The sequence below is a fragment of the Acanthopagrus latus genome, chromosome 17, assembly GCF_904848185.1.
Source record: "Acanthopagrus latus isolate v.2019 chromosome 17, fAcaLat1.1, whole genome shotgun sequence".
NCBI classification, from domain to species: Eukaryota; Metazoa; Chordata; class Actinopteri; order Spariformes; family Sparidae; genus Acanthopagrus; species Acanthopagrus latus.
The window spans coordinates 29,104,725-29,175,591 of record NC_051055.1 but is presented as its reverse complement, the minus strand read 5'-3'; the positions used below and the strand labels follow the sequence as shown (position 1 = coordinate 29,175,591).

Here is a 70,867-nt window from a genome sequence, read left to right as displayed (position 1 = left end):
GGCGAACTCGCCTACGTTGTTATAATGAGTTTTGGTCAAACTCATTTCAGATTCAGGGGAAGTTCCTCTTAACCCAGAATAAAAACACATTTTGACAATAAAAAAAAAAAACCACTATCTGTTCACTTTCAACTTCCTCTTGGTTGTACCTCGATTCACCCGGCGGCAGCGCTCACCTCAGTTTGTCTGAATGTTCCTACAGAGCCGCTGGTCACATTTTTCCAAATAAAGCATCCTGGGGTCACTTTGCACAGTGTATTCCCATAAAAAGAACAAAGTACTGCGGCATTAAAAACTAACCTGTTTTCCACCAGAACAGATATGAGATGATCTTCCGGGTACACAGTCTCCGCTCAGAATCAAAGGCTTTAATTTTGATCTAATCTGTTTGGATGAGTAAAAGAATTTAAAAGGCTTGCTGATGTCTGCTGCTCTCGGACAAACTGCTCACAGGACAGAACAAACTGTCCCGTTCAGAAATAATCCGATTTGCGTATTGAAGACATAAAGTGGTCGGATGCTGCTGCTGAGGGTCGAAGGTTTTACTGTTCGACACTTCAGTCGATCTCCTCCACCTCTTCTGGAGCTGAAGAGTCTCCTGGCAGAGCGACCCGGCTCTTCCACTCCGTCTCCATCCTCCATCTGCCACTTCGTGGTGATGGGCTGGTGCTGGTCTTTCAAAACTGAGGTCCAGATCTCCTGGCAGAAGCAAATACAGCAGCTCACAAGGATTACTTAGTATTGATTGTTCAGAGATGGTTTTGTCTGGATGTTCATAAACAGAATCAGAATAAAATGTTGTACAATCAATTAAATTGGTGTTCAACAGATGTTTAAACACCTCTACAATATGTGTCATGTCACATCCATATTAAATGTGTTTGATCGGACTTTAATGTCAGGAGTGAGAAGGAGTGATCGTGAAACCACTGGATATTTTTGACAAGGCATCAGGACATTTTCCAGTCATGTTTGTGGCTACAAAACTGGGTATTTCCAGCCAAAGAATGTGTTTTGTACCTAAACTTAACCAGATAATAAGCAAAGATCTTCACAACAAACACTTGAAAACTCAAGAAATGTACTTATAAGTTTTAGCAAATCCATGGTTGGCAGAAATGTACATTTGTTCTTGGCAAGGGCCCATCTGTAAAGAATATGATCTTATATAAATTTGGGCATCATCATCGTGCTCATCAGAGGAGCCTGACTCATCCCTGCTCTTGATAATATTAACGACCCAATTTCCATAAAAATTAGTCAGGCACTTACCCAGTAGATGCTCAGGCTGATAACTGCAACTTCAGTGTTTCAGTTCCAGGAAGGAGACCTTTTATTGCACGTCGTACTCCTGGAATCCCTCTGCACTGTCGAATAAAGGCACGACTATAATAACAGAATAATACTGATAATAGTATTTTGACAAATCCCAAAGTATTAATGAGGCGGCCCAACTGTCAAACATTTGACAAGCGATAACAGGCTCATTTGTTCCACTGCTGACATGTCGTTGTTGAAGCCTAAAATAGTTTTGATTAACCTGAAGAGAAGAGAAGGGTTTCTTGTCTTCTTGCCGAGAGCTGGATAAGAAAATTACTGTCGCCCTCATATCTGTGACGATAATGAACCTGCAGGTAAAGTTCTGCCTACCAGCCACCTGTAAAGTTCACCTGCTCTTACCGAACATGTGATGTCCATGTCGAGGTGCATAACAGACGGATGTGAGCAAAGATTCTTCCCAAAATGTTGAACCAGCCCTTTAAAACTGACTTTATATCTCCGTCACTCATCCAAATTGTCCTGTGTTTATTTAGGACTTTTATGGTGTTCTCATCGATTACCTTAATGACTAATCAATGCACATAAAGCAGCATTTTAGGTTTCTGTTCCTCCAGGAGTATTGATTCGTTAAAGACGATAATTTAACTTATTGCTTGTGTTTGTATAAAAAAAAAACCCCAAAAAAACAAGCTTTACCTGGCTTTTCTATCTCAAGTGCCGACGAAAAGAAAAAGCAGCTGATGAACTGAGTTTAATGTTTATATTGGAAAATAAAACATGTTAATCAATCACACACATTTAGAGAAACACTAGAAACATGTGCCCTCAAACAGCAACAACTTTTACCACCACAGTTCCCTGATTTTTTTTTTTTTTTTCTCTGCAACAAACAATCTGAGCCTGGAGTGGGGAGAAAAAAAAAAAGACAACACAGTCTAATCTGTTGGAATCAAAACAAGCCTTTAAAACCTCTTTGGTGTCTGCTGCACTAATCTCTGAACTGGTCAGTGGAAAAAGTGCACACAGTTCACATCAGGATTTAAAGCCTCTCTCTGGCTCTCTCGGTAGATTGGGGAAAGAGTCTGTCCGATGTTTTTTTTTCTCTGGTGCTTAAACACAATTCATTTCAACCAGGAACAGCATTAGGACTTACGTAAGCGCCAGTCATAAGGATGGAGGATGCATATAGAAAATGGGATGCCACCGCCGTGATGTAAGATTACTTGTTGCCATTATAGAGCCCAACTCGGATCTGTAATGGCAAGAGGCGAACATCCTGTGACGGTCTGAGTCAGCGGGGATGATCATATGACAGGAGCAGAGGATTCTGGGAGCTTGGCAGGTTCCAGTTTTTGTGGCTTTTCACCAAAAATGGAAACAGATGCGGCCTCGTGGAGGGAAGGAAAAAACAGGAATTCAACATCAGACCGCGGCCTCCGATCACTCTCCAGCCGGCACAATGACGAGAAAATCAATCCCAACATTAAGATAATGGCCGCCGCTGCTCACATGAGAGCATTTGGATTATAGAAATACATTCTCGACGTCAGCTTATATAGAGATATTAATAGATTTTCTAACACGGCAGATAAAAATAGTGCCATCGACCGCCTGGCAACCACCTTAGTAAGGAGTATTGGATTATAAATCTATCACCGCCTGTAGCCATTCCCCTTTTCATCAAGCCTACACACACATGCATTTACACACAGGTCGTGACCTCGGTGCTGAGGTGGGGGGCTGGAGCGATGGATGGCGGATCAATCGAGACGCTATCGTCCCTGAGACTCATTATCTAAAGTGGCCATAGAGGAACCTGGAGGAAGAGTCTTAAAGGGGCTTAAAATGCACTCCGCCTGCCGCTGAAAATCCAGCGAGGACTCTCCAGGAAAAGAGAGACGGGGGAAAGGAAAAAAAAAGAAGAAGAAACGGCTATCGATCAGGTAGATAGTGAGCTGTCAGGTGATGAGAGGCCCGGGCCTGCAGCCTCGTGCTCGCCTGCGCTGCACTTAACACACCAGAGATCGTAACACGGCGGAGATCTCGGCACAGCACCAGAGATTCGCTCTTGAGGTGTGCTGAAGCTGCGAACTTCAGAGATAAATAGTCGGATTAATGTGAAATCCTCATCAATTCACGTCGTTAGGAGCCCCGACTGCATTTTAATGTCCCCGAAGTTGAGCAGCTGTGTCATCCGAACAACATATATTACACATTTAGGGGAAAACACAGACTTAAGGGTTTAAATCAGAGCCCCCATGAGGCAACAGTGTTCATTTCACCCAGACAGAGGTTGATTACACACACAGTGGCATTTATCCAGCAAAATGACTGATTCTCTTCAGCCTGGATGTTGTGGCAGTCAGACTTTGTAACACGTCCTCAATAAGTTAACTACCATGTTTCCTAAGACGGCTGTATGATCGTTGGACAGCACCAGCAGCAGGCGCGCTGAACCTTCCTCATCACATCGTTAAAACTGTGCAACGGTTGCAGTTTAGGAGTTAGAAGAAGTACGTAAGTCATGTAAAAGTTACTTAAACGACACAAGTTAAGCATGTTGGATTAGTTCAAGTAACTCAGCGCTGATTGTTTCGTTCACATGGGACACAAACAGCTACAGGAACTTGCTTTTCCATTCTCCTGCTCATTCAGCTGGGGGAGCCGGGTATTTGAACCAGCAACCTTCTGATTACGGGACGACCTGCTCTTCTTCTGCTCCCATGATAAACAACAGACGACTTATAAAGCTCGTGACATCTGTCAAATAAGATCGTTCACCCGTCCTCGATAACATGCAGAGTTTAACCGGAGGTGGTGGTTGTTGTTGTTGTTGTTGTTGTTGTTGGACAAATATCTGCCCTGGAGTTCATGTAGATGTGGGGAAAAGTTGTGGAGATTTTTATGGATTAAAGGATTTGAGGACATTTTTCAGGTCAGTCACATGCCCATGAGTCAGTATGTAAAAAGAGTTGCTGGCTGCTGTGATCACTCTTCCCGTCGTTACCGGCCTTGGCTGAAGAAATCAAGGCCTGATGTATTTTTCAGTGTGAGTGATTTGGGAACAAACTGCAGTTCATTAGTTTTGTCTGAACTTCATAAGTTTTCTTTTTTTTATATAATAATAAAGTGGAATAACTGCTTCAATGTGGTCAAACCTGATTTAACACCAACTGGTTTTAAATTCTGCAACAGATCCGAAGCGCTGAGCTCAGTCACGCTCGTCTTGTTGTTAATCAGCACTTGAGATAAAAGCAGCTAAGAGCTCGTCGTTACTGAATTATGAGCAGCGGAGAGTAGAACTGGTAAAAGTTTAATCAGCAGTAAAAAAAAAAAAAACCCAGCTGAAGCGCCGCTGAGGCCCGGTCGCTCATTCAGACCTCATTACATGTGTGAGTAATCTGCTGCAACACATCCATGTATCATTGGACATATGAGCTACACGGGACGCTCTTTATATTTAGACGAGTGACTACATATGCTAGACTTCTGTGTGACTATAGGAGTCACACGACATGTTCATATATATACACACAGACGTGACACATATGACTGTCGACGGACTGCATGAGGAAGTACGACTCCATGAGAAAACCACAGAAAATAAAGAAGATAAAGATCTATTCTGGTTCTGGTGCGGGAAGATTAGTTGAACGAGTAAAGGCTCGTGATCTGGAATCATGCATTTGTGTTCACACGTTATCAATATTAAAACTCTGCTCTTCTGAAATATGTTCTATCAGTTACTTTAACATTTTTCAAGATGTGAGTCAAGAATGCTTAAATCAAGTAAGTTGAATTTGGGGAAAAAACATTGAAAAGTGTAATAATTTAACTTGTTCTCTGCGTGTTTTGTACGTCAGAATAAGATGAGTATCCTTGTTTCTTAAAAAAAAAAAAAACATTAACCAACAGTGTCTGTAGTGGAAAATCTCTGGTGTTTTCCTTCTTTTTGGTGTCGCCTTCATCATCGTTTCCACTCTAACGTCACCGACCGTCCACCATGTGTCCATGTGTCCCTTTCCAGCGACTCCCTGCTCGGTCTTCAGTTAATGCAGATAATAAATTTGTGTTTAACAAAAGCCTAAATATGTTTCACATGTTTGTTACATCAGGAAACACTTTCTGATCTTATCAAATCATGACAATCATTATTACTTTTTGCAGTGGCTGTATTATATTATTTGTGCATGGAAATGAAACTGAAATGACAAAGTAGATACTGAACATGGCAGCAAACATATATTTAATTTGTTTTTCAGTAATATCTGTTATTGTAGGACAATAGCTGCCTGTAGTAATTATGTTTTCATCGATAACCTGAAACTAACAGTCGTGGAGTGAGATGATGGAGCAGCTCCTTCTCCATGTTGCACCGCCATATTTCTACAGTAGCCCAGAACGTACAAACTTAACATTCAATCTGCAGAGGGCTTTTTTTTATCTTTGGGGACGGGGAGTGAAGGCGTAATCAGTTGGATCTTCTCACTAGATGCAGCTGAATCCTCCCCACTGGACGTTTTTGTAACATTAAAAATCATCTGAAATGAGCACAAGACATTGCAGTTTAAGAAAACACATACAAATAAACCAAATACAAGCCACATTTAGAAGAAAAAAGACACAAACCATTACTGCAAAATGTGTGTCGGAGACATGTTCATCACTGTTTAGTGCTGGAAAGTGTTTCTGTATTTGGAGTTTTCTTAATTTGAGTTTTATTGAACGCATGTAAAGTTGCAGCGTGTTAAGCAGTCGTGGCATCTGTACTCAGAGGCTGAAGCAGGACATATTTACTTTCTTACCAACTAATCAAAACCATGATCCTTAACCAAACCTCAGTCTCTAGACTTGTCTTAGATGTGCTTCAACACAGTTGTAATTTCTTCAATACAAAACATGTTGTCAAGGCGTCTGATCCATCTTTTAATCTACATCAAACACTGATTTGTTCTGCAGATTTGGAAGCAAACTACTTCAAAATAAAAAGTCTTTCCCTCTTTCACATCATTGGAACTAAGCACATGTTCATATTTAACGACGGCCTGATAAATAATCCAAGTCTGAGATGCCATTTTTATAAAAAATCCAAGGCCCCTCTCAATCTTTTAAACATTTCCCCAGAATGTGTCTGTGCTCCGAGTTCACCGTCAGCAGTCTGAAGTCTTCCGAGGTGCCGGTGTAATCCGACACCTGACATCATCTGGCGTAGGCATCTTTGCTATTTGAGTGAAACCAGATGTAATTCCCCTGACTGGAAAAAAAAAAAAAAAAGAAAAGAGAGAAAAAAAAAGAAACCCCTCCCAGGACCTGCAGCTCCCGTTGTACTTCCTCAAAATGCATCCAATATAAACTCAAACACTGACCTACTTTGACAGTAGAGGAAGACGGCGGCAGACCCAGAAAACTTCACCAAACTCTCCGACTTTTGGATTCAACCTTCTGGATTCAAGGTAAAGTTTAGTGTTGATTATCTGCTGCTGAGCTCAACTTTCAGTCCTGTGAATTGCTTCTCTTGAATGGTTTTAGTTTCAGGGTTGCTAAAACAACTAATACTGATGTTTTGCACTGAAGGTTTTGAACTTCACATCTTTACAGACTCTGATTTACTAGTGAAGACTTTGATTTCTCCTCTTCTGAGTTTAGGCTCACATGAATTCAAATGTTTTTGGGGTTTTTTTTGCCAGCTAAGAAAGTAATTAGTCTTAATAGGATTAGGATTAGAGGATGATTTTTGACCTAGTTGCACCTTTTAATAGAAAGACTTTTGGAAGTCAGAGCTGCAGCTTTAACAGAGACATGAGACATATTCAAAGTATTGAGTCTGCATGTACAAAAAGTCATTTTTAAAACAGAAACTCCCATGAGGAGCGTTCTTCTGACTCAGACAGCAACAAGGCACTTTTTTTCTGATTTACTGTAAACGATTTGCATAGATCACGATGAGAATCATCCGAGGGTGACGACATAAAGCGAACACTTTGCTTCCTATTTTTTTTTGTTTTGCTCGACGGCTTTTACTAGAAACACTGGACACAGATGCAGATTAGAAGCAGGATGTAGTAAAACAAACGAGGAACAAAAGGGGGGGGCGGCTGATGAATGACAGACGGCAGGAAAAAGCTGAGCGAAGCAAAGCTGGAGAAAAAAGTTCAGACTGTTTTTTTTTTTAAGTCTGGACTTGAAAATGTTCAGAGGGAATGAATCCCTGATGTCAGAGTGAGGAGGGGGAGAAGTTGACCTATTTAAGTTCACTGGAAACTGATTCTCTATCTGTTGGCTGCTACTTGCATGTCGACTGTGTCCATTATTGTCGAATTTGTTCATGTTGGTGACAAAGAAAAGCAAATATCTGCAGAAAGGACCTCCCAGACTTTAATGGAAACAGCTCTCAGAGCAGTTGTCTGTTTTATGCCACCGACCGCTGGACGGCTTCCATCGCTCACTTTTTTGAGGGCTTCACTGGAAACATAAACAAGCATATGTGACTCAGTGACTGCAACCATCATGTGACGATGAATCAGTCTGCAGGAATTATTTCAAAAGTGCTGTTTTGTTTTATATCCTTTATCTATTCCTGCTGCTTTGACCCGACTGCAGCCAAATTCAGGTGTAATGTGTATCTGAGGCCTGATTTTGGTGTCAAGAAAACACATTTTGTTCTTGCTGCTCTTGCAGGATGTTGCAGTGTGTGTGCCTGTTGCTGCTGGCAGCCTCGGCTCTGGGTCACCTGGATGAAACCACTCTGGACCACCAGTGGGACGAGTGGAAGCTCACACACGGGAGGGAATACAACGGCCTGGTGAGTGTCTGCAGGAAGAGGCTTCTACGATGTCGAATGAAATCAAAAATGTCTTGAAGTGTTCAAGGGAGCGTGACGTAAGAAATGGGCTGGATCTGCCTCTTAACATGTCAAGAAAGATGATATTTACACACTTTTTTCTTACTAAACAGAAAAATACAACCGTACAGCTCTTGAACCCGTGTTTTTTTCTTTTATTAAGCTCAGACAAGCTTAATGTTGTTCACTGGGAGGCGGCTGAGCAAAGGTTAAAGGGCAATAAGACCACTAGCTCCACAGCTTAATGAGCTGCTTGGCTAATGGCAGCTAGCTACAGCAGCTCCAGTCGCAGCAGTTGTTGGTTTCTCTCACAGTTAAAAAAGTTTTGGTTTGGTTTTCTGGGGAGGACGGTCTCTTTTGTCTTGACAGAGGAAAGCAAGAAGGTCAGAGACCCCCCAAAAAAACAACTTTAACTAATTTATAAGCTGCACACTTCGATGAACCTGTGTATCTTTGTGGCCTCATATCTTATTGACGGACCACATCTGAACCCAAGAGGTTTGTACAAACCAAGCTGTCCTCTTTAAAGAAAGTTCATCAATCCAGACTTACAAATCTGACTTTGTACACAGATTACTCAGAACTGCAGAGTTGCACCAAGTTACATTTTTCTTTTTAATCATGAGAGGAGAAAAGAAACAGGCGGCAGTAGGAGAAAAGATTAAAGTGCAATCATGGGACTGGATGTCAAATATTAATTACAGCTGGAGTCTCAGTTGGTCTAGAGAGAGAAGTTTCCACCGTCTCTCCCTCTGATCTGTGTCGCACGTACGTGAGCAGATGTTACGTTTTTCTGTCTTCAGGCTCTCTGCAGCCTCTTCTCTCCGAGCTTCAGTCATTTCATCAACACGTGGACGTCTTTGTGCTTCGACTCACCGTCTGTCTCCAGCTGACTCAATTTAATAGCTAGTTATTTGAGTGTCGGTCTCCTCGCTCTCTCTCTCTGTCGGCGGCCTGTTTCTGCTGTCGCCGGTCTGCCGGGTGTTTGTTCAGGAGGACGCAGCTCTGTTGAGGCTGCGTTAAAACTGAGCAGATGTTTCTCATCGACTGTCAAGTAGCTTGTCGCCAACAACACGTCTGCATTCAGCTGGATTCATTCTGCTGTTGTGACAAACATACAACGCTGAATGTTGGCAAATGTCGTGTTGTAGTTAATGATTAATAATAATATTATTAATGATCTCTCAGAGGAGAACTTAAAAATCTGCCTGGTAGATAAACACTGATGCTTATTAATGTATCAATAAGAAAAACATTCTTTGCTAAACATACAAGTAATGCATTTAAATCTTTACCTGAGTATTTCCACACTGTGGTTTTACTACTTCTACTTAAATTAAAAGACCTGAGTGTTTCTTCGACCTCTGAGTCTGACAACACAACTGCTGCTGACAGAGCGTTATCTCATGTCAATAACTGTCCACACACAGTAAGGCGTCGTGTTGATTTTGTACCAGACAATAGAGGAAACAGTGCCGACTGTGTAAACAGAAGAGATGCGAGGCCGGCACCGGTTGCTCTACTTCCTTCCTTGTTTTGGCCCTGGAGAAACGGGACAGATGGAGAACGGAGAAGTGAAAGTAAAGCAGGACACGCACAATGAGAATTTACAGTGGCGTAGTCTTTCTCATCGTCAGCCAGTAATTCTGAAAAGTTTAATTACCAAAAGGCTGCAGACCCACTTTCACCAAACCGAGTGTCTCTGATTGAAGAAGTCGTTCTTCACCTGGAATAAAATCATTTTCAACTCCGTTTTACTCTCGTTCTTCTGTTTCCTGTCGCTACAACTTCCCAGTCATCTTCTTCTCTTCTTGCTCTAATTTCCTGGCTGTGAAGGAGGAAGGAAAATGTGGTTTTAGTTGGTGTTGAACCAGAGTTGACCATGGATTTTTTTTTTAATTTTTTTTTTTTTCCACTTCCTGAGCATCTGCTCTCTCTCTGCTCTTCACCTCCGGCTAGAGGTCAGCGCTGCTCAGCTGCGGAGTGTGTTTTGTTTGTGTGTGTTCTCAGTTTATCTACAGTACGCCGTGTGTCCTGGATTCATGTTCAGTGTGTTTTCATGCTGTTTTCATCTCTATCATGCATGTATTTATCGTGAACGTGTGCGTTGGCGGTGTATTATTTACATTCCTGTGTAGTCAGCAGAAAGAAGCGTGCAGCTTTACCTCCTCGCAGTGATTCTAATCAGCATTCGTCCAACAGTTCCTCTAATTCAGCCCTCCTTGAACCGACATCAATGTAATGGAATCAAAGTCTCCTCGCATCATTTGCATTTTCCATTACTGAGAATGGATATCAAGATAGAAATGGTGATTATAGTCATGCTAATGGTTGTTAAGACTGCGAATACTAAGTAGAGCCTGCGTGTCTTTAAGGTAACCAACCAGACACTTGGCTCCATCTTCTTCTCTCACATTGTGACGGACAACAACAGTTTGCATACAAATGAAAGACTGTGTGAGCTCATCATAGACACGTGCAGTATAGCTGAAATATTCAAAGATTGAAGTCATACTGTAACACGTTACAGATGCCCCGGACAGTTATGTTGCTGTATTAGCCGCACTAGGGAACATTGTTATGTGAACATGCACTGGTTTAATTGGCCTAATTAATGAAATGGGGTTGTAACACAGACTAGCTTCCTTTCCTCTCTAATTAAAACACACATTTGCCCTATTTGCCCAGATTAATTTCCTTTTGCTGTCAGGTGCTAATGACGAAAGGAAGGATAAAGGAAGTTAAGTGGAGGGAGAAATGAAGGTGGTGGCCCATCAGTGTCTGGTGAGAAGAATTGGATCCTGACTGTTTTTGACTCAATGTGACACTTGTTTTTTTTTTTGTTTTTTTTTGTACTCAGGGTGAGGAAGAGATTCGCAGAGCCATCTGGGAGAAGAACATGCGGATGATTGATGCCCACAACCAGGAGGCGGCGCTGGGCATGCACTCCTACGAGCTGGGGATGAACCACCTGGGAGACATGGTGAGTCTGAGGCCGTCCTGCAGGCTCAAGAGCTCATCTTACCACGTGTAAAACCAGAATCCACGATATGAGCCCAACGATATCCCAGTCCAGCAGACAGAAGCTGTTACAGAAGCCCTGACAGACGAGCATGTTAATGTACTCACGAGAAGACAAAAGACTATTAACGCTGACATGTTTCTTATAAAATCACGGCACTATAATCCCCCCAGTTTCACATTTTGTGCCACATCAGATGAGACAACGTTTGTCTTTCAAGATGGTCGCCGCTGACCGACAGCCACACACACCGTCCACACTGACACACATCAGATTGTCTCCAGCACGTTCAGTTTTTTAGTATTTTTGGCTTAACCACCAAATAACAAACAAACAAGACGCTCATTTATCAGTTTCTCCTCCATGATATCAGTGCGTCGGCCAGCTGCTGCGCTGCAGACAGCAGCCACTCGTCTCAGGTTAATGAAGTACAAATTCACCACCTGTCACTACAGTCACACGCCGCGGGAACTGTTCGTCTTTTCACGCATTCAAGCTGCTACGAACAACTTTAAATTATCAATAAATACCTAGTTAGTTAGTTTCTTAATAGTCAGAGAATGATTATTGAAATGTCTCTCAGGCCACAGGCGTCGTCTAACATCTTTTGTCCAAACAACAAGAGAGATTCAGTTCACTGTCTTGTACACAGTCCTTCAGTTACATTCTGGTCTGATTAAGTTTCATAAATCGCTTCCTACAGAGAAAGAAACAGTTGACAGTGGCCAGGAAACGGTTTGTGTTACTTTGCTAAACAGACCAGAGCTTAGTTGCAAAAATAAAAAAAATCCTTCGATTCAAGAAGCTGAACTCAGCAAATGTTTGACATTTTTTTCCTTAAATTTGACAGAAATAATTCATCAATTATCAAAACAGTTGACAGTTATTCTGTTATGATTGTTGCAGCTCTAGATGCATCCCATAATGACGCCTGTTAAAAAGTGCGTTACCATCAGGCTCGGAACTGAAAAGTACAGGATGATAAACATTTAATAATCTGGCAAAAACATTTTTGTCTGTCTGCTTTTTAAATGTCTCAGAAGAGGTTTTTTGGGGATCGTCTGTGTCTTTCAGGGGAGCAACTCTCCCTGTAGTCTGCTGTGTTTCTGTGTGTTCATAGACATCAGATCCTCACTTTTTGATTGGCTGGAACAAGCAAGAGGTTGTGATTTGTGTTTATATTGACTGTAAATATTTCGTTTTTTCTTTGCATGTCTTTAGAGTCACTTGTTTTGGTCTCGTGCTGCTGCCTCCGTCCCACCAGGACTCAGAACGACAGTTTAAATAAAAGGTTACGATAAATCAAATAAAAGATCATTCGATTAAGAAAACAGTCGCCAGTTTCCCGTCCTCGACTCGAGGAATCCATCAGCATGGATTCACTCTCAGCTACAGTCTGAACACAGTCACACGAGCCACAACTGTCATTAGCAAGTGCAGCGAGCGATAATTGATCAGTGTGCTAAGTGCATTCATTAGTGAGAATCCTGTTTAGTTTTCCCCACCAGCGCCGCACGTCTTTTACAAGACACAAGGCGCCGAAGTGTGAATTGAAACTCGCTCCTCCTCAGTGTCACAGATTCATGTTTCTCCTCTCGGCTCCTGTCGTCTCTCCGCGCTCATGAATGCTGCAGCCCACTGAGGTGAAACAAAATGGAGGTTTGGCGTCCCTTTAAATCAGCTGCAGTCAGCGACACGTACGTCAGCGCGGGTCGTGACTGATGGCTGTTTTATGCATCAGGATGTCGGCTTTAACAAGCTGTACGTCAAAAAATAGAGAGCACGATGCGTGAAGTACAGCCCGCCGGTGCTTGGCCTGGTTTATTAATGACAGGAACATGTATCCACATGCGGATTCTGGATAAACAGCCAATTTTATGTTTACGTAGGAACAGGTGGCCGGGAGATGAAAGATGGATTTCCATTTTTCAGTTTGACTGGAAGCACTTAAGTAAAATGAAAGAAATTAACAGATGGTCTGTTTTTCTTCCGATAATGATCTTCCTGTTTGCAGAATGAGCTGTAATGAAAGCACCAGGGAATTCTAATGATGATAGAAGGCAGGTTTTTTTTTAAAAATGATTGTCTAAATATCGTATAACCAGCACTTTCATTGTGACAGAACCGGAGTCACTACTGTAATAACTCGTCCACTTCTTCTTTTATGTCCCTGTTCTTGTAATCTTGAGGCCGTCACCTCCCGGCGTCTCTCTGACAGCGGCACAGTGCAGATAAATGACATTTCACTCTGGAGTAAACTGTTTTAAACCGTCCTCATGAAACACGTTTCATCCTCACTGTCGCCCCGCTGAATCAAATCCTCCCGCTCCCAAATCTGCTCTTACTCGTTCTTGTCTCAAGTCTAAAAATAAATCCTCTCCTCCTCTCCTCTCTTGTTCCCGTCCCAAAACATTTTTTATCTCTCAAGATTATTCCAGGAACCGAGGAAAGGTTCACGTCGTCTGTTGTCGAGGTGGCACAACCTGTCGCCATGATATCAACTCATCGATATACGCATGACCTCGATATCGCCCACTGTGTTTGAATGCAAACCGAGGTTGTGTTAGTTTATTTGTTCTAAATATTTTATCATGAATGTCTCTTAATATTACAGCATGAGTCCGACATCGCTCCAAACATTCAAAATAATCAGTAAAACACTGAACACAACAAAACTTACAGCTGTTGTAGATTCAGTCTTGAGCTGTTTGTCGTGGACCACGACCCCAAAAATGTAAACAACGTCTCCTTTAACTTCTGAACTCAACATCTCACGATGTGTTAGATGTTGACTGTTTTAACTCTTTTTCATGCAGACGTCGGAGGAAGTGTCCGAGAAGATGACCGGCCTGCAGATCCCAGTGAACCGTGAGCGCGGCTTCACCATGGATCTGGACGACAACGTGACCAAGCTTCCCAAATACATCGACTACCGCAAGAGGGGCATGGTGACTCCAGTGAGGGACCAGGTCAGACATCATCCAGGCTTATAACACAAGATCCAGCTCATGGAGCTTTAAGATTAGGTCGTTTCTTGATAGTTTTCTGCAGAAGGCCACACAAACAAATCTAGATGAAATCAGCGCTTTTCCTTCTGTGACACGGCATCAAAATGTCTTCCATGAGAGAGGCGTGTCCAAGTTTGTTTTGGAGAGAGGAACGGGCCGGTACCGGCGTCAGAGAGCACAAACGAGCCCATTCAGGCTCCGAGAGGTTAATGCATCATCTGAAGTGTTTTCTACACTGAGTCAGTTTGACAAGAGGAAATCCATCACGGATGAAAACAATCGTGTTGGTTTGGTGAACAGAGAGAGAAAGAGATGGGTGAGACTCAGATGCACAAACACAAATGTACTCATGAATGGATCCAGTCTGACAACAGGCTGGAAACTCCCACAGCTCCACTCTGCTGAGTCTCACAGGAAGCTCGTCTCAAAGATAAATTTACGGGCAGGAAAGTTGAAGAACCTGCCGGTAATTTTGTCACATTCCTGTCAAAAGTTTCGAGGTTACTGAGATACAGAATGCAGCAGCTGTTCTGTCGGGTTTTCAGGCGTGCGATGGTGTTTGTCTGAGAGTTTTGGAGGGGAAAACTAAGCAAAAGTTCCCAGGGCTGCTTTCAGGCAAAATGCTGAGAGAGAAACACACTTCATTGTTTTCTGTGAGGAGGCAGAAGCAAAAATAATGACATCTGCAGGGAACACATAAAGAAACAACACAATGAAAGGAAAACTATGGATACATGTTATAAATAAATAACAAACACTGTATTTATGTTTACACCAAGTCTATATTTTAAGCAAGTATTTCTATTAACTTATAATCATAAACCTTAAATAATCAGCATATCATTTTCTTGCTGTAACTCTGTTATCTGACTTAATCTTTAATATTTTACTGCATGAATATTCCAAGATATGAACCAAAATATGATGATATTCAGAGTGAGACTCTCCAGTCATCAGTTTCAAGTTTAGACAATATTCCAACTCCCTGAAGGAGGACGAAAACAAGATGCGTCTCGATGTTATCCCTGAATTCTGGCTCTTGGATGCATGTCACTTCTTGACCACATACTTTAAACTGTTCCAGCATGTGTGAGAGGTGTAACGGGCTCAGAAAAGGCTGAATGACGTTCATTATGTGGTAAATATTGTCATTGCTGCCAAGGAAAAAAAAAAAAAAAGATGAAGGCTTTCAGAAAAATGAAAACAACCTTCATTCTTCTCCGGTTTCACAAAAGTAATCGAACAGTCCCGGTCGGAGTGCGACCACATGAGCAGCCGGAGGGAAACAGCCCGATCTCACTGCTGCTAACAGACCTGGAAAACAAAAGAACGTGTTTGATAATCAAATGTTAATTAGTTATTATGAGAGGACGGGCCAGCCGGGCCTTTATTTATGTAAACAAGGATCGAGCAGAACAGGAAGTACAATGATGCAAATATGGTGTACATCTGTGCTTTGCGCCAACAGGCAGATTAGCAGCAGATTGATGTGATGTTATCTAATGAACATGAGAGCTGATGGTGAAGCACTGGAGGCTCAGCGCGGTTAATATTCATCTTTTTATGTAGTGTTTAGTTTTACTGTATGGTGTTAATTGATTTCATTGAAACTGAGGTGTAAGCTTAGTGTTTCTGGTCAACAACATACATCACCTTTAACCTTTTCGTGCACTGCTTGGATGCAAATCGCATCCTGGCCGCACACGTACGCAAACGAGGCTACGCAGTCGGCAACGTCGTAGATTCAACACAGAAGCATAAATATGAATCTTATGTTTACATTTCAGTGCAGAAATCATTTTGTTTAACTCCCTTATCAAAAGATACTTATAATACAACAGATACACAATATTATTTATTTGTAGTCAGGACATCCGTAAGCACGGAGTTTGTTTAAAACGATATTATGTGTTTTTACCTTAAAATCAGATACAAGTTTTCAACAAACAGTAACAGTCCTGAATTTGTAATTAGATATTACATAATGATGGTTTATGACTCTGATGTCTGGCCTTTGCATTTTGGGGGGAATATAAACTACTGTTGTATGTTTTTTGGGGGGTTTCATTTGACGCAAAGACTAAAAACATACAACTTGAACGTTTTGATCTCCAGTTAATTTGTCAGAGTGTGTTAATTATGTTTGCCCCTGCAAGCTTAAAACCTCAGACCTTTTGAAAAATCCTGATGTCAGATTTCAGTAGATGGAGAACATTTAAACATGATTTTCATTTTCCTGTAGTAAGAATGAGATAATTATCCAGGGACACTGTGTTTTATAACTGAGAACTAACCCACCACCAGACAGCACAGTCTTTAACATATGGGACTATATGAGGTCACAGTAGCGAAACAATTTATGCTCTTAAAGTTAAAGCCATTTCAGAAAGTGTTGAGGACTCTCTGCCTTTTAAATACAGTGTCAGTTTATATGCAGGCCGTCGTCGCCCTCTGGTGGGTGTAAATCCAACTGCGGCTCTAATCAGGATTTATTGAACGGCTCCTTTGCTTCCTGCTGTTCATGAATTATGCAGCTGGCTGCCTGAACGCTCTGCATACTAACAACTCTGCTGCTTCCTCCGCAGCTCCTTCATGAGGACTCAATAGTGTTTTTGATGTTTTGTTTGTCTGAGGCAAATTTTCTGTTATAGCCGAGCTCCGAGCCACATGGAGAGCAGCCCCCAGTGAACTGACGTGATTACACATTTACACAGTTTTTTTTTTTTAAAAATTGCAGCAGCTCAGAGCAGCAGACTGTCAGACTGCTTTCCTTGAGGACGCGGGTAGTGGAGGGAGGTTCAAAGCCGGGCTCAAAGACAGTTTATAGTCAGACAACAGCTCTAATGCTCTCATGGAGTTTCATACTTATAGACTGAGAGAGCACAAACACAGCAGCTCCGCTCTCCTATTATATGAAAGTCAAGGAGCTTTTGAAACATTGCTGCAGGGATTTACTCCCATTCAGACAACAAGAGCATCAGAAAGGTCCAATACAGGTGTAGGTATTGCTTTCACACCAAAGTGAAGGCGAAAAACCATTGAACAGTGTGAACAGTAGTTTATATGTTTGATCTAAAACCATGGTTTATATATTTTACTGGTTGGTTTAAACCCAACTGGAACAAGAAAAATGTCCTTATCAACCAAGCATTGACTTGCTTTATTTTTATTTTTTTTTAATAAATGCAGAAATTGATGTTTTTCTTTGGAATGAAAACAATTAATTTCAAACTTTTCATGGCCTTTAAAAACAGTGGAATGCCTTCTTACCCATGATTGCTGGTTCCAACAAGTTCCTGTTGTCATCATCATCTCTCACAACCGCTCTTTGTTCAACTTGTGACACCTGAGAGGGTCCTGATTGTAATTCAACATTAAGATTTCCCCTCCTTGGAATAGAGGGATCCAGACTGTGAAATAATATGAATAACCTCCTGCACAGAACAGTGACAATGATTGACAAGCAAGAATTGTCCAACAATGTTGTCCAAGTCTGCCCCCCAGTGGACACACAGAGAAAGACACAAACTAACTTGCTTTTTTATTTTCATCTCTCATTTATCGGTTTGATTTCCCTTCATATTTATAGATCTTCCTTTGAAATGTACATAGTTATTCTAATTTTATTCCTAACCAATAGTGTGCAACTTCTAAACGACAAACAATTTGGTTTTTCATGCATGTCTGTTCATTATTTCTCTCCTTCAGTCTCAGTTTCTGTTATCACTGTTATCAGGAAGGCTTTGACAGAGATGTGTGCACACTGTATCATCAAACTAAACACCTTCCTTCACTCCTGACAGGGTTCCTGCGGCTCCTGTTGGGCCTTCAGCTCGGTCGGGGCCCTCGAGGGCCAGTTGGCCAAGACAACGGGTCAGCTGAGGGACCTCAGTCCCCAGAACCTGGTGGACTGCGTCTCAGAGAACCAAGGCTGCGGAGGAGGATACATGACCAACGCCTTCAAGTACGTGCAGGAAAACGGAGGCATCGACTCTGAGGAGGCCTACCCGTACGTCGGAGTGGTAAGAAAGACTTGCTAACTAAATTTGTGCCATCAGTCTCATCTTAATAAACTATCTCATGCATCCAGAGGAGCTGAGGTTAGAATATTTTAAGAACATTTTATTTGTCTTTCCTGCCATGTGTTCACACTCTTTCTCTTGCTGTTATCACATCCTGTTCTGTCAACAGAGACCACACCCAGAACCAGTTTCAGCCAAGTGTTTGACACTTGGGTCAGAAGAAACTCCCCAAATAATCCTTGTCTACTCCAGTGACCAAAATATATTTATACAGTTATTGGGCAACATAAAAAGCAGTTCTGTTACGATTCCCTTATTGCATTACCTACGTTAAAGACCATTTCATTGATTTATGGAAATTGAATTCCTTACATTTCAAGCACTGCACTTTAGGACAGCAAAAAAATACCTTTTTTCCCAGAGAGAAGAGAAAATACAGAAATCAGAAACAGATTTTTCTCCTCCTTTGTCTCGTGTGCAGGACCAGCCGTGCCGTTACAATTCATCAGGCATGGCAGCTGAGTGCAGAGGCTACAAGGAGATCCCAGAGGGCAACGAGCACGCGCTGGCTGTGGCGCTTTACAAAGTCGGTCCGATATCTGTGGGCATCGACGCCACGCAGAGCAGCTTCCAGTTCTACAGCAAAGGTCAGTAACACTGCTCACTAAATCTGCAGATTCATTATTATTTATGATGATTGGGATGAATATATTTTTTACCACTCACTTTTGATACTTGAGTTGTATTCTATTGATCTCTTGATGGTCCAGGTATTCTTAGGGCCGGTATCCTTGAAGCTGTGATCCTTCAGGTTTCAGTGGTTTACCTGATGACACGGTGTGCAGCCCGTCCCCTGCAGCTCCTCAGCTAACAGATCACCTGTTGTTCCATTTCTCCCTGACAGATCTCAAACTGATCTACTGACAAAACAACGACCAAACTGACTGTCGTCTCATTCGTAGATCGTGTTTTTGATGAATGATCATGTTAGCTCCAACCACGGGGACAAAAACGTTCACAGTAGCAGCACGTTCAGTTTGCATGAGCAGGAACTTAATACGGTTCTGACATGATGTAAAACTTCCCTGTGTGACTTGTTTTTATATTCCATATCACTTCCACATTACATGTTTATGACCCGATTTTCATACCGCGTAAGTGAACAATTTGAGACGGACCAAAAAAATCACATCAAAAATGTCTGATTTCTTTAAAACTTTATGGATTACAACTTTAAATGTGTGACATGTGGCTTTAAAACTGGATTGACTTGGGAAATTAAACTTACGGAAATGTCCTTGAACACACCACCATTTTGATTTCTTTAACTTGATAATACAATATGTTGGTTCACTGATTCTCTCCTCACTCTCCCTCTCCGTCATGTGCTCAGGTATTTACTACGACCCCAACTGTAACAAAGACGACATCAATCACGCCGTGCTGGCAGTGGGTTATGGAGTGAGCGTCAAGGGGAAGAAGTACTGGATCGTCAAGAACAGGTGGGTCACATCACCTGTCTGAGCGGCATCAGGTGGCTCATGAGGCCGGCTAAAATGAAACAGGGAGGTTGTCTGTTGGCGAAGTGTTGATTTGATGCCTTCTGTCCGGCATGTCGGTGACAAACTGATGAGCTGAAGTTCTGTTTGACTCCTGGCAATATGCAACAACTCACATGTCTTTCTTCCTCTGACGTTCATCAACTTGTGTCCTTTCCCCTGACAGCTGGAGCGAGAACTGGGGCAGACAAGGCTACATCCTGATGGCACGTAACCGTGGCAACCTCTGCGGCATCGCCAACCTCGCCAGCTACCCAATCATGTGAAGTGTGAAGCTCGGAGGAAGATGAGGGATGACGAAGGGGCTTTGCTTAGACTACTACACACAGAAATGTTCTTTCCAGCAAGTCAGCAACCACTACAAATATCAGTGATTTTACTTTGTTTACACAGTACACACATTTTCGATTTACAGCATAAGAAAAATAAATTCCGACTGGTGTTTTTGGAGTGAACCTCCTCCAGCGAAGGGCTAAATGTATGTGTACTCTGATGAGGAGGTTTGGTTACCTTGAGTTGTTTGATGCACTTTAAACCCTTCGAGTCTTCATAGTTTTATCTCCAAACCAGCAGATCTCCACTGTGGTTGCGTCGATGAAGAAACACAGTTTTTAAGACCCCCAGGCAACAGAGCACATAACGCTAAGCAAGAGCACAGGCTGGTTTAGTTCCAGAGTCAAACACACAAACCAGCATTTCAAATCAGAGTGTGTACACATACAAGGACTCTGGAGTTCATTTCACAGTATTTTGCAGGTAGTTGATGACAGTTTCAGTCCCTATAAATGTTACTTTTCTAATACAGTTTGTGTGAAAACTAACAGAGTGTTAGTTCAGTGCGACAGGAAACATTGCTGGGCAATGGGAGCTCCTCCTTTCCTGTCGATGCAGAGTCCTTAAAATCATAATTGTTGTTTCTCTCAATTGTGTCCTTTTGTTGTTGTTCAGTTCAGCACTTTTCTGATGATCAAATTGTTAACCAATGTTTTCTATGAAACTGAATAAAGTTCTAATTTTGAAGCTGAATGCATCAGTTTTATTCCTCAAACTAAACAAGAGAAAAGAGCACAAAGTTCAGCAAATAAAGAGCAACTGACATTTAGTCATTAATTTATGTTACTGTGGCGAGTCTGATGACAGATATTTACACTTGAACAGTTTGTTGTTCTGAAAACAAATGCTTATCAGCCTAAAATAGGACAGTGTGAAGATTAGAGATCCTGTAAATTTCTAAATGTGTTGTATTTAGCTCAGTAAATATCTCACGCCTGCTGCAGTACAGATAGTGGTTGATTTGGTTCATACATCTATGTATCAGCAGTTTGTCAAATTAATCTAGTTTTGGCATACTAGAAGTATCAGTTGCTTTTTAAGTATATATATGCTATATTGCAGTGATAATTATCTTGATGCCAAATCTTACTTTAAAGAGAGATAGATTAAGAAAGACTAATTTTTCCTTTTCTTGGTTTTAAACATTAAAATGTACTTTCATATATCTACTGTAGCCATGTAAATACAATGTTCATGTAAATCCTGTCAATCCCAGAGTCATACTCTGTCTAATGAAGACAGAGGATAAATAACAGGCAGGACCCAAAAGCGGACAATGAGTGGGAATTGAGTGCAAGAAGATTTATTTAATACTTCCTGTGGAGGAGTCGTTGGGACCAATAAAGATGAACACAGGTCTGCAAGTGTTAGTTGGCTTACCGGACTTTAAACATTCACCAACTGGAATGCAGGGCAGTAACAGTCAGAGGAATGTCTCTTAAAGTCGGGCTGAAAGACGTGGTAGAAACAGCAGAAGAACAAAATATCTGTATTACAGGGCTGGTAGCATGCTGTTGCTCTATCTACAGCTAAACCTCATATTAAGGTTGAAATGCAAGGCAGTAACAGCCAGATACATGCTGTGATTAACACCAGGAACACTTAACCAAAACATTTTGGTTAATCAAATGCATATACATTTGACTGAACAATGAATTCTCACCACACTACAGTTTCAGTGAAAAAGTATAAATCACTGTCTGCTCCTGTAGTAGACTAGTGGAGTTGAAATGTAAAAACCTTGGCTAAAGAGTTCAAGATTTGAATCTCAAATTATAGCACTGGCCAAATTGTGCTGAAATGAATATTGCTCATTTATGAATTGGAAAAAAAAACAGTGTGTTACCTCACATGGGGCCCCATATGTAGTGTTTCAGAACACAAGCAAAATGGTGGCTCGGGTTCAAAGTACCACTCTGCATGGCATGAACAAAGTGTGTTATTGTGTAGTGTTAGCATGTACAATATAATATCATCAAACACATAATTTATATGTTCAGGGCCATAAACATAAAACAGAGAGTTCACACTTTATATCACTCTTACATCATTCTGGCAACATCTGGCAGCCCGCCATAAAACACGTTGGCCTCCCGTCCAGCCTCATGACAGGTCAAACTACCTCCTGACCTCTACTGTTGGCCAGAACCACGTTCCCTAAAACTACACACTTTCACTGTCAGTGACCTTCCTGACCTGACAGCACCATCATACCCCTCTTCACCAGAAATAACTGCATTTGTTAAGGGACTTGCCTTCAAGTTTATTGAACATATGTATTCTCCCCAATAAAGGAATGTTTTTAACTTATCTATCTCACTATTATCACAACATATATTAAATATTAAAGCACATCAAACAATAAGACTGGTAGTCAGTGGTGTAGAACCTGCCCACATGTCATTCTGGTGTAAATGTAAAGATACCATTTAAAATACACTTGAGAAAAAGTCTTTTGATACATGATCTCCTTCTCCTTTATAAAGTTCTTTATATCTTTGTATTTGATCTCATTCATGTTATTGTTCACGTCCTTCACTCATGTTATCTGACTCGTCCGCGCTAAGAAAGAATCGTTGTACATTTTTAAGTATCAAAAGTAACTTTCTGCCAGTAAATTTACAAAAGTTATATCTTGATAGACAACTGACAAGACACCTTCCTCCTTATTCTCAGAAGACTAGTTATGATTCTCTTGTACAGTTCTGAGACTTTTATAGTAGAGACATAAATATCCTCTGCCACCTTATGAGTCATATAACAGCCTCATATGGTGCAACATGCAGTTGCTGCAAGTGATTGTAGAAGCATTAGCGACATGATGCAGATTTCAGTTTCAAAAGAGGAAGAGAACAGATCACGTGACATTTCCTTCTTTGATATAAAGCAGGAGCACAGAGTCACGGTGGGTTCAACACAGAAGCAGCGATGACACCGAGACATCAAGGCAAGTTCAGCATCATCAGTAAATATTCAGATTTAGTCAAAATATATTCTGATGAGTCGAGACATCTATAAGAAACAGAATCCATTTATCAATGCTTTAACACGTCTTTTGTGTCTTAAAAGACAAATTTAATGTACTTATAACTCTGACTTATTAATGTCATTATCTATTTTAACATTTAATCTGCTAATTCTCCAAGATGTTTTAAAGGATTCACTGTCAGCTTTATTACTGCCACAGTATACTCTTTAAAAAACATTTATTATGAGCCTGAGTTATTTCATGTTCTTATTATCTATAAATATGAGTATATAAATTAAGAAACAAATCAAGGTCATTTTCTTCAGCTCAATACTCAATGTGTCTCCTGTTAGTCAGTGAAAAGTCTAAAGCTCAAGTATTAAAAAAGTACCCAAAATCATACTCGTAAAAGTAAAGATATCGTGTAAAAATATAACTTTGCTAGAAATAAAAATAAAATCACCCCAGTCATAGTATTAAAAAAGAGGAACATGTATGATATTTACCTCCTAAGTGTAGTAATGGAAGTATAAAGGGTCAGAAAATGGAAAAACTCAAAAAGAAATTACAACTTACAACTGTAGTTATGAACAGCAACAGCAGCCGGCTCATGAAATATGTCATCTCATGTGCTTCCTGTGTGTCTCTGTGTGTCTACAGGCCTGATGTTGGGCAGCGTCCTGCTCTTCTCTCTGTGTCTCGGGGCAGCAGCCACGCTTGACAGCAAGCTGGACTTCCAGTGGGATCTGTGGAAGAAGACTCACGAGAAGACGTACCAAAATGAGGTATGTGATAAAAACAAGTGGATGTAAATATTTAAGAGTTTTCTGTTTGTTGGTCATAAAATCCACATGTAACATGTATCATTAAGTTGTACAGTATTTGGCCTCATGCGCTCTCTCTCTGCACGTCTTGTAGGCTGAGGAAGTGAGCCGCAGGGAATTGTGGGAGGAGAATCTGATGCTCATCACCAAACACAACCTGGAGGCTTCGATGGGACTTCACACGTATGAAATGACCATGAACCACATGGGAGACCTGGTGAGACACTCATTTACTGGTTTAAAATGAAGAGGGAAAAAAGTTATTTATTGATTTATGATTATCACTTTTATTCACTTATTTATTTATATTTATTGAATCACCGTGAATTTAATGACAGACGAAGGTCAGACGGATACGGATTAGATGCATCAGGACTAGTTTGAATTTTGACGCTCGACAGCTAATCATTATAATGAAATATAGTCTGGTTCATTTTAATATGCTACAATACTGACAAGGTTGCAAGAGGCCTCAGAAGCTCTGTGATGCAAATTTGTTGTGGACAAGAAACATTAAAAAGGTTAAAGATTAATATAAAAGATGTGGCTGACAATACAATTCTCACTGGAACATAAAGTCTGTTTTTCATAACAACAGCAGAATGCCAGTTAATTAAACTTGATGTTGAAAAAACAGTAGAGGGCTAAAAGTGCCTCCAAAAGACAATATAAAAGGAACAAAAGCTGGTAATGTTGGCCATTCCAAAGTCTTATGTTGGGATTTTTCTCTAGCAAAGCGATGCAGAGATCAGAGGCTGAAGTCAAGGAGTAAAGGAATTTATTTTGCAACAGAGTTCGTGGAGGGAAATAGCAGATGAATTGGGCAGCTCGGCAGACAGGCAGGTAGGCAGATTGGTCCATGGACAGAGTGGGAGGAACTCAGGTACACCAACGGAGCAGAAAGTAAAACAGAGAGGCGCTGAAGCAAACAAAGTACAAACATGAGACAAAAACTCATAAAAGGAAAATCAAACTGAGCTATACAGAAGATATATATATCTTGATGCTTGAAAGATGCTAAAGACAAGAGCTTGCACTGTTGATACAATTACCATACATGGCAGAATAGTAGAGATGAGACCAGGATTAAATAGCAGAGGATGATGAGTGGATGACTTGCAGAATAAAGGAGAGAGAAATCCATGAGCGCTCTTCTGGACCATAACTGTCCCAGTCCAACAGGTTCTGGAAACCACAGCCCCGGCGACAAATAGTGTAAACTGGATGGCCACAAGCCAGGGGGTGGAGGGGGCTAAGCTGGAGGGCTCAATGGGCTAAAAGACAAAGACTTGAGAAGCTACAGGAGGAGGGGTGCATCTTGAGTGCCAGAGGGAGTTTGAATTGGGCCATCGCAGGGTTAATCATGCTGACAATCTCAAAAGGACCAATGCCAACTTACAAGAGTCAGTTTGGAGGGAAGATCCTTGATGGAGAGCCAAACTGTCTGACCCGGGATGTGAGCAGGGGCTTGCATGCCAGGAATTGGTTTTATTTATCAAGAAGATAACAGGCAGGCATTTATTCTTTAGTCATTGGACGATGAATTTCAGTCTAATAGGCAAAAAAGACTCTTCACCCTTTCACAAGACCTTTAAAGCTGAATTTACAACCCTGCTCAGTAAATACAGTCCACTGAGTGCTGCTCATGTCATTAACTGTTATCTGCATTATTATAGACACCAGAGGAGATGCTGCAGTCTTACGCCACAGACATTCCTCCCACTGACATCAAGAGGGCACCATCTCCCTTCTCTGGGACATCAAGCCCTCCTGTACCAAACACCATCGACTGGAGAAAGAAGGGCTACGTCACCAAAGTCAAGAGTCAGGTAAAACAATGAATAAATGTATATACAACGTTTCCAATCAGTGACTCACACGTCAGCAGGATTAACTGATGGTGTTGATAAGAGCAGAAACATGCAGTGTCTCAGTGATGCAGTCAAAACTGTGATAATCCCACAAGTCTTGTTCACTCTTCTTCCTCATCCATCCAATTGGCTCTTGTTCGCACAGGAAGGCGTCACCACAGCCACCAAGTCTTTTGTTCTGTCCACACTTTGAGTGAGATCACTGCCCAACACACGTTAGCTCCAGAAAGCAGAAGAGTAAATAGCTTAGCTTTTTCTGAACAAGATTTTTTTTTTTTTAATGAATTTAAAGGTCCCATATTATACTGTTTTTCATCAATTTCACAAAGCTGTCAGAGGTCCAACAACACTGTATTCGATATGTACAGTACGCCAAACCCATCCATGGTCCTGAATTTCAGCTGTCTGAAAGTAGCTCAGGTGAGCTCTACTGAGAGCAGGCTGTTTCTGTGCCTGTCCCTTTAAATGCTAATGAGCTCCATCTGTCAATGCCCACTTGCCTGCTACACGCCCCTCTCAGAAAGACGATGCCTCTTATGCTAGTGGTAGCATGCGTTACTGTTATGGTGGATGTATAATGGCCCGCTGAGATGCTTTCATTAAACCATACTAGTTTGACCCAGAATGGGACCCAGAAGGAGAGGCTCCTGAAGACGTACCGACTCTGTGGCTGCAGCAGGATGTTTTAGAATGGTTAGTGTGTCTGAATGATGTTAGTTTGTTCTATGTGTTGTTACATTTACTACCATGTAGCTAATGGCTAACAGCTAGCGAAAGCTGTGTTTGTGTCCAACACAATTTCCAAACTCTTGGACACTGTTGACATCGTCTCTGTCTCCAGTTTGCACGTTTACAGTCTTTTTACTGTAACAAACAAGCTCCATCGTAATATTATTAACATTAAACTAGCTTCAAATGCCATTGCATAGCGGACCGAAGCAGAGCTAACTAGTTAGCCAATTTCAAGCTGACTTCACCAGACTTGTAGGCAACTGTAAATACTATCAAACCGCAGCGACACTTACCTGTGGCTCAGGTGCAGTTGCTGGGTCTGGTTGTGGTTGGGACTGATCCTTATACGAGGGTCAGCGTGACTCTCGTTACTGGAGCAGTCTGATGTGAAGTTGTTAGCACACACATACAAGCTAAGACGAACAGCAGCCGGCACGTTGTCATTAAAAATGACAATCTGTTGTTCTGTAGCTGGGACAGAATATAGATAGATAGATAGATAGATAGATAGATAGATAGATAGATAGATAGATAGATAGATAGATAGTTCCAGGATGATATTAAATAGTATTAAATACTGAGCAAAATGGAACGTGGATTTAGGAGGTGCAAGATAAAGAGAGATAAGGTGTAGTTTTAATTACAGTGATAAGATTTAAGATAAGATTTAAATAATAAGTCATTTAAATTTTGTGTGTGTATTGCGTGAGCGTTGCTGTGAAGCATTGTACAGTTTAATGGCACCAGGTAGGAATGATTTCCTGAGCCGTTCTTTAAGGCAGCGGGGTTGAATGGGTCTGTTGCTGAAGCTGCTCTTAAGCTTGTCCAGAGTTTCGAGGAGGGGGTGAGAGATATTGTCCAAGATCACCAGCAGTTTTGCCAGCATCCTGTCGTCCACCACCTCCTCCAGGGTGACAAGCTTAGAGCCAACAACAGACTCTGCCTTTTTAATGAGTTTATTTAGTCTGTTTGCATCCTTCGATTTGATGCCCACACCCCAGGACACCACAGCGAAGGAGAAGGTACTCACGACATATAGGCACTGATGGTGATTTTTATAACCAACAACTGAGCAATTTGTGTGTCTAACTCTGAGCGACGACATTGTGAAACACTGCTATCTTACCGCTGGACACACCAAACTTCACCTCGGGGATGAACACCCCCTCTCGGATATCTCCCATCACCGTGCAGAGGAGGCCGGCCTACGTAAATGACTCCTTTCGTTACGTAACGAAAGGAGGTGAACAGCCTGTAGGAGCCCCGTTTTACCAGTGCATGGGCTGCATGGACCATGCATGAATTGCTTGTTTTCCTCATTCTGGGAGTTGGTAGGCTCATGGAGGGCCAGTTTATATGTGTAGAGACCAAAGAAAACGTGTTTTGCATAATATGGGACCTTTAAAAAATAATCTGGATTTTCAGTTATGGAGTTTTTATTTCAAGAAATTGTATATATTTTAACTTTTTACTCTTTTTTAAAAAATGTGTTTGTCTGTAAATCTTATTTTTTCTGGTGTTTTGTCAGCTGTCAAAGCTTCGTCCTGAAGGAATGATATTACACTCATTGTACTTTTGTAATATATTTAAAGAACTGTACAGCTACTCGTATAAAAATACTATTTCTATGACAAAGACCATTTCTCACATAATTCATTGTTCTCACAGCTTCATTTCATTAAGTTACAGACAAATGTCAGCGATACAAAGTTGACAACATGATGACTAATGACAAATCTTAATGTCTTGTGAAAAATAAATGAGAGGTGTAGTATTTTAAAATTTTACAATGCAGGGGAATGAATAAAACATCTCAGGGTGAATTGCTTCCAGAGTAAAAACAAAAAAGAAAACAACCTTCCTTCTGTTCTGTGCAACATTTTTAATGACTGACAAACAATAGAGTCAGTCAGTCAGTTAGTAGACTTCTTTGACCACTTCAACTCCAACTGCTCCGTCTTTACAAACTCATGTTGTGCTGCCAAACATGGAAATGTAAAGTGTTTAATTTAAGTTTAAAGCTAATAAATCTTGTATTGCGTTGTTTAAATTCACTCATTTGTATCCAGGGTGCCTGCGGTTCCTGCTGGGCTTTCAGTGCCGTTGGAGCTTTGGAGGGCCAGTTATTCAAGAAGACGGGGAAGCTGGTGGACCTGAGCCCCCAGAACCTGGTGGACTGTTCATCTACATCTAGATATGGAAACCATGGCTGCAAAGGTGGCTACATACACAAAGCCTTCCAGTATGTCATCGACAACCAGGGCATCGACTCTGACGCTTCATACCCCTACATAGGAAAGGTGAGTCACTGGTTTAATCCTGGGGAAGGCTGAATAATTTTTTTTAATATCAGCAGGTATATTAAAAAACAGGTCCTGTGTAAATCATCAACTTTAACCCCAGTTTGTCCTCTTACTGCAGGTATCAACATGCCGCTACGACTCCCGCTACCGTGCTGCAAACTGCTCCCGGTACTATTTCCTGCCTAAGGGGGACGAGCAGGTTCTGAAGCAGGCGCTCGCCACCATCGGACCCATTTCAGTGTCAGTGGACTCCTCGCGAGACGGATTTAAATTCTACAAGAGGGGTACGTTGCACATCATCAGCCACACAGGCTTCTTCTTTGCTTGAGTCATAGACTCATTGATAACTTGGAAATACTTGGAGATACTTGTAAGATGTCACCATCTCAATGTCTGTTCCCTGGATGTTCACCTGTGTGCAGGGTTGTCTGTGCCTGCAGAAATCCACCACCAGTTTTTTGGTCTTCCCGGCATTGAGCTGGAGGTGGTTCTGCTGGCACCAGTTCACAAAGTCCACTCCGTCATCCCCGCCCCTGATGAGGCTGATGATAGCAGAGTCATCATGTTCACTAACTTTAAAGTTTTCTTAAACAACAAAATGTTCAACACTGTGTATTGAAATTTGATACTGTCATGGCACTGACCAAATTGCTATACATTGCTATACAAAAACTGTCTTGTCATTCAATATCAAAATTTCAATACCTAAGGAGTTAATCTCATCAGTGTCAGTGAGCCAATAAGCATGCGGTATACTTGTTCTGCCAATATCTAACAATGCTGGTGATTGGCTGTCTCGAGGCATGCAGGAAAAAACACCAGGTTAGACCCAAAGATGTGTATGTGTAATGTAATCCTTTGCTCAATGAATTTCATAAAATTGGTATTGGAAAAAAACTTAGCTCAGAAACCAGTATTGAAATCAAGGTATCTGTATAGGTAAGGGTACCAAGCCCTTGAAAAGAGAAAAAAAACATAAAATGTCTCCATACAGCTTGTACAGCGTGCACCCACTTCAGATCGTTGTGCCCCAGTGAAGTTTTTATCTTAGCAACAGGTGGAAATAACATCTCAGCTCTTCCAGACACTTGGATTACACCAGACAAGCTGCATGGAGCCATTTTATTTTGTTTTTCAAGTTATTTAGTTGCTCCAGATTTGTTTGGACTACGAAACTTCACCCGATGATTTGGATTCTTTTGTGGTTAAACTGTTGGTTAAAAATAATAATAATAATAATAAAACATGAATATAATGGAAGTGATTTAATATTACTATCATTTTGACATTTTTCAGGAGTGTACGACGACCCGTCCTGCACCAAGAAAACGAACCACGCTATGTTAGCTGTGGGCTACGGCACTCTGAACGGACAAGACTACTGGCTGGTAAAGAACAGGTGAGATGTTTCTACTGACCCAAAACCTTCTACATGGACACATACTGAGCTCATGTGTAGCTCCTTTTTATCTTCCACCCCATCCCCGATTTTTGTGTTATTCTATATCGAACGCTGAAAATAGCGTATGCCAAACTATTAGTATGGGGTTCTAGTGATTGAGTGACCTCTGTCCATAGTCTCATCTCATTTTTAAATTCCTGTGCATTAAAGTTCATTGATTGAATATCAAACTGCATAAAATAATGTATAAAACAAGAAACAAACTATTAGCAGGGCTCCCGTCCATTTTAGAATTGATTTTAAGATTTTACTGATCACTTTTAAAGCACGCTCAGGTCTGGCTCTGAGCTATATTACACATATTTTAATCCCCTACAAGCCAGCTCGCTGCCTTAGATCCTCCTAACCGTTCCAAATTCAAGACTAAAAACTATAGGTTTACTAATGAATCACATATTAATTATATTCTTTTTTTTTTTTTTTTTGCTCTTCTGCAGCTGGGGAAGAAAGTGGGGAGACCAGGGCTACATCTGGATGGCACGCAACAAAGACAACCAGTGTGGCATCGCTCTGTACCCCTGCTACCCCACCATGTAGCTGCATTGACTCCGCTCTGCTTTTCTTTATCAGCAATATCTTTTAAAGCTTTTATTCACACTGATTTCATTAATATTTTTCTTTTTTCTTACTTTTGCTGCTTTTTATGTACCAAAGACAAACATGTCATTAAATGCTACAGTTCATCATCTCTGGCCTCACATGTTTGTTTCTGACTGTGCGTGTTTGATATCTATAATAAAGAGACAGATGTACTCCTCGCTGAGGCTCAGTCACAGTGAAACATGCCAAGTCTGGGTCGATATATCAGTTTATCGATCAGTCTGATGTCGGCCTTTCACTAAATATCAGATCTGTGTTCTGTGCCGTAGATGCGATGAAGGAGAAGATCTGATGTTACACCAGCAGTTTTCAGTCTGTTAAATCTGCCATGAAAACAGTCTAACGGGGTTCCTTTGACTCTTTGGGAAATTGGCTTGTTGCTCAATTTAGCTTTTACATGTAACAGCAGAGGGAATGATAACATCAATACCAGTGTGTCTGGTAAATATCTCTGTCCTGCTCACATGCTGATGTGGAAGCGTATCCTGGACAAGTATGCCTGCAGGCGAGTTACACTGTCCTGAGCAAGAAGAGAAGCCTCGTGGTAGCTTCCTATTTTATACAGATGCTCTCGCTGAAACATTGAGCTACAGAACGTCCTTTAAATCAGTGGTTCCCAACCTGGGGTCCGGGTTAAGGGGGGGCCCCTTAGATGTAAATCTGCAGTCAGCAGCATCTTTTCCTGACTTCAAGGCTGGTACACCGAGGTGATTTAATGAAAATTGGATCTTATTATTTACCATAATTAATAATTATCCCTGATGATCATGAATTATTATTGATTAGCCAAATTTAACACAAAACTACCTAAATAATGTTGAAGCACACGAAGCACCACATATGGTGCCCTGTTGGCAGTCATTCATAAATATGGAATATTAACTTCAGGACAATTTGGCCAGTGCTAAAAGTGACAGAAACTGTGAAGCAAAGCTTACCAGCTAACTAGACAATCCGATGAATTAGGTGATTAAATGAGTTAATCATCAATAAGCAATTATCATTGATAGCCAAGTTTATCCAAAATCTCCCTATTAATGTTGCATAAAGCACAACAAAACTAAATAGGGAAAAAAAGGGTTTTTCATGCTGCAGTAGGACAGAGACAAACACAAACCACTGACCAGTATGAAGAGTAGATCATATGTTTGCTTTCTACTCATCCAAAACCAAAGTTTATATATTCTGATTGGTTTATAGCCTATACTTTGTATAAAGGACTGATATGTCTTCAGAAAAAAAGTTCCTTATCAACAAAACATTGACTTGTTTGTTTTAGTAAATGCAGGAATTGATATTTTTCTTTGGAATGAAAACATGAACTTCAAAACTGTGAGGAACAAACTGTGAAGACCAGCCCCAGATCAGAGTATTGATGAAGGTGTCTACATACGTTTTACCTCACTGTGGGATCTTTTTTGGTGAAACACTGACTGAAAGGGCTCCTAAGACTGTTATTATTCTGAGTTTCAGTGGAGCGCTTCAATGTCCTACAGTCCTCTGACTCAGGAGTGTCACAGTGAGGGGCCAAGGGCCAAAAACAAACACCTTGTTTACTTATCGCATGAATAGAGCAGAATAAATGTTCCTCATAGTGGCCAAACTTTGTCCTGCAGGCCCCAGTTTGGTTTATCCTGCTTTAAATGCTGGTAAGGTAGCATTTCCACCGACTCCAAGCTCTAAGCTAGTCTCTCCTGACTTAATTTAAAACGCTGCATGAGTGTGTCACTGTGTAACATGTACACACTCCTCCTCCCAGCATGCACTGCTCAAACCTCCTGCACAGAAAACACTGACAATGATCGACAATCAAGAAATGTCAGACAAAGTTGTCCTAGTCTGCCCCCGAGTGGACAAACGAGAAGATTACATAAACTAAACTGCAACTGCACTCAGTTTCTTCTCACTGTTATCAGGTTTTTACAGAGATTTGCACACACACACTCTTTCTCTTTCTGTTGTTGTTGTGACATCCTCTTCTGTCCACACAAATGACAAGCAGAGTCAGTTTCAACCAACTGGTCTGACAATAAACACCCAGTATATCCTCATCTATTCCAATGACCAGGATATATTCATACATTTATTGGGCAACATGAAAAAGTAGTTCTGTTTATATTTTGATTTATATTTGCTGTCGACTCTCAGTTAGAACAGGCCAGAGAAGACATGGTCAAAGTTACAATAAATAACCTTTTTGCATGTTTTACCTGACATGATTATCTACTCAGATCTCATATGATCCCCTAAAGACATTGTGTATGTTGAAGACCTTTAAAATTACATTGCATTTCTTGTTCTTGTTTTCCATCTGAGCCGTTGTTGCCACCACTTAGCCCAACAAAGTGACATCCTGATGGGTTAGACTGGTATACGTGAAGATCTATATGAAGTATTGTCACACAATCTATAAATAATTGGCCCGTTTCAAAAGAGTACTAACCCTACCTTTGTGTGAGGCCCTTGGTTAACTTCCTACTTTGCTCAAAACAATGCAAAAATCAGCCACCTTATTTGTACAGAGCCAAGTCACAACAGAAGTTGGCCCATGAGCTGAGCTTGTCTAGACAAAACTTTTTTATTTAAAAAGGACAACAGGCAGATTTTGTTACCTGCCAGATATTCCCCCCGTTTCAAGTTTTACAGCTGAGCTGGTTCCAGTTTCATATCGCACTCAAAAGCACGAGACTGATATTGATAATGACACTAAAAACTCAATGACGCGGACAGCGTCCAGAAATCAGCTGTTTACCGCTTTGAAACCAAAGTGGTCAGTTGTTCCTCAATTGTGTGGCAGGGTCTCCAGTCACATGACAGAGAAAATAAAATCATAGTTAAAACATCAGTAAATGAGGGTGACTAAGCAGAAACGCTCCCACTGTCTTAAAAAAACATGCATCGTTTCCTCTTCAGTCGTCTGTTGGTGCGAGAAGGAAGTAGAAGTGCTTGTTAATGATTCGATGATGCAGCCTCACTGTTATTTAATCACAGCTGCGGTACATTCTTTCTGCACAAACACATCATGTGGAATGTGCACGTGACAGTAAAATCACATGGCGCGATGCACACGTCATTATTTCCATTATTGATTTATCCAAAATGTACCTTTGTTTTGTTAATCGATTATCTATTGGATCTATAAATCATCAGAAAACAGGAAAGTTCTCAGTCCAGTTTTATCACCTCATCTTATTTTTTGCAAACAGTTAGAAACTCGAAAATATGTAATTGATTGCAGTTCAAGACAAATAAACGCAGCAAATTCTCATATTTGAGAACTTGGAGACATCATTCTGTCTGAAAAATGACCTGAAGGATAAAATAAACGAACTGATTAATAAATCTGTTGTTGCATCTTTGCATCTCTTTCATTTTTTCCAGGTTTGTAGAAAATATTTAAACTTACAGATTTTATATTATTTAGTCTATCAATGATGAATATTTTTTACCACTCACTTTTGATACTTGAGTTGTATTCTATTGATCTCTTGATGGTCCAGGTATTCTTAGGGCCGGTATCCTTGAAGCTGTGATCCTTCAGGTTTCAGTGGTTTACCTGATGACACGGTGTGCAGCCCGTCCCCTGCAGCTGCTCAGCTAACAGATCACCTGTTGTTCCATTTCTCCCCGACAGATCTCAAACTGATCTACTGACAAAAGAACGACCAAACTGACTGTCGTCTCATTCGTAGATTGTGTTTTTGATGAATGATCATGTTAGCTCCAACCACGGGGACAAAAACGTTCACAGTAGCAGCAGCATGTTCAGTTTGCATGAGCAGGAACTTAATACGGTTCTGACATGATGTAAAACTTCCATGCGTGACTTGTTTTTCTGCTCCGTGTCACTTTCACATTACATGTTTATGACCCGATTTTCATGCCAAGCAAGTGACTGCAGTGCTTCAACATTTCTAAGTGAGAAACCAGTGGATATATTAGCTGAGGGACTGTGGACGTTCAACATATTTTAAGCATTACACCAATTGATTTTTTTATACTTTAGGAAAATAACCAGCCGTGGTTTTAGTTTACAAGACTTTGGGACTTTTGCAGCTGTGTTTGTGGAGACGTCTCCCAAAAAAGTCATGTCAAAAATGTCTGATTTCTTTAAAGTTTTACTGATAACAACTTTAGACGTGACTGCATTTAGGTCATTTGGGATTTCTCCACCAAAATGTTCATCCTAGCAATGTGGAATGAGCTTTAAAATGAGCTACATCATGAATATATGTTGGTTCACTGATTCCTCCAGCTCAGATTCTCTCCTCACTCTTCCTCTCTGTCATGTGCCCAGGTGTGACATCAATCACGCCGTGCTGGCAGTGGGTTATGGAGTGAGCGTCAAGGGGAAGAAGCACTGGATCGTCAAGAACAGGTGGGTCACATCACCTGTCTGAGCGGCATCAGGTGGCTCATGAGGCCGGCCGAAATGAAACAGGGAGGTTGTCTGTTGGCGTAGCGTTGATTTGATGCCTTCTGTCCACCATGTTGGTGACAAACTGATGAGCTGAAGTGCTGTTTGACTCCTGGCGATGCTCAACAACTCACATGTGTTTCTTCCTCTGTCGTCGTCGACGTCTTTTGTCTTTTCACCTGACAGCTGGAGCGAGAACTGGGCCAGACAAGGCCACATCCTGATGACACGCAACCATGGCAACCTCTGCAGCATCACCAGCCTCACCAGCTGCCACATCATGTGAAGTGTGAAGCTCGGAGGAATCACCCGACCTCAAAGAGCCTCTTATAGTTTGTTGTTTTTAATTCATTCAGGGAGGTGCAGCTCTCTTTTCTTTCCAGGGATCTGCTGATCACATTCACACCTGGAAGCTGCTCAGTACAGCCACAGTCTGATCCGCCGGACACTGAGCAGCTCCACTGGAGCGGTCGGAGTTAAAAGGGCTGAAGGGCGCCTCAGTGTTGGTAACGAGAGAAGATCAAGCACTGCATTTCACTTTCCCCCATCCAGAATCCTCCTGCCTGGTCCGGGCAGGAACTGAACCGATGAAAATCTGGTTATTAAAAGTGTTTTCATTAGTCTGAGCTAAGAGTTCCAGGTTTCCATCTAATTAAAAATTCTTATAAAACCATGAAAGTTTTAGATGTCAGGAAAAATATTGAATTTGCAAGGTTCAAAATAATATCGGAAGGTCAATTGTATAAAATTTGTAATAGAATACTTATAATGTGCAACTTTACATTAAATAACTTCTACGTGGTTTATAATTGCTTCATTCGCAATCAAATAACTTTACCTAATGTTTTGTATTACTAAAGGTTGAATATTTGCCTTCATTAAAGTGTAAATGAGCAGAAAATGAAAATACTTACTGGAGTAAATGTACTTAGTTACATTCCATCTGGCGGGATTTTATCCTGCTTTTGCTTCACAGGACAGTTTTATATTGTGAAGTGCAGTTCACATTACAGCCTCTAGATGCTGCTAGTGAGACTTACAACTGATTTTTTCAGGTATGAATTCAATGTTTTACTTTATTCAGAGTCGAAATAAGACGAGACACCTTCCTCCTCGTCCTCAGTGGACGGGTTCTGGTCCTCTGGTTCCGTTTCTGAGACTCTCACATCAGACACATTAATAACTTCCGCCTCCTCGTCGGTCATATAACAGATACATATAACATGGTGCAGTGGCTGTACAGGCAGTTACTGCAGGTGATTATAAAAACACGAGCGACGTGATGAAAATCTGAGTTTCAAAAGAGGAAGAGCGGATCATGTGACATGTTTCCTTGTTAAATATCGAGCAGGAACAGTGAGGGTGGGTTCAACACAGCAGCAGCAGCAGCGATGACACCGACACACAAAGGTAAGTTCACCTCCATCACAACTAATTCAGCTCTGGTTCAAATTATTCTAATAATAAGAGTCGAGACGTTTATAGAAAGTAAAGTTCGTTTATTAAAGCTGAAGCTCGTGTTCGCCTTTAGTTTCGTTTTTGGTGTTTTCATGTAACATGAGATCTTTTGTGTTCAGGCAGCAGGTGAAGAGCTTTGAAACACATAAAATAATGTTCTTATATAACTGTAGACTTATTAATGACACACTATCTGTTTTAACATTTAATCCGCTCATTCTATAACATGTTATAAAAAGCTGTATTTCTATAAAAGCCATATTTCTGCCACAGTTTACCCTTTAACAAACAGTCTGTGTGGGCTTGAGTTATTTCCTGTACTCATTGTGTATTTAAACTGTATTGAGATGAATAAAAGTTACGAATCAACGTCATTTTCTTCGACTGGATACTCAACTTATCTCCCGATAGTCTCTGAAAAGTCTAAAGCTCATGTATGAATTTAAGTAACCGAAGTCATACTCGAGTAAAAGTAAAGATCAAAATATTACTTTTGATGAAAGTGAAAGTCATCCTCAGTAATAGTTCTGAGTAAAAACCTGGAAGTATCTGATATTAAATGTACCAAAGTATCAAAAAAGTTACCAAACACATGAAGTGGAGTAAAATAAAGTACCGTAGTCCTAAATGTGTGAAGTGGTAGGACATGGAAATACCTTATGATTGTAGTTAAGAACAGTACTTGACTAAATGTACTTAGTTACATTTCACTGCTGTGTATAAATAAATATTTATGGTACAGAAACAGAGTAAAAGCTTTGAAGTATCTGATTTTGAATCTATCAAGAAGTACAAAACTTGTACCATGTAATCTGCAAAGTAACATGTAATACATGTAGTGTAGTGAAACAAAAAGTGCGATATAAACCTCCTAAATGTAGTAATGGAAGTACAGAGTGGTAGGAAATGGAAATAATGCCTTAAAACTGTATTTAAGAACAGTCCTGGAGTAAATGCACTTTATACACCAGTGTGTATAAATAAATGTAGACAGGACAGATTTCGGTTAATGTTCCTGTTATGTAGATGTAGAAACTGACAGACAGACTTTTGTCACATGAGTTATTATTTATTATTCTGGTCTCATTTCTTGTTGATCAGGTGAAACTTACAGATCTACATACTGAACACTCACATGAGACCGAAGCGACCACAAACATCACCTGCTCTGTTCACTTCCTGTCTATAAATGATCTCTCTCTCTCTCTCTCTCTCTCTCTCTCTGTCTGAAGCTGCTGTAACTCGCCCTTTTCACGACCGTCTGATTGAACCACGACTCACACTGATGCTTATGTTGGACTAAATTTCTTGCTTGTTCATCGGTTTCACTTCTGGTCTTGTGACAGTCGCCTCACTCGGGGATTTATGTACAGTTCAATAGCTTTAAATTTGTGGAAGTGATACTTTCCGCTGCTGCTGACCGATCGACTGAGATCTGTAACACCACCAGCCACTCACTTTCGACAGTATGAGTTAAGATGCATGAGAAACTATTTAAACCAGCGGGGCTCTAAAAGTACGGCCTGTGGGCCAATGGTGAGCCTCAAAACAATTTGTTTTAATAGTTGAATTTTCAGTATTTTAACTTAATAACTGCCTACATTAAAAAGAAGGTGTGAAATTTGTGAAATATGGCCAGAAAGATTAAAGTCGACACCAACAGAAGCTCCTCTCTCCCACAGAAAACACAGCCCCTGAAACGCCTCGCCAGTAGCCCCGCCTTTAATTCTGTGACATTGTGACATCACATTACATCACCACATCACGTATTTGCATTATTTAAGCCTCACAGCTGGTTTGACTAATAGGAATCGATTAGCACAGCTGCTCTGTCTTTGTTAGAAGTCAGTGGTGGTTTCAGGCATGTGTCAGCCGACCAATCAGAGCAGACTGAGTATTCAGGAGGGAGGAGCCTTAAAGAGACGGGAGCTGGAATGAAAATGAGCATAATGTTTCTCCTTTAATCTGTAAGATATGAACTTTACATTGAATATTAGAAAATAAACACTCAGCTTCTTTCAGCGTGACTCATGTTGGCTTCCTTCCTGCAGCTGAAGAGTGAACATCCGGGCTGTGCTTGTACTTTTTCAAATTCAATTTGAGTTTCCTTAATGTGTTCATGATGACGTCACTGACCCACATTAGTCACAGGACCCGAAACTCCCTTCAGGTCAGAAGAGGATCAGTTTCATATAGAAGAGTGGAAGTGTTCAGCTTTCAGGATCAGCCAACATTTTCCACTACGTCATGTTTTTTTTGTTTTTTTTTCTTATTTATCACTAACTTACAGAAATTTGTAACTTTTCTAATTATAAAAACAAAAGTCCAAGGATTTTACAGAAGACGTTACAGAAGTGTTATTGAAATCAAAATGTAAAATGCAACAGAAGGCACTTGTGAATCAGGCCTGTAGGTGATCTTTTTGAATCTTCATCTTTAATTTAATGAATACTTGCTGAACGTTTCCATTTCGTGTTCTGACTCGACCCCACACACAGAAACAGACAGAGCATGAACTTGGACCTTGTGGGTGTGAAAAGTTGTGTTGTGTTGTTGTTCACCTCTCACCCAACTGATGAACAGTTAGGTAACTGCAACATACCTGCAGCCAACTCCTGAAAACCACTTCCTGCTTATATAACAACAGTTTGCACAGATACATGCAATGCTTAACGATGCAAACTGTTGGGTTTTTTTCAAAGCATTTCTTCAAGGCAGATCCTACAAAACTCTGCAGAATAAAGTTACTGCTTAAGGTCCAACAAACACCTTGACTTTACTGCAACATTAAAAGATCTGAAGTGAAGTTAAAGTAGAATTGAAGTAGAAAGTAGAAAGAGTTTTTTTAAAAAACAGCCAATAAATAAAAGAAAAATAAAAACAAAATCTCAAATTAAAAATGCTCAAATGATCCATAGTGGTGTGAAATAAATGAATGCGTCAATACTGAAACTGGGATTTTTTCCGTTTATGACTCAATTTACCATCAAAATCTAAAACTGTTGCATCCTCTGTGCCAGTTAGCCACAAAAGCACAATCTGCAAATAGAATTCAGAATTTGTAACATTTACCCTCAACGCTTAAAACAAATAAATGTCTCAAAGAATTAACAAACAAGAAGTTTTCCTCTTTGCTGAGTCATCTCTGTTCTCAGATGTCTTTTCTCTCTGTGGGGTTTTTTCATGAAGTGGAAACTACTCGTATGTTTCTGACGTCTTCCAGGTGGTTTGTTGTCTTGGTGTGTCAGCCAGCAGACGACATCCTGACGTCTCATGTCCTCCCTCGTCTGTGTCTCTGTGTCTACAGGCCTGATGTTGGCGAGCGTCCTGCTCTTCTCTCTGTGTCTCGGGGCGGCGGCCACGTTTGACAGCCGGCTGGATTTCCACTGGAATCTGTGGAAGAAGACTCACGAGAAGTTGTACAGAAATGAGGTATGTGATAAAATCAAGTGGATGTAAATATGTGAGAGTTTTTCCTGTTAGGCGGCCCCTAAAAATCCATATGTACGATTTTATCATCAACTTATACAGTATTTGACCTCATGCGCTCTCTCTCTGTACGTCTTGTAGGATGAGGAAGGGAGCCGCAGGGAATTGTGGGAGCAGAATCTGATGCTCATTACCAAACACAACCTGGAGGCTTCATTGGGAATTCACACGTACGAACTGGGCATGAACCACATGGGAGACCTGGTGAGACACTCGTTTACTGGTTTAAACTGAAGGATTTTAATTGATTTATGATTATCACTGTTACTCACTAATCACCATGAATTTAATGATCGGTCAGGAGGATACGGATCAGATGCATCGTGACTAGTTCGAACTGTGAGGCTCAACAGCTAATCATCATAATGAAATATTGTATCTGGTTCATTTTTGGCCTCAGAGGCTCCGTGATGCAAATTTGTTGTGGATATGAAACATTAAAAAAGGTTAAAGATTAATGTAAAAGATGTGGAGCAAGGCTGACAAATACAATCCTCACAAGAACATCAAGTCTGTTTTCATAATGAAAACAACAGCTGAATGCCAGTTAGTTTAATGCAGTGTTGAATATATAAGTGTCCAATGGTTGTTTTAAAAAAAATAGCATCTTTTATAGCCTTTAGTTTGGAGCTCCAGAGTTTTAGTGCAAAGTTAAATAAAACGATGAGCTTCTGATTTACACGTTTAGGTGATCGCAGAACAACAACAGAGGATTTAAAAGTTCCTCCAAAGATTATAAAATGGAACAAACGGACAACATTTGTTGGTGTTGCTGGTGACTGATCAACAGCAAGACCAGCATATGTTGTGTTTTGCTGCTGGATCTCTGCTGGGTTTTCCAGCAGGGATGTTGGTGGTTTTTTAGGCCTTTTGTTTTCCAAATGAAACTTGACTCGTGTGACCCATTTTCAGAGATCGGCGTCTTGAACTCTGTTACTGTGGTGGTGGTTCTGGTGGGAACACACCTGAGATCCTGTCCCAAACTTAATAAAAAATGTCATAGATAGAACTGTGCACGGCCCTGATCTAAGTAACCTACACAGGAACGTTGACTTTTGATCGCCACACAAATCATCCCTCATTTACAAAAGAACAAAAGACGGGAAAGAAATCTCCACAGGCTCTAAACAGAGCCGAGTTTCTGGCTGAGATCTGATAGGTTTGACGCCTGCAGTGGGTCGAGCACGGCATCAAAATGACCCAGATGTGGTGTCATCGCACCCCGATCGGCTGAGAGAGGAACACCCCAAGCTTCTCTCAGTCATTAATGAACAGCTGGTCTGCGCACACACACATACACACACTGCAACAGGTGACCTGAATCTACACAATCAGTCCAGAGGAGTTAAAACATGCAGCTTGGCAGCGCTGCTCAGTTTGCAAGTCACCTTAAAATCTGTAGCTCATGTTGCAAGAGTTTCTGTATTAATGCTTTGACCACACGCAACATGGACGATTAACAGCCAGCAGTTTCAGGTCAGTCAGGCTCATGAGTTAGAAGAGTTAAATCGGCTACATGATGGTGAAAAATTACCACAGAATTATTTGTAATCTTTACTACCTGATCGGAGGTCAGTGGAAAATTATAAAACTTTATATTTTAACTACCCATCGATAGCTTGACTGATAACCTTTTATGACCGACTGGCAACAACACAAAAAAACACCTGCTGCTGAATGAATTTAGGTCTGACAGTCTCTCTGAGCTCTGCTGCTGTCTCCTGACAAGCTCTGAGGAAACTATCTGCCTCTTCAGACGCTAAATGTCCCACTACGCTCACCAGCTAGTTGCTAACTGTGTCTGACATTCACTGATAAGCAGGTCGTGTTCAGTGAACTCTGTCACTACAGACTAAGTGGTGTTTAGTTTGTGTCCTAACCTGTTTTGTTTTAGTTTGTGTCAGAGATTCTTTGGAAATAAAAAGACGACAGTTGATTCTTGTTTATCGTATCTTTGCACTGACTCTGATTCCTGGGAACCTGAAGAAGGAAGTAAAGTGAGTTTCAGAGAGCAGGGAGTTACTGAAGCACAGGATGAGGCCTGTTTATCTGCTTAACAGGAATGTTATCAGGGACAATGTGCTCCTAAAAGTTTGATATTACTGTTGTTCATTTTACAATGCAAGGGTTTCATTTTTCCAGAAAGGACATGATATCACCTTATTATGGTGAATGTGTCAGCAAAAAGTTACCTATGAGAAACATTAGCATTGATTTGTAGTCATGTTTGTGTCCGCCTGACAAATGTCGATCAAATGTTGAATCTCCTTTTTAGCTTTAGGTTTGAGTAAAACTGACACTTGATGTGCCAGAACAGGGCCGGCCAACGAGTCCAAAGGTTGGGGTGGGGAACAATTGGAGGATATTTCGTAAGAGCCGCAGAGGAGGGATCACTCTCCTGAGATGTTGTGTGTCGCAGATAAAAATATACGAAGAGTGTTGAGGACAACTGAGGAAGTGTTTGGCCAAAAACTCACCATTAGGTTTGAGTTTTTTAAGTGTTTCCAACCTGTCCGAGATGTTTGTCCAACAGCCATTCGGTCAACTGTGTTGAAGGTTTATTTCACTTAAAACAGATGCTTGATTCAGATGGAAATGACTATAATTAGAAAAATCAAATCAAAACAATGTAGAGAGGATGTGATGACAACTCTGTGGAGGGTTGTTCACTACAAGTGACACTTTTTATGTTGCACAATTGATATTGGGGTGTTTCCGCTGTAGATACCAGTATTGTAAAGGCCTCTGATACAGTCTGAAATGTTTGGATTGGTATCGTACGTGCACCGATCCAATACCACATCATGTATCTATCAGAATCAGGACTCACCTGTATGCAACCTTTGTTTTTTTTAACCGCGCAGCCATTTATATAGATGGTAGCACCTGGTTGCATCTGTAATTTGATATATTTATGGGCTATATTTTTGATTATTAGAGTCGCTATACGTGTCAGCATAGAATTAAAACCTTTTTACACAAAGGTTTCTTTATCAAGATAATAACAGGCAGATTGATCAGTGATGGAAATGATTCTTTAGACGACAGATGATGCATTTCAGTCTAATCGGAACCAGAAACAGACCGTTCACCCTTTTACAAAACGTCTGACCTTTAAGTAAATACAGTCCACTGAGTGCTGCTCATTTCATTAGCTGTTATCTGCTTCCTTATAGACACCGGAGGAGATCCTGCAGTATTACGCCACATACATTCCTCCCACCGACATCCAGAGGGCACCATCTCCCTTCGCTGGGACGTCAGGTGCTGCTGTACCGGACACCGTCGACTGGAGAGAGAAGGGCTACGTCACCAAAGTCAAGATGCAGGTAAAAAAAAAACTATCCTCAGTGCTTCCAATCAGTCATCAGGTTTCATCGGTGCTGTTGGTGAGAGCAGAAACATGCAGTGTCTCAATGATGCAGTCAACAGTGTCATCATCCCACGAGTCTGATTTACCTCAATCCTCCTGTTCCTCATTCGTCCAGTCGGATCTCGTTTGTCCAGGAAGTCGTCGCCACAACCACCTTTTGTCCCGTCCACACTTTGAGCGAGACTGCTGCATCGTTTCCTAAGCTCACGTCATATTAATAGAATTAAAAGACTATTAAAGTTAAAGGTAGAATCAGTAGGATTTTGTCCCAGTTGTTCCTGAACGCACCACAAAGACAGTTGATTGTTGAGTCTCATTCCCAGGACGTCAAACAGACACATGTTGGGTTGGTAAAGCGTAACAAAGCAACAAAGAGAGAAAATCAGAAACTCTCTGCAGATACGAGACACTAACACGCCTTTTCTCCACATTCCAGCCTCCCTCTCTGTCTGTTTACGGCTTCTTACGTCTTTGTTTCATCTCGCTGTGTCTGCCGTGCGTGATGTGCTCTGATTGAGCTATTTGTACGTTGTTACATCCCACCTCTGCGTACAACTCACACCTTTTATCACATTCATTCTTTCTTCACAAAGCTTCAGTCATGAAGTTGCGGACACATGTCAGTGGACAGAAGTTGAAGACATGATGATTGATGTGAAATCTGAAGGTCTTGTTGTGAAAAATAAATGAGAAGTGTAGAAGTTTAAAACTTTACAATGCAGAGAAATGGAGAAAAGAATCTCAAGGCAAAAGAGAAAAAAAAAGGCATTTTCAATTTATTACAAACTTGTGCTGTGCTGATGAGTATCATTCAACCAGAGATACACAAGTATTGATTCTGACTTCCTTCTGTTCTGTGCAACATGTTAAATATAATTGACGAACAATAAAAATCCCCAAAGAGTCAGTAGACCTCTTTAACCTCTTCAACTCCAACCGCTGCAATATTGTGCTGCCAAACATGGAAATGTGAAAAGTGTTTAATTTGTTTTTTTGTATTGTTTAACTCATTTTGTATTCAGGGTTCCTGCGGTTCCTGCTGGGCTTTCAGTGCCGTTGGAGCTTTGGAGGGCCAGTTATTCAAGAAGACGGGGAAGCTGGTGGACCTGAGCCCCCAGAACCTGGTGGACTGTTCGTCTACATCTAGATACGGAAACCTCGGCTGCAACGGTGGCTACATGCACAAAGCCTTCCAGTATGTCATCGACAACCAGGGCATCGACTCTGACGCTTCATATCCCTACACAGGACGGGTGAGTCACTGGTTTAATCCTGCTGCTGTTTCTCAAAGATGCATCAAAGGGAGGGAAAAGGGAAAATCCATTCAACTTGGATTCTTGAGAGTATGTTTAGGGCGTGTGGGAAACAAATCTGATCGCTTTGTGGTTATAGAAGGGGAGACAAATGTGAGAGGTCATTAAAAACAATAACAAATGGTCAGATTCTTGTAGATCGTCTGTGTCAGGACGTCATTAGAAGTTGCTGTTACTCACAGATGATAACGGTCTTACCAGCACTCTGGCCTCTGGGCTGTACTGTCTCCTGCTCATTTGGTTTGGAGACACTGCAAACAGCCGTCAAACTAGTTGGCGTGGCAAGTGTGAAATATCTCCACACAGCCGACTCTTTGGCTCGCCCCACGTTGCTTAACACTTGACTCAAGTCTTCCAACATGCGACACGTGCTGCTGACGAAGACATAGGATGTGCTGCAACAGAGAAAAAAAAATGTGAATTGGTTGTGATCCCCAATCCAGCTATTTTGTCAGTATCGGGGCCGATATCCGATCCTAATATCGGATTGGTGCATCCTTAGTCTAGGCCAAGTCCAAATCTTTCAAAATTGCCCAAAATTGATGCTGAACTTTTAGAGACAACTGTTAATGAGTTAAATACATGTCAGTAATATTGCAGTATACACACCAGTGCTTCCAAACAGTTGAAAATGTCCTTGTGGTGAATATTTGGGGTTTTGAACTGTTGGTCACAAAACAAGGCTTCTGAAGACATTATCGTGGGAAAGAGGAACTTGTGATGGACATTTGTCCCTGTTATCTGACATTTAAAACACAGTCAGCAGTTGCAGCCCTAGAAACTGCAGCGTGAGATGAGGTAACTCTTCTTTACAACAGTTCATACTGTAGTCAGTCATGAGGGGCTGATGGGTAATTCAACTTTAAAGAAGGAAGATTGTTGTTCTCTCTGCAGGGCGTCAGCCCAAAAATAAAACAGGAAGCACTGAATATTACTGTGTTGTTATGATCCAGTTTACAAGAATCTGAAACACGGTGCTTTTTAAGGGGAAACATGGTGTATATGGGAAATTTAGAGCAAACTCAGTTTTACAGTTAAGAAATTCCTGTATGAGACAACGATGTGGGTGTACAAGAAGTTAAGTCCGACCCTTCGGGCTGCAGACAGCAGCACTCTTCTCACTTGTCTGTGGTCTGCAGTTAATGTCTCTTTGGAGCAACAATAAATTAATCGGAGCGGACAACGTTGTTTGTCCTCCAGGCTTCATCTGGTTCGCCGTTGTTCGTGTTTGTGTGGAGGAGGGCAGTTCTGAGCGGATCCGACAGTCTGCTGCAGCCTCGCGGAGGTGTTGAGTTTTCTAATTCACCCGAAAAAAAAAACCAAATAAAAAACACTTTGTGTGATGTGAAATATTTCTGTTAATCGGCTCACTGACGAGCGTCTCTGTGTCTGGATTTCAGTTTCTCGCTCACCTCTGCCAAGAGCCGAGATAATTAATGTTAACTTTTAACAGTTTTTATACATGGACATGATCACCCAAGTTGGTTGGTAAAGTTGTGCCTCGAGCCAACTTTGTCTCGTATCAGTTTTAATTAGTTGGTATTAAAAAGATCACCTCATTAGGAAATCATTGGGTATATTCAGAACAGGTTCTGTGTAAATCATCAGCTTAAACCCAGTTCATCTTCTTACAGCAGGCGTCACAGTGCAACTACAACCCCAGCTACCGTGCTGCCAACTGTTCCCGGTACGACTTCCTGCCTTTGGGCGACGAGGGGGCTCTGAAGCAGGCGCTCGCCACCATCGGACCTATTTCAGTGGCAATTGACGCCACACGACCCAGATTTGCTTTCTACAGGAGTGGTACGTCACACATCATCAGCATTCATTTTGACTTACATGATATTTTTTTTGAGAAGGATTAGGGTGGAGATCGAAAAGGTCATAAATAGATGTTGAAACTTTGCATGATGATTCAACATTAATTTTGGGGTAAACTGTTCCTTTTAGAAAATGAATAATAATGAAACATGAATATAACAACATCATTATTTTGACCTCTGCCTTTTCAGGAGTGTACGACGACCCGTCCTGCACCAAGAATGTGAACCACGCTGTGTTAGCTGTGGGCTACGGCACGCTGAACGGACAAGACTACTGGCTGGTAAAGAACAGGTGAGACTTTTCTACTGACCCAAAACCTTCTACATGGACACATACTGAGCTTGTTTGTAGCTCCTTTTTATGTTCCCCCCCGTCTGGTCCCCCCTGTGTGGTATTTACTGGCTGCAGTTGAGGACACAGGGGAAGTGAAACAGGGAAGTCGGAGCTCTGCAGGGTGGTTCGCTGTGTCAATGAGCAGAGATGAAGTGCTGTGATAAACTGAAAATGCCACAAACATCTGCCTCATGAGGTTTCCAGGCGGTGTCATGAAAACATTTGTGTGTCATAGAGAAAGAAGAAGTTTCTTTTCTCATCAGTTATTGCATGAAAAACACAACTTCCCAGTCTTCTATTGCTGAACGCATCAGGCCTGTTTTTAGCTTCTTGAATCCTCCTTATTTCGCCACTCAGTGCATTTCTTAACTTTAAACTGGGAAGCTAGAAACTTTTTTACATAAGCACTTCTTCATCTAGAAATGGAGAAAAGGCTACTGTTACTTTTGTGCTATTCTGTATTGTTTAACACAGAAAGTAGTTTATGCTTAACTATAAGTTTGAGGTGCCAGTGATTTTGCATTAATTCATTCACTCTATCTGCTCTTCTCGTGCAGCTGGGGAACTTCGTTTGGAGATCAGGGCTACATCCGGATGGTACGCAACAAGAACGACCAGTGTGGCATCGCTCTTTACCCCTGCTACCCCACCATGTAGCTGCACTGAATCTGTTTTAAAAAAAGGTTCCCCTCTCTTTTCTACAGAAATTTTTTCTTAAGGTTTATGTTCACACTGATTGAAACATTTTTTAGTTTTGTTTTTAGAAACTATTTTTATGTACCTTCTGCCAGAAGACAAAAATGTCTTTAAATACTACAGTTTACCATCTGTGGCCTTGTCTTGTAAGACTGTGAGTTTGTTTGTATCTGACTGTGTGTGTGTACGAATCTATAATAAAGAGACAGATGTACTCCTCGCTGAGGCTCAGTCACAGTGAAACATGCCAAGTCTGGGTCGATATATCAGTTTATCGATCAGTCTGATGTCGGCCTTTCAGTAAATATCAGATCTGTGTTCTGTGCCGTAGATGCGATGAAGGTGAAGATTTGACGTTACACCAGCAGTTTTCAGTCTGTTAAATCTGCCATGAAAACCGTCTGAAAGGGTTCCATCGACTCTTTGGGAAATTGGCTTGTTGGTCAATTTAGCTTTTACATGTTACCACAGAAGGAACGCCAAAATCAATACCGGTGTGTCTGGTAAATATCTCTGTCCTGTGCACATGCTGATGTGGTAGAATATCCTGTACGAGCATGTCTGCAGGCGAGTTACACTGTCCTGAGCAAGTAGAGAAGCCTTGTGGTAGCTTCCTACAGACCCTCTCACTGAAACATTGAGCTGCTTCTACAGAAAGTCCTTCAAACGAATAGTTTAACATTTTGGAAAATAAGCTATTTTGAGCAAAGATGAGAAGATAGACTCACTCTTATCTGCCCATTAAATGTAAATCTACAGCCAGCGGCGAGTTAGCAAAACATATTGATAAGAGTGGAAATGGGGGTCCAAACAAAATACTGTAGGATCGCAAATGAACATGTAATATTTCAGTTACACACCTTTTAAAAAAACAAAAGCTTGTGGTTTTACCAATAGATTATGTGCAGCAAGAGCTGCTGCAAATTTTCTTTGTTAACCCTGAGACTGTGCCAAGTGAGCCGTTTCCCTGTTCAATATATTGATTTAAAGCTTTACTGTCTAAAAGTTTAAAGGCTTTTTTTTATCCTGGAAAGAGAAAAATATTGGATTGTTTTAATCTCTTAAATGCTGCCAGTTCCACCAGCAGTCCATCCTCAGAAACCCATGTTTTTCATGTAAGTGTTATTTAAACCCACACAGCTTCAAATGAAATTGTATTGGACATCCAAAACATCTCAAAATACCAAACGCTTGGAGCTGAATTTGGGGAAAAACATTTATAAAATTTGAAACATCCACTCGAACCATTTGTTTTTCGTTCCCGAGGGCAATTCCAATACCTGAACTTTGTGCAGCAACCGATACCAGTTTTTTTTTTTTTTTTAACGTTACACAAATCACTCGTCATTCATGGATACTGGTACACTCCACTTGTACAGTAACACATCTGTTACTTGCATACAGGTGTACAGGACGCTGCTGCAAAGTAGCAGAGTCCTGTTTCTATTATATAAATTATCGACTGATCGATGCAACACTTTCGGAGAGCTTTCCGACAATGGGGACGGCATCGGAACAACCCTTACATTTTGAACAGAGGATCTGGAAAACTTCCTTTTGATGTTGGATAAAATATATCGAGAGAAAGATGTCTAGGGATTGAATATTTCATAGAACATATTTGTAGAGCTGACAGAATAGATGCTGAATACTAAATATAATCTATGATGTCCTGCAAAAGTTGCTGAAACAGTGTGAACACTGGATAGAACAGCAGGATTCATTGGCGTAGTTTCTGGGCGGTAAGCTAATTGAAGAGTATAGTTGAATACTGGGTAACAGTAGTTTAAAAAAACATTGGTGTCAGTGTTGGCCTTTAAAAACCCAAAGAGCGTCCACGCCAACACCTCCACCAAGGTCGGAACAAAGTCAACAGGGACCAGTGTTGGGTTACAAATGAGTCATTTTTATTTTTTTAGTGCAACATCACAACAAACAATTTTCACATGAGGTATTCAAAGGGATTTTCTTTAGTTGTTGATACAAAATGTCCCACCATGATTGACGTTTAAAGTGTTGTGTATCTTTTTTTTTTTTTTTTTTTAAAGCCTTTGGTTGGTTAGCCACATTCATTAGTAAGTCTAACACATGGACAAGAATGGCACGATAAAGCATGGTGGGTCGAGTCGTAGCTGAGGAAACTCAGACTCAAATATAATATTTCCCTCAGCTCTTCCTCGTTTAAAGCTTTTTGTATGGATTTCATTAATTCCTACTTACAACAGTGGGATCGAACAGTATTTCAACTACACTAAACATTTTGGAAAAAACAGGGGTGGGAGGGGTGGCTTACAAATGTGGAAAAATAGCTTCTGTCTCCTCCGACCATTTTTTATTTTGGGATGAGTGCTTGATTCTTGGGCTTTTCTGTTACAGCAAGTCACATGATTTCAGGTGTTTCGGAAAACAAGGAATAGGCAACGTTGATTACAGCAAGATCCTCCTTGCTTGGATTGTCACCTCCTTCTTTTTTTTTTGGTCTTGAGAATGATTTTCTTTTATATACAGAACATGGATCAATGGGACACTCTAGCATACTGGATTTAAGCTTTGGCTGGACGGAGGCCTCGTTCGGCTCCTGTAACGGATTGATTCCAGCACATTTGGTTTGGAGTAAAAGGCATGAAGAAGAGACGGATGGACAGACAAGATAGATAGATAGATAGATAAGACAGACACCCTGACAGGATGGATTCTTTGGTTAAGGAATATCTTTGCCACACAACATCTCACACAGTTGAGGTAGATGGGTAAAGTCTTCATGTACACACAGGGGAGAGGGCAGGGACAGACAGGGGGACACTGGGTTTTACAGAGTCAAAAGACTTCCATCTGAAGACACTGCCTCATGTCAGTTTCTCAGTTCCAGCTCAACATAATACTGTTTTATGCAACATAAATAATCAGCACGCGGAATCCCACTGGTGCTTTTTTGAATCCTCTGAGTGCTACGGTAGCTCTGATAGGGAACTGCTAAAACTACCCATGATACATAATGATTCAGCAGTTACCCATCAATCTTTGGTTGTTTTCTTTTTTTGGTTAAACATTATCAAAAAAAAAAATGTAATTTTTATGAACTTTTTAAAAATTTTTTATTCTGAAAGTATATCTTGGCTTTCAGTTCTGCTATTTCGTTATTTCCACTCCCCTCAGAATTGCTCTGCGATGGCCTCGGCTGCCAGACTTGTTTCAGGGTCAAGTTTGTGGTAAACCCACTAGGGGGTGCCGCAGGCTAAGATGGCAATGCAGATCACCTGCAGCAGCCAACTGGATTCATCCCTCCCTCCCTCCTGCCTCCCCTCTGTAAAGAAAGGGAAGAGCTTCCCTGCTTGACAGGAGCAGAAGGTGGCTCAATACAAAAAGCTCTGTCTCCATTTTAGGCACCCAGTCAGAGAGACAAAGGGAAACCTGAAAGGTGTCACCTCAGCTTTGATACAATGACAGTAGTGAGCAGGGGTCAGCCTCCCAGCCTCCCAGCTCTTTTATTTTTATTTTTTTCCCTCCTGTACAGACTCAACTGCACACCCCCACCACCGCCCCCTTCGCTCTCAGCATGCTTACAATTGTTGCTCATTAAAGTTTAATTCAGCTCCATGCCCCACTACTCCAACACCTCCTACTCCTCAAACAACCCCCCTCCCACCTTTCCTACACACACACCGCTACCACCATCCTCATTCTGGATGATTCAGCCTCCTCTCTGATCTCCCCCGCCCCCTTTGAATGCCCCCTAAAGCCCACAGGTCTGGCCAAGAGCGGACCCCAGACCAGATACCCAGAGAGGAGACGGGATGAAAAAAGCCTCCCCTTTGAAGTCCGAGAAAAAGTCGATGGCCTCTTTCATGACCGCCCGTCTTTCAAGTGCACGCTGTGAAGGGGGCCCCGGCAATCCGCCCCTTCCAACGTTAAAGACAGATAGAGAGAGAACAAGATACATATATATATATATATATATATATATATATATATATATATATATATATATATATATATATATATATATATATATATATACATATATATATATATATATATATACATATATATATATATATATATATATATATATATATATATATTTATACATATATATATGAGAGAGAGAGAGCGAGGGTGGAAAATGGCCAAGCAATCCTTGCCAGCCTTTGGCAGCATTTAAACAGGGGTCAGAGAATCGGATCTTGGCACATTTGCTCCTGATTTAGGCATTCACAATGCAAAACACCGGCAAATCAATTCACCCGTGTCTTGGCAAGTTGCTGGGGAACCCTAAGAATCCCTAGAGAACCTGGAACAAACTACAAGAACCCCCATATGCTCAAGAATGGACCCCAGTGCTCTTAAGAGGGACAGGGACACACCCAACAAGCTCCAGAAACCCTGCAACAAATCTGATCGATTCCTACAAGATGGAATATGGAACAAACTCGTAGATCCCTAATAAATTCAGGGACAAAGCCTACAACCCTAAGAGGCCTTGCAATTAAATCAGAGATCATTAGAAGATGAAAAGCAAACTGGAAGAACTCCAGAAGGCCGGGGACAAACCCTACGATCTTGGACCTCTCTGCAAATAAACCCAAGATCACCAGAAGATGGGGAATAAACCAGAGAGCTCCAGAAGGCCGAGGACAAACCCTAAGACCCTAAAAGGTCAGGAAGACCTTCAGAACTCTGGGTGCATGAACCCGAGATCCCCTGAAGATGAGGGAAACACCATTAAAAAAAAAAAAAAAAAAAAACCCAGAAGACCACGAACAAAACCTCAAGTCTTTGGAAACTATGGAACAAAGACCCCAGATCCTCGGAAGATGAGGAACACACCCGGAGGTCCAGGAACGAACCCTAAGAATCCTCTTGGAACTGAGACAACTGGCAGAAGGGCTTGGCGTATGGAGGACGGTGAGATCACACTGAGTTGGACATAGACAGGAGTGTCTGCACTGCACTGGGGAGGGGAGGGGGGGCAAGATAGGGAGATGAGGGGGGTCACAACCATGCATTTCCCCAGGCAGAACCACAGTACGCATGTTTGCATGTGACCCTGAAGGACTCGCACTCTATGGGGCCTTCAGACGGCGCTTTAAGTGGGTCCCCAGACACTTGACAGGCTCCGTCAGATGGCATTGGTCTGAACACAACTTTACAAGCAACCTGTGAACCTATGGGATGCCACATCATAATCGTCATTATTATCATTATTATTATTATTATTATTATTGTCATTATTCATAGTATTATTAATTATAAATATTATCACAACATTCAAACAAGCTTTGGCCTTGGCGTTAAGAGCTGACCGCAGAGACATTTGCAAGAGTAAAGAAATCCCCGTTATTCTACAAAAAAAAAAAAAAAAAAGGGAAAAAAAATGAAGGCCAGGCCTTGAAGATAGAAAGCGATACGTAACATCACTGGGTGGGTCGGGCTGGATCAGGTTGGGATCGGGTATTGGGTTTAGGGATTCAGGCCGTACATTCAGGGAGGCAATGTTAATCTTTGGTATTACGATGGGATCCTACAGCTAAAAGTGCCCATCAGAAAAAGTCTTCAGTTTCACACAGACATACAGAGCATTGTTAAATAAATACTTACAGTATATAGATAGCATAAATAAATAACCAAATAAATAGAGAGAAAAGAAAAAGGGAAAACAATAAATACACAAATGCAGTAATAAATACATTGATCAGATCAGCAATTGCATTTGAAACGTTCTTGGTTTGATTTAACTATTGGCTATAAGGAGGCATGTTAAAGCCTTTCCTTTGTGGACCAAAAAAATGACCTTGTACGTCAGCAGGGCGGAAACAAACTGCCCTGCACTTCCAACGTGTTTCTATAAATAGAGCGATGTGCTTGAAATCTGTACAAAAAGGGCTGAAAGAATCACATTCCTCCATTTTTCTAGACATCTGTAAAAAAAAGATTTCATAATGGAGCAGAGGTGTTTACAGTTGTTTGGAAATGAGTGGAAAAAAATACTACAATGTCACTATACATTGTGTCAGGTGTATCTCTTCCCCATGGAGCCTTTGTGTTCAAAGGTTGTTTTTCATTTTTTTCATTTTCATTTTTTTTTTTTTTTTTTTTGGCTTGATTCTGAGTCAAAAACATGGCTGTGGAGCTTTCGACTGGAAGCTCAGTGAGAGTCTTAAAGCTAGACAGTTGCACCAACGAGTCTGTTTCTGCGTTCCTGCTTGTGTTTATTGATTCTGTCCTGGCGTACGGCGAGATGCACTGCGGTTCCCCCTTGAAAACTCTGATTCATTCAAGGTGGGACCCTCTTCGCAAAAATACAGGAAAGGCTCCTGTTGATGGTAAATGATTGACGGCTGGGAGTCAAGGACGCTACAGAACCCTCGAGATAATTCCAGGCTCCGAACTTGGAACAACGCCATACAGTCCTGGGAACTATCACCATGGAAACACATGCTAAGAAAGGGGAATTAGGTTCTTCAGGAAAAAATGGATGTAAAAAAAAAAAAAAAATGCTGTTTCTTCCTCTTTCACCTTGATTCTTGAGGAGAAACAGGACCGTAAGAACAATGGGGGAGGATAAACGTCTTTGGATGATGGCGAACACTTTTTGATTAAGAAGTTACACAATGGAGCTCTCCAGATGTGAGCAAACGGCACCTCTTGATTCTTCACGTTTGGAGAGATGACTATAGATTTGAAGGTACACCAAAATATGCTTTCTCCTGATTTGTAATACCCTCATTATCTCTAATCTAGATAATCAAAATAATGCAATGAGATGGTGTCTATGTAAGGGTGTGACTCTTCTTTGAGTCAAATCATCTTTGCACCCTTGTCTATACAAGCAGGACCTCACATCCTGCGATCATATCACTCTGGGTATCGCCCCCTTCTATTTCAAGGGAGCGATCAACTTTGGTTTGGGAAAATGCTTCATCTTCATAAAATCATCTATAATAGCTGGCTCCGTCGCTCCTTCTGATAACGAGGAGGACATTTATTACGGCTGATCTCTGCCTAGACCAGTCTATGTGCCCCCTTGCTCCCTCAGTGCCCTCCCCACCGCACCTCCTCGGCGGTCCGTCATCATGCCGTGCTGCAGGACACTGCGGAGGAGGAAACACTGGAGCCCGAGGAACCCGTGGAGGAGGGACGGCCCTCGTCTGCCCACTTGTTGAGGTTGCGTCGGCGGGCGTTCATGAAGAAGTTGCTGACGGTGGAGAGCTCCAGGCCCAGCTGCTGGGAGATGGTGACCTGCAGCTCTTTGGTCGGGCGGTGGTTCTCCCTGAAGATGGCCAGGAGCGTGCGCCGCTGCAGGTCCGTGAACACCAGCCTGGTGCGCTTCGGGCCCTGGTTGCGCTCCAGCTTGCTCTGCTCCTGCTCCTTCCGCTTGCAGGCTGCAGGCACATGGATAAAAGATAAATTTAAAAAAAAGGAAAGGGGAAACAGGTTAGCTAACAGACTGGCTTGCTAACTAGGACAAATGGATTAAGCTGAAGGAAAGTGGATTTGCTGAAAGAAAACAGATTAGCTAAGCAACTTTGATTAGTTAAAAGAGATGAATCAGCAACTTGTTTCATTGTGCAGTAAAGGAATCAAGATGTTCAAGCTATCACATCTTATTGCCAGTGAGCGGCTGTAGGCTGCTGGGATAAAACAGATAACTACATCAAGGCCAAAGCTCTTTGTGGTTTTCATTATGCTCATTCCCTTTTGGATAACAGTGTATATTTTTACATGTATCTGGCCCGGAGACAAAGTGCAAAATCCGGTGTCGTCATCCACTGACAATGGCTGTCTTCCAGAAAAACTAATCACATTCAAACATTATATTCAGCCCAAATCTTTCATCTTCTTTTTCTTTTGCTGTGATGTAATTTCTGCTTTTTATTTGTCCTAAGAGGGGGTGGTTAAATCTATTAGCGTATTAGTGGATACTGGCTTGAATTTGTGCACGTCTGTTTTACATTTTTAATCTGCAATCTACATTCAGAGGCACGACAGACAGCGTCACTGAGGCCGAAGCAAGAGGCAAACTCCGGAAACACTAAACCGTTTACTTCCAGACTAGTAAAACACATTAACAACTCAAAACTATGAATTAAATGTTTTAAGTGCATCTAAAATAGATTGATCGCTAAAGTTACCACATTTTATTAAGACTCTGCTTCACTTCATATACAGTAAATGTATCTGTTACAACAGTCATTATTTCTTGCTAAATTAGCTCGGTGTCAAAAAAAAGAGCCGTGTTCAAGCTTTTTAAGCGGCAATAGAGGTGATGAAGTCCGCTGGTGGTTTTTTTTTTTTTTTTTTAATGTCAGTCACGCTTACACCAACCACGGAATATAAACTCAGGGTCTGGGTTAAACACCACTGTAACTGCGGCAGCCAGCCCAATTATATAATCAATATTTCTTCACAAAAAGTCTGAAATTTGAAAAAAAAAAATTACCGTGCAGAAAAAAAAGAAGCAAAAAAAAAAAAAAAAAAAAAAAAAAAAAGCCAGTTTTGTTCAGTGAGGAGGAAAAATAGCCTGACGTGTGTGGGCTGAGCTCAGATCCATTTTGAGAATCAGACGAGCATTTTGAATTCAGGCTGCATGTTTCTCTGCATATCCATCGCTGAACCTTTCACCCCTAACACACTGTAATTCTGTATTTACAGGAAACACAACACCAACCTCTGCCTTTGTGTACCGAGCCAACTTCCCATCCCCTTCCTCCCCCCTTTTCTCTCTCTCTCTCTCTCTCTCTCTCTTTCTCCGTGCACTTCATCTCTTCCCTTTCCCTTAGTGGACACTTCAACATCATTAGTTTCTCATAAAAGTCATTTACATGTGGCGGTAGTGAGTGAGTAATAATCACTTTAGGGGGAACTAATTTATTTTCTATTAAAGGCGGGTTACGTCAGGGGTGAGTGAAACAAGCAGAGTCGGCATTGCCCGGGGTGTTTAGAAGCCTTAAGTGGACTAAAACATATTTGGGAGAGTCGTGCAATTACCTAAATGCACACTTTTAAGAGGTTTCAATCAGCACTGTGCGGTTGAGCGACTGTTTTGCTGATGGTATCAAATGCGTTTCTAAGTGTAAGCACACAACACAACAGGGCGTGCACACAAATAAACACACACACACACACACACGCGAAGGGAGGACCAGTGTTGCCGATGCTAGACTTTTACTGAATGCTGGCCTGGAGGTCTGGAAGCTGCAAACCAGAAGTTCATTTTCTTTTTGCTAAAAATATTTTCAATATCAACACTATTTTTTTAATTTAATGCATCTTTAAATTAGGACTTGTAACATCCATGATATTTAACATGATGTTTCAGAAGCTTTCACACCTTCAGAAGAATACAAATTGGGAGTAAAACTTCAAGATTTTAAAATTGAAAAACATCCAGTAATCCTTCACTGGGAAAGAAAAACAGTCTCAAATTTCATCTGCTCATACAAAAAGTGAGGAAATGTGCCAAATGGTGTGATTTTTTTTCCTACTCAAATGAACTTTTCCTCAGGAAATGATCCAGAAATGAATGTTTCTATTTTGAAATAACACACAAAAAAAGCAGAAAACGGCTCAAGAACCGAGAAATATAAAACAGGCTGAAGTAATATCACCGCACTGGAAGATTTCTTCACTTGTTTTAAGAAAACAGGGTTTATGGAACTTCATTATCGACAAAAATGACTTGATTAGAGGGAGATATCATCTCGCAATAACCTTAAAGTCCCATACTTTAAAGCCTAACGCACAGAGAGACTCAATCAAAAACCACACATGCTACAAACATACATTATATAAACCACAGATGCTGCCGTTTGCTCTCAAAACAGCACTGACAAGATCAATTGATTGGCTTACATGTTCCCATTGAGAAACATCTCACACAGCGAGGGCTGCTGCTGATGTTTACTGTATGACCGGCTCTTCGCTCCTCAAACTCACAGCAGCAAATTTTCCCTCATTAGCGCGGCGCTTGAGAAATAAGTGTGACCTTACCGCCGTCTTTTCCACACGGGTGCCATCACAACAGCAGCATCAGAGCCATGTGTGTGTGTGTGTGTGTGTGTGTGTGTGCGGCGCCGTCAGACTTTGATTGCTCTGACATCCAGCTGAGTTTCTGAAACTTAAGTACTCAACTGGACATGAATAAATCTGACCGTGATTTCCCTCTGTACGTCCTCCTCTCGAATCATTATCAGAAGGAAATGTTTTGACTCGGGGATGCACTCTTGTCAACTTGAGATTACAGGTGCCTGTTAGCTTTTAGGCATCCAGAGCTCGTTTGCATTTCTGAGAGTTATCGAACCACGTCTCATTAAAATCTGAACAGGCCGAGATGTCAGCAGCATGTCAATATCACTACAAGTGAAATAAATTTTTTTTTTCTTCTTCTTCTTTTTTTTTTTCCCAAATGCTACATTTTTCACGGGCGTTACACCATCGCTGCCATCAATATTTCTGGGCTGGGGGTTGGGAGGTGGGCTGCAGCTATAGAGGGGTATATACAGCGGTGCACTCTCAGCTCATGTAGTAATGAAAGGAATGACATGATAGTGCTGGCTAGCTTGCTTGTAGTGTGGATTTATGGCTTGTTGGAGGAGTCAGGGTGTCCTGCCGCTCTCCTCCTCCTCCTCCTCCTCCTCCTCCTCCTCGCCTCCATCCCATCCTCGGCTCTCTCCCTTACTGACGATCATAACGCCGGCCATTAAGTAAATGCTTCCTTATGCTGTAATCATGTGTAAAAGGCTCACAATTACCATGCTATAAATCCCCAACGCTGGGGCTACTCCTGCAGACATAAATATTCCCCTATAGGCTTCTTATGATCGTGGGAACAGCCTCTAATCATGATGTATGCCCCTGTCTCGTGTTGCTGAAACGTGATCGAAAGCCCTTTCCCTACCCCCCGGCGTCTCAGCCTACACCCCCCCTCCCAGCCAGAACACACCCCCCACCCCCTCCCAGCACCCCCCCTCCCACCCCCCAGCCCACCCCCTGCTGATTTCTTGGGCCAGGGGCTGATAGAAATTATTGATTAAATCTGTGCAGCTCAGACTCCTCGACCCACAGAGGCTGGTTAACCCCTTCAGCGCCGGAGTGGGGGGAGCTGCATGAGCCAGATAAAAACAACACAAAACAAACAAACCAAAAAAAAAAAAGAAACAACAACCCTGTTTGTGAGGTGTTGCGCAGCTCGGGCCACGTCGACCTGTTTACGATTCCTGATATGCAAATGGAATCGGCTTTGACCTTTGAGCCTCGCTTGCAGAATGCGAACTGTACGCGCAGCGAGAGGTGGACGAGGCTTTGTGGCTTTCATTACTGTGGGGGTGGTGCAGGCACTGGAGCCGACACGTAAACCGCATTGACCTTTCTTATTCATTTAGACCTTTAGTCAAGGGCTTCGGCCATCATCTTTAAAGTTATAGTCTCTGATCCCCCCCCACCACTCCTCCACCTCTCCTCGACTTTAAGTGTCGGAGCATGGCTGTGTAGTCTTTATCCTGCCTTCTTCTCTGACTAAATCCTGATTGCCTCCTCCACAGCCTGAGGTTGGGCAAGAGATGCATCTCATATACAGCACAGTAATCCATAGAGTATACACACACACTCACACACACACACACACACACACACACACACACAAAAACACAAGATACTGCGGATAAATCCCAGGGATCACCTCCTCCGTGTTTAGCAAAATGTCTCTGCAGAAAGACAATTATTGGAAAAGACAAAATGGCAGCAACTTCATTCCATAATTACCGTGCATCTGGCTGAGAGCTCTGCAGCCCTCCGCATAAGAAGAGACACAGTTATGGAAATAATACGGGGCTGCTGGCTGACACTGAAGGGGCCTTCTATGTATTTAAGCGAGTGCTGCATTAAGGAGGATCATCTTAAAACTTGAGGCGTGAAGCAGAGAGCACTTGAGCTATCTTCAGACTGGGGAGCACAGGGCACCGCGCATTCTAATTCCAGTCTCGATTTGCCGATGCGGCCGAGGTGTGTGTGGGCAAGGCGTGCTGCTCTTTCCCATGGAAATCAATAGAGGCTTGTAATTAAACAAAAGGGGGTTGGCCAGGGGGGGGAAAAAAAAAAAAAAAAAACAACAACCCCCCTTCGGAAAGTAGGTTATGTAGAAAAGTGCCGAGCTGTCCAAACTGTGGCTTTGCCAAGAACTAAATATGCAATTTCAGAGTGTGTGGGAGCAGCGAGAGAGGAGCATTTTCAAACATTAGCACACTTCTCTGTGTAAGGACTTAAATTTTTTATGAGGCTGATTGATCCGCTGCTTCTGACTTGGAAGGGCTGGCTCGTTAAAATAATGTTTGTGTTTGTAAAAGATGAAGAAACAAGGATGCTGGAAATATATATATATATATATATATATATATATAGTTATAAAAAAAAAGAAAGAAAGAATGATTGATGATTAGAATTCCGCTCACACGAACAAAGGGCTGTTTTATCATGAGGCAGATTAGGATTTTGTGTGACAGGAGGAGGCCGATTTTGCATACAAAGCAAACTCGCACGTCGCGGGATTGGATTCATCAAGGCCGCATTTTTCTGTCAAATTACAGAACAGAACCGGGAGATAAGTCATCTTTAGATAAGAGGTTTTTCGGGTGGTGTGATTGCTGTAACGTTTTGCTGAATGGAGGATGTACACATGTGCTCTCAGAGCTGAACAATCAAAGATCAATAATTGTGAAGGGATTGCAAGAGTGCACAATCATTACCTATGAACCCTATTGTGTTGTTGGGCTTAATCAGTCGAGGTGCTGACAGAGAGTGAGAAGCGGTGATCAACTGGGCAGGCTCACACACACGTACTGCTCACAGACCCCCGCAGTGAGCAGACCACTTGCAGACACACACCAAACACACACACACACACACACACTCGTCTATGCTCGTCTCATATTACTGTGTTCACTTGGATCTCTTTCTGTGCTCCGTGTATCAGATGGGCCCTCGGTCCCTGTGGAGGGACAACACTGTAACACGGCACTGTACAGCGTGCTGTCGTGTCTTCAGTCCACATCCCCAAAGAATATTAAATGTCAAGCAGCAGATTACAATGTGCCTTTCAAAAAAAAAAAAAGAAAAGAAAGAGAAAGAAAAAAATCTTTACCCCGTTAAATCCGTATAAATTCTCCTGCGCCTACAATAAATGATTTTTCTGCCTATATGTTCATTTCTTTATTTTTTCATCCCACAAATAATCGTAGAAGTGGAGGTTTATAAAATAGTGAAAAATCAAAAAAAAATCACAAGTTCTCTGAGCTTAAATTGACATCTTCAAATTGCTTATCCAACACCCCAAATTTACTGAATTTACAATTATATAAAAACACAAAAAGGAAGCAAATGTTTGGCTGTTTTTTGCTTCATGAGTGAATTGTATTGACGGACAATAAAACAGATGTCAACTTATTTTCTGTCCCTCGACTAATCGATTCAGCACTAAGGATCACATGCGCCTTGTTTATCCAGATATGAGGAATCTCACCAACCTGCGAGGTGCTGTGCCTCCGAGCAGGACAACATTTGTATTTAGCCTCGCAGTAATTGCCTCGGTGACGACGTTGATAAAAGACGTCTGGCAAAGGCTCAAGTCTAATTTGCATCAGCTACCTTGCCAACTCAACTTCAGCCGCGCGCTGAGCAGATATAAATCACTGCTCGAATTAATCAATCGCTCCAGAATGGCATATCTGCACAAATTATTTTGTGGGCTCAAAAGCGATTAAATTGCCAACCGATGCTCACACTGATCTTCATGGTTCATTTGAGAGGAGGGCAAATGTCTGTGGCTTTTTTATTGTAGCTACTGTACAAATCAATAGGAGCTGTTTGGGAGCAAAGTAAACAAAGGAACGGCACATATGGCCCTTTCTGACTCAAACTGTCCTCAATATGCTGCTAAGTTCTGATTATCCCGGCTGTTGAGACAATAGACAAGCCAGTAACACGTTCACAGCGGTGTGAAGAAGGGAAACATCAGTATGATGCTTTTCCTTTTCCTCGTGTCTCAGCCTGAGCTGCATACTGATTGCTGGAGAGGAGAATTTTTTTGGAAGACATGGAGAAGGAAGGTGTTTGGGGAAAACAAGGGGAGAGAGTGGGTCTGTTTGTTGTTGTGGTTTCTGTATGAGTGCGAGTGTGTACGTACGTGTGTTTGTGTGCGTGTGTGTGTGTGTGTGTGTGAGGCAGATAGAGAGTAAAGCCAGATCTTACCCTCCAGTCGGAGCGAGGCCATTCTTTGAAACTCGGGCTCCTGGAGCCAGCGGGACATCCTCTTAAAGGTCTCCCGGCCAGACTTGAGCTTGCCCCAGGGCTTGGGGTTCCTCAGGAGGTCAGACAGGGTGCCCTGTGACCTACACAGAACCCTCTCGGCGAAGATGGCCTGGGGGATGCTGTACCTCTTCAGCTCGGTGATGATCCTCTGGGCCACATCCCTGGTGTTGATCTCCTCCCCGCCGCCTCCGCCGCCCGGCAGTTTGCCATCGCCGGGCGAGGATGAGGCGGACGACGAGTGCAGGTGCTCGGCCATCTTGGAGGCCTGCTGGCTTGGGTGATGGTGGGGCTGGTAGTGCTGGCTGTAGATGTGAGGGTGGTGGCTGGGGGCGTGCTGGTGAGCCTCCATTTTGTTGAGCTGATGCCCCACTGACACATCGCCTCCTCCTAGGCCCGGTGGTGACATCTCACGTCCAAAATCCGTTGTCCTGCAGAAGATGCTCCCCCCGTGGACGTCGTACCCACCGTGGAGCATCTGGCCACCATTGCCATTGGGGCTGTTGCCCAAGCTGCCATAGCCGTGCATGGAGGAGCCCAGACCTGAACCTGTGGTGGGGGGTGACAGGGTTTGGGTCATGGCCAGGTCCTTGCCGTATGGGTTGTAGAAGTTGGTGCTGAGGTGTGCTCGGTCCTCACGCATGAGGGTAAAGCTGCCGATGACATTGCTGACTGGGAGGCAGGGGTGGTGGTGGTGGTGGTGGTGGAACTTGTCATCGAAGGGCTGCAGGGGTGTCAGGGTGGTGTAGGTGCTGCCGGAGCTGGACGGGGAGTCGCCGCTGTAGCCCAGTGCCGACATGGAGTGGTCGAAGCCCGGGGGACGCGTCTCGGGCTCCAGAGACATGGAGGGACCCCCGAGGGAAGGCCTGGGGAAAGCAGCTGAAAGGTCCCGCGAGTGCAGCATGGCCCGGCCGTCCTGGCTGTGGACCAGATCCGAGTGGCTGTGGAGGGACATCTCCTCTAGACTCCCATCCATCTTCAATTTCAACAAATAAATGTGTGTTTGCGGCCCCTGCACGTTGTTGCTCTCCTCTTGTTATTGTAGCTCAGCAGCTAACAGTCTGAAAGGTCTCTTGTTACACCAGACTATGGATTTATTGATCTGTGAATTAATTGATTTCCGGGCTTATGGGGTGTCTAATTAATTATCTGATAACGTTAAGTACTGTCTTCAAACTCCCTCAAACTCCCAGAAAACGAGTTTGCAACAGCATCGGGAGCTTTGGCTGTGATTTATTTTTATTTTTTTATTCGCACTTGTGCATCAGCACTCTGCTCTCTTGTGTCTTTGGTTGCTCAGCTGTGATCCTCGGCAGAAGCCTCGCTTTTGTGCCTGCGTGAGACAAGACAGGCGCTGTTACTCCGCTGCATTTAAACTTTCATCGGCACAGAGAAGCAAAACGTTCCTCCAACACTAAATCACTCGAACGGGAACAGTAAAAGAAGCATTTTTGTGTTTTGTTTGGGACTTCGCACATCCCGAGAAACAGACTAAAAATAAATAAATAAATAAAAAAACACCGATATCCGTTTTTTAATCAAGATTGTATCTTCTTATGCAAAGTTACAACTAAACGCATCAGCGCGCATGCGAGGGCAGCTGGACATCACCGGTGCATTTTCATTTTAGTGCATATTTACATCACATGCAATGAATCTGAGCGATGCGCGAACAAAACTACCAAACACGATGGCGACACAGAGACAGTAAAAACATCGACGTCTGTGCGTTTTGTTGAAATCCTACCTTCTTATTATCCACTTCTCAGAGCGCGTCCGCGGCTGTTGTCCGTCCTGTGCATGTCTCCGATTGTGTCGCCGAGCAGCCCTGCAGATTCACACAATTGGTCCGCTGCGCCCCGGGGTGCTACATTCACCAAACAAACCAGAGTGCCGAAAAAAAAAATGTATAACCATCTGCGGTGAAAAGACGGATCTCTCTCGGTTCTCTCCGATCTCCGTTTCTCGGTCTTTGTTTTCCACTCTCCCCCCAAAAAACAGAAATCTCCGGGTCTAGCCTCGTTTTTTCGCTCTACACTAGCAGCTCTCCTCTTTTTCTTTCATTATCTCGTGAGATTTTCCTCCTCCCTCTGCCTGCCACTTCATCGATCTCACCACCAACTCTTTCTCCTTCTCCTCCTCCTCCTCCTCCTCCCCCTTGCTCACATTGACTCTCTGCTTTCAGTGCGTCACGGCCTTAAAAATCTGACAGATGTGCGATGAAATTCCTACTCCAATTAACCCTTTCTCTCCGGGGGGAGGGATGGAGGGAGGGAGTGGGGAGTAGGGGGGTGACTGGGCGGGGGAGGTGCGGAGGTGGAGATGCTCCCTTTTCTCATAACCCCACAGGTTAAGTCTTCTTCAGCTGATTGCATGCAACAAAAAAAAACACCAAAAAAACCAAAAAAAACACACAACAACTTATGAATAACGTGCGCGCATCCCGGTCTTTGTGCTGCGCGCGGCTGTTTATTGGATCTGATCAATGGATTGTCACGAGCTGCAGCTGATGTCGGCCCGGTTCTGCTTTATGTAACAAGTGATGCTGTTGTCACTGTGAACGGGAGATGGAGGGAGTTATAACTGGATGACACACACCAAATTCAGCTTTTATTTTGTTTCCATCATGATGATTTGTTTTATTATTAGAATTTGACTTTAATTTCTCATCTCTGGTCTCACCGCGGGACTGGAGCAGGAGGCCCTGAGATGATTTAAAGAACGAATTAAGGGTGAATATGCAATTATGTAGATCGCCTCAGTAACTTATTGACTTCAGAGAGGGGGAGAGAAAAAAATCTATCCATCCACACTGTGCTGTGCGCCGTCCTCTCACCAGGACACATCCTTCCAGCCCACAATCATTCTGCATTCATTTTTATTTATCCGTCCATTTATTTAAGTATTGGCTGCTCCTGTTGAACCTTTTTTTTTTTTAAGGAATGAAACGCTGTGAAGTGACGCTCGTGTTTAAGCCCAGCTCTTAATCAGCACTCAGCTCGTTCACTCGCACAGACACAAACACTTCAGCCCGGAAAGTCCCTCAGCCAGATCAATGCGACCCCATTTTTATTTTTTTTTCCAGAAGACCCTCGACCTGCTGCTGCAGGGCCGAGCACACACACACACACACACACACACACACACACACACACACACACACACACACACACACACACACACACACACACACACACTTCAGGCCCAGTCTGCTGGAGGCGCGTGCGTGTGCAAGTGCAGCAGTGTCCAATTGAAGCCATTTTTTTTTTTGGTACATTTAACGCGCAATAAATATGACTGAATTAGTGTCTGATTTTGGAGTGTGTGCGTGACTTTATGGTGATTCTGTGCGTGGCAGCGCGCACACGTGTCCCGTGCTTTGTGTGCGCCTCTGCTTTACATGATCTCGGTGTAAACTTACGTGCACCGCCGCCTTCAAAGACGCGTAAATATACATCTAGTCTGCGTGGTCGGGCCCGTGCGTGCACGTTCGCGCGCCCCAGCGAGGAAACGCGCAGACAGACAGAAGCAGGGAGGCAGAGCGCGCATACTAATCATATCTGTCTGTCAGTTTAATTTTCAGAGATGAGCAGTTCTGGCGTTTGGAAACAGCGGAGCGGTGCGCGGTGTGGGACCGCCGGCTTCCCGGAGCAGATGCTGCCCTATCGATCCGCCCCGCGCGCAGCCTGCACGGAGGGATGCGTGTATGGTTGGCGAGTAGCTGGAGGTAAAAAATGGTCAACGGCTACAGAGCGAAAATAAAAGGTCCTTTTGGAAGTAGGGGTGAAAGTTCACCTTCTGTGGCTGAAAAATCCGAGAAGCAAGGCTGACACCCGAGCTGAGAGCCCCCCCGCAACTTTTCTGCACTGCGGGCCTGCAGGGAAGCTGACACCCGGCGGGGTGTGCGGGTCTGGGTTTGTCAACATACAGCCACTTATAATATAACACTGGAAAAAGACATCCACCTCGTGCGTAATGAGGAGAAATATATTCACATTCTTCCCAGTTAGAAGATGAATTTAACCGCACACGGAGCTCAGGATCGTGTGCAGCGAGGCCACGCAGCCGCTCAGCAGCATCAGCAACATCACAGCCAAAACATTTACATTTACAGACATTCACTGCTGATGCTCTCAGAGGGACTGTACAGTGAGAGACAGCCGGACGCTTCAAACCTCACATTACCAAACACGGGGCCAATAAATGAACCGAGGAATACTTCGCATTCGGGCCATTTAGCCGGAGCTCTCATCCAAAGTGACTTTCGGTATATGGTGAGCGCAGAATAAGCTTTTAATCTAAAGCCAATATTGAGCGTGTTTAGATTTCGAACCATTTAGCTGATGCTCTCTTCCTGAGGGACGTGTCCGGCCGCGTCAAATCCCCCACAATATTACAAGCGGGCCAGTAGCGAGGAGGTCAGAGGTCAGAGGACATCGGTGTGACCTTAAAATGACCATTCGTGTGCAGGGAAATGAATAAAAATCAGGAGAAGGAGAGGCAGAATTTATATTTATTTTATTATTTGATGTTGTTGCAGAGAAAGATGAGGATCAGAAGGACGGTGGCTCCTCAAGATTCATAAATTCATATTCTATTCGTGGAGAATAAAAAAAAAATAAGCAGGAGCGTGGTGTTTTTGGGCGCGCGGTGCATGCTGGGCCCCCCAAAAGGCCTGCAAACATGCCCGAGCTGCAGCAGCAGCAGGACGGAGGAGAGAGATGCAACATTATTCATCCACTGTACTTTCACAGCACTTTACGCCCCTCAAATCTGCTGTTTAATCACCGAGCAAACGTGATCACTTATTGGGAAATGATAATGGATGAGGCGCGCGCGCGGGGTTGCATGAGGTATTGACTTCCTGTTTGCAGCAGCTCCCCCCAAAATAAATAAATAAGTAAAATAGAAAATAAACAGAATCTAAATGACGGCTTTTCTGCGGCGTCCATCAGGGAAGAAGAATCTAATCTGAGGGATTAAATAAAGATCTTCCTTCTGTTTCTGATGACTTCACTGAGCTGGAGGGGAAATAAAAGAGATGTAGCTTCCAGATATCAATATAATTGTATTTTTATTTTCAAAATATAACAATAATAATAATTATTATTATTTTATATGTCGAGCAGGAAGATAATGATGATGTTGTTGATGCTGCAGGATTTTTTTTTTTATTCTGCATCTAAATGGGTCGTTTTGTTTTCATCTAATCTGGAAAATATCCTCTGCATTATTTAATTACACACACACACACACACACACACACACACACACACACACACACACACACACACACACACACTGTACTGAGTGGTTAACATGTCATCTGAAACCCAAATCATGCAGGTTCACTCTGCCTTTTTCCAGCCTCTGCAGTGTGTGTGTGTGTGTGTGAACAGTACATTTATAAATACACACACACACACACACAGATGTAGATACCTTACAAATACACACAAAACACAGAACACACGTTAATTTCCCACGTTATTTATTGTCTACGTCACACATCACAACACACAGGTAATACAGCAGGTGACTGGAAGAATCTTAAACTCTTATTTTGAAAAGCAAAGTTGGCGCAGTTAAATAATAATAATAATAATAATAATAATAATAATAATAATAATAATAATAATAATAATAATAATAATAATAAAAACATCATTAGAAGTTTTAAACTTTATTTTACATTTCGTGACAAAAATCAACTGAACACACAAACACACACAGTCAAAACTTCAAGAGGAATAATAAATCAAATAAAATACAATAAAACAAAACAAAATAAAATAAAATAAAATACGATTAGTGTTGAAATAAACCTCCAGGTGGGAAACAGCAAGTCAAAGATGAGCTGAATAAATAGTTTCAACTCATTATAATCACCGATATTCCTCGACGGTATAATTTATAACTTCTGATATGTTCTATATATAATTTGACGACCTTCACCTCCGTCACTGTGAACTCCTGCTGCAGCTCACAGCCTCCACGTGTCGCTGCGGAAAAGCTACGTAATCAGCAGGTTTCATACAAACCTGACAAATGTACAAATGATCCCATTTTCCATTCAACTAAAAAGAATCGTGGTCGGATTTCAGGTGTGTGAGTTCAGCTTGTGACGCAGGACAGTAACGAGCACAGTGTCAGCGACCAATCAGCGTTCAGAACACGCGCACGTCCTCCAGGTACAGGTGTTACACACACACACACACACACACACACACACACACACACACACACACACTGTCCGCCAGTTAAACTGGCAGTTTTAGTTGCTACCGATGACAGAATAATAATTTATTGGGGGAAAAAAGAGAAATCAGAATGAACTTTATTCACCAGCTGAAGTAAAATTCTGTCTCTCGCAGCGTCTTTGAGGTTTATTAGTAATTTTAATTTAATAATATATAATAATATTGACTTTATAGTCTGTAGCAGCGTTTTGTTGTTTCAGTGTGTAATCATTATTTTCTCTTTAACTATTTTTTTACAGCAGAAAATGAAAAATCAGTGATATAAAGATAGAAGAAGAGTTTACTGGAGGAGCTGCAGGTGTGAAGTCAAACTAAAACAGATGTTTAAACTCTTACATTGTTATAAACATCTGTCAAATATCTGTAATTAATATTATTATTATTTCTTATTTCTATTTTTGGCTTTCTGTGGGACATAATGTTGAAAGTGGATCATTATTTGAGTCTTTATTTTAACGCTATGAACTATGAAATATAAGATCATTTCTAAACAGAAACAGTAACCAGCAGTGCTACAATGTGTTTGTCAATATTCATTATTTGAACATTTATCAACTTGTTTGTATGTTTTATTACAGAGGAGACTAAAGTGGACAAATAAATAAAATTCTATGAGAAATATAAATTAGACAAACATATTTTGATTAAAAAAAATAAAATGTTTTAATGCTTTTATTTATTTTTTATTACGAATCGAAATCAGCCACGTGAACTAATTCAAAATGTTCCCAGACTGTGCTGCTGTGACACTCTGCTGTTTCTCCTCTTGTTGTCAACTCCATCTTTCTTTATTTTCGTTTTTTATTTTTTATTTCTCTCCCACCTCTAACCAGTCGATAAAATCAATTATTACCACGAGACCTGGCGTTACACAGATCACAATGTGAATAATCGATACCTGAATTAATTTGACCGGATTACATCTGAGAATAAAAAGAGAAGAAAAGAAAACGAAGCAAATTAATTATAACGATAATAATAATAATGACGATGATGATGATGACAATAATGTGAGACATTAGCATCGATGCTTAAAAAATAAATAAATAAATAAATAAATGAAAGCAGGATATTGACTCAGAACCTGCAGGACTCTGACTGTGTGCGACATAAATATTGATGACTGGGAGGTTAAAGAGGCTTTAATCAGTCTGATCGGATCTGTTATGCAACATAAAAATAATAATGATGAACAGGAGGCGGATGGATCTGCTGATTTTTGGGTTTTTTGTTTTGTTTTTTAAGTAAACACACGTGTAACCTGCAGCCACACGTCTCCGCACGAGGCCTGCTGTGTATCTGCATGAGCAGCGTGTGGCCTGCTGCACACACACACACACACACACACACACACACACACACACACACACACACACACCTGCACAGCTCATTAAGTCTATTCTATATTTAAGCAAAAGCAGAAATAAATAAAGAAATCATTTCACGCTGTAACATCTGAATGGCTCCTTATTTGCCTGACAATCGATTTTTCCCCCCCTCTTATAGTTACAGGATGAGCTCCAATTCAAAACTCCCTTTAAAAAAAGTACAATTATAAGATCAGTATGTGTGTGCTGCAGGACAGACTCTGCAGCAGTGAATGAATGATCATCATCACATTATTATTTTTTTATCTGCAGATTTTTTTTTTTTTCCTAGTTGCAGTAATGATCGTGGCGCGCCCTGATGTGGAACTTGACTTTCGCAGCGTGAATAATGTTTATTATCGATCATATCTGGATTAATGCAAATTCCAACTCGTTTAATTCACTGGATTCGCCTCCCTGTGCAGATGAGCCAATAATGCGCGACGGCGGCGAGAACTGGAGGGGGAGAGAGAGAGAGAGAGAGAGAGAGAGAGGGAGGAAAAAACTCCTGAAAAACTAGTTTCACCTGCAAGAGTCCAGCCTTTACACGAGGAGGGGATATTTCTGAATATTTAATTGATGAGTGTTTGTTTGCTACATTAGTTTAATGATCTCCTGAATACATTAAATTGTCCAAAATATCGCTGCAGGCTCATTTTTTGTTGTTTTAACACAAATAAAAGCTTTAATTCTTACTAAGTTCTTCATTTAGAAATATGTGCATGTGTGTGTGCGTTTGCATGTGTGTGTGTGTGAGAGAGAGCGCGCGCCCCACACGAGCACGCGCCCAGCCAGTATCGATCCGTGCATTTTTAATCAGCCTCCTATTTGCCCTACAACTATTTTTCATATAAAATGTAAAACACCTCGCTGTGTAATTGGGCCCCGCATTCCTGATGCAAATGAAATTATCTGGTGTCCCGAGCCGCGCGGGGGAAAAAGGAAAAAGTGTTTTAATTCATGCAAAATGGAGCTCAAGGGGGCGCAGAGGTCGATAACTTCCAACTTGTCTTGAGTTTATTTCCTTTTCTCTCTCTCTCTCTCTCTCTCTCTCTCTCTCTCTCTCTCTCTCTCTCTCAGCTCGGAGTCAGAGCTCATTACAAGTTTTTTTTTTATTTAAAGTTGAACAATTAGTGCTCTCCATCATTATTCATACCAGCCCACAGCAGGAGGAAGGAGTCCAGCCATCCACCTGTGTTTTGCCACAGGTGGA

At 41.8% G+C, this 70,867-nt stretch overlaps 4 protein-coding genes and 1 long non-coding RNA gene across 9 annotated transcripts in view; 3 read left to right on the top strand and 2 right to left on the bottom strand.

Annotated features, from left to right (window-relative positions):
• Positions 1 to 320, bottom strand: part of LOC119006224 — a 4,839-nt gene extending 4,519 nt beyond the window's left edge. The window contains exon 1 of the long non-coding RNA XR_005070721.1: positions 1 to 320. This exon is cut by the window's left edge and continues 1,509 nt beyond it. This is a non-coding gene — a long non-coding RNA (uncharacterized LOC119006224).
• A 6,270-nt stretch (positions 321 to 6,590) lies between these two features.
• On the top strand, positions 6,591 to 20,759 carry ctsk (cathepsin K). Its single transcript, XM_037073086.1, has 8 exons — positions 6,591 to 6,734; positions 7,960 to 8,083; positions 10,983 to 11,105; positions 13,961 to 14,113; positions 17,956 to 18,174; positions 18,656 to 18,821; positions 19,568 to 19,676; positions 19,900 to 20,759. Exons 2-8 carry the CDS (start codon positions 7,961 to 7,963, stop codon positions 19,997 to 19,999), a joined length of 993 nt encoding a protein of 330 aa, XP_036928981.1. The 5' UTR covers positions 6,591 to 6,734; position 7,960; the 3' UTR covers positions 20,000 to 20,759.
• A 2,199-nt stretch (positions 20,760 to 22,958) lies between these two features.
• On the top strand, positions 22,959 to 30,914 carry LOC119005463 (cathepsin S-like). Of its 3 annotated transcripts, none has more exons than XM_037073080.1 (9): positions 22,959 to 23,013; positions 23,695 to 23,819; positions 23,953 to 24,075; positions 24,651 to 24,701; positions 25,535 to 25,687; positions 28,531 to 28,761; positions 28,883 to 29,048; positions 30,061 to 30,163; positions 30,664 to 30,914. In XM_037073080.1, the coding sequence occupies exons 1-9, from the start codon at positions 22,995 to 22,997 to the stop codon at positions 30,761 to 30,763; spliced, it is 1,071 nt and encodes a 356-aa protein (XP_036928975.1). In that variant the 5' UTR covers positions 22,959 to 22,994; the 3' UTR covers positions 30,764 to 30,914. The 3 variants fall into 3 exon arrangements, with proteins under 3 accessions (XP_036928975.1, XP_036928978.1, XP_036928976.1); XM_037073081.1 differs by lacking the exon at positions 22,959 to 23,013 and adding an exon at positions 23,127 to 23,146; XM_037073083.1 differs by lacking the exon at positions 24,651 to 24,701 and having other exon boundaries at positions 22,961 to 23,013.
• A 3,670-nt stretch (positions 30,915 to 34,584) lies between these two features.
• On the top strand, positions 34,585 to 47,949 carry LOC119005464 (cathepsin S-like). 2 transcript variants are annotated; one of them, XM_037073085.1, is made up of 9 exons: positions 34,585 to 34,589; positions 36,621 to 36,653; positions 40,009 to 40,133; positions 40,272 to 40,394; positions 43,367 to 43,519; positions 44,586 to 44,816; positions 46,514 to 46,679; positions 46,889 to 46,991; positions 47,591 to 47,949. In XM_037073085.1, the coding sequence occupies exons 2-9, from the start codon at positions 36,635 to 36,637 to the stop codon at positions 47,688 to 47,690; spliced, it is 1,020 nt and encodes a 339-aa protein (XP_036928980.1). In that variant the 5' UTR covers positions 34,585 to 34,589; positions 36,621 to 36,634; the 3' UTR covers positions 47,691 to 47,949. The 2 variants fall into 2 exon arrangements, with proteins under 2 accessions (XP_036928980.1, XP_036928979.1); XM_037073084.1 differs by having other exon boundaries at positions 46,511 to 46,679.
• A 3,897-nt stretch (positions 47,950 to 51,846) lies between these two features.
• Positions 51,847 to 63,870, bottom strand: onecutl (one cut domain, family member, like). 2 transcript variants are annotated; one of them, XM_037076008.1, is made up of 3 exons: positions 63,775 to 63,870; positions 61,971 to 63,360; positions 51,847 to 55,111 (listed from the first exon to the last, which is right to left on the bottom strand). In XM_037076008.1, exons 2-3 carry the CDS (start codon positions 63,001 to 63,003, stop codon positions 54,801 to 54,803), a joined length of 1,344 nt encoding a protein of 447 aa, XP_036931903.1. In that variant the 5' UTR covers positions 63,004 to 63,360; positions 63,775 to 63,870; the 3' UTR covers positions 51,847 to 54,800. The 2 variants fall into 2 exon arrangements, with proteins under 2 accessions (XP_036931903.1, XP_036931902.1); XM_037076007.1 differs by lacking the exon at positions 63,775 to 63,870 and having other exon boundaries at positions 61,971 to 63,592.
• Between the last annotated feature and the right edge of the window lie 6,997 nt (positions 63,871 to 70,867).

Excerpts from the sequence above, each read along its gene's own strand:
- LOC119005464 (XM_037073084.1), top strand. Across the intron at positions 40,395-43,366 it reads TGAACCACATGGGAGACCTG|ACACCGGAGGAGATCCTGCA; the intron begins GTGAGACACTCG and ends GCTTCCTTATAG. Across the intron at positions 44,817-46,510 it reads CATATCCCTACACAGGACGG|CAGGCGTCACAGTGCAACTA; the intron begins GTGAGTCACTGG and ends ATCTTCTTACAG.
- ctsk (XM_037073086.1), top strand. The coding sequence starts at position 7,961 with ATGTTGCAGTGTGTGTGCCTGTTGCTGCTGGCAGCCTCGGCTCTGGGT. Across the intron at positions 18,822-19,567 it reads CTTCCAGTTCTACAGCAAAG|GTATTTACTACGACCCCAAC; the intron begins GTCAGTAACACT and ends TCATGTGCTCAG. Across the intron at positions 19,677-19,899 it reads TACTGGATCGTCAAGAACAG|CTGGAGCGAGAACTGGGGCA; the intron begins GTGGGTCACATC and ends TTCCCCTGACAG.
- onecutl (XM_037076008.1), bottom strand. The coding sequence starts at position 63,003 with ATGGATGGGAGTCTAGAGGAGATGTCCCTCCACAGCCACTCGGATCTG. Across the intron at positions 55,112-61,970 it reads GGCCTCGCTCCGACTGGAGG|CCTGCAAGCGGAAGGAGCAG; the intron begins GTAAGATCTGGC and ends ATGTGCCTGCAG.
- LOC119005463 (XM_037073080.1), top strand. Across the intron at positions 24,076-24,650 it reads TGAACCACATGGGAGACCTG|AGTTCGTGGAGGGAAATAGC; the intron begins GTGAGACACTCA and ends ATTTTGCAACAG. Across the intron at positions 25,688-28,530 it reads TCACCAAAGTCAAGAGTCAG|GGTGCCTGCGGTTCCTGCTG; the intron begins GTAAAACAATGA and ends ATTTGTATCCAG.